Source organism: Petromyzon marinus, chromosome 66 (assembly GCF_048934315.1).
Source record: "Petromyzon marinus isolate PM22_M1 ecotype Great Lakes invasive population chromosome 66, UKy_Petmar_22M1.pri1.0, whole genome shotgun sequence".
NCBI classification, from domain to species: domain Eukaryota; kingdom Metazoa; phylum Chordata; class Hyperoartia; order Petromyzontiformes; family Petromyzontidae; genus Petromyzon; species Petromyzon marinus.
Window position 1 is genome coordinate 8,794,850 of NC_133732.1, and position 60,948 is coordinate 8,855,797.

Genomic DNA, 60,948 nt, shown 5'->3' on the forward strand with positions numbered 1-60,948 from the left:
TAGGCACTGATAAGGGATTGAAAGCTATGCAGGCCCTGCTGTATCAGTGGATGCAATGTGGCATCGAACTCCTTCCTCTTGAGCTTGTAGCTCAGGATGCTCCATGCTCACACGTGCCAGGAGCGAGTTGTACCGCCGTTTCCAGGTAGCTAGTGGAGGTTCATGATCTCTCCGGTTCAAGGGAATGGTCTCTTTGGTTATTAGGTGAAAGGTCTGGAGCAGTGCATTCTGGGGATTCGATACCTTTTCAGTGCTTCAGACCGCACCAGTGGCTCCTCCGTCGATGGGCGAAAGGTTCGTGCCACGCAGTTTATTGAAGGGGAAAACAATTTGGGACATCACGGTAACGTTTATCAATGCCTGGGCAAGTAGGTTTGCGTTTTACCGGGAGGGCCATCTCGGTCAGTCAGGTGAGACCTTCATAAATGTCGCCCTGTTTTCTTTCATCGAGTATTCTCCATGTGTAGCAATTGTCCTTCACGGACCCTGGGACAAAGTAATCAAGAAGGCTGGAGAGCACACATTCCATGCTCTGATTAGTTAGCGGGCACGGGGAGCCAAGAAGATTGGCCGAAACATTCAAAAGGGAAAATAGCTGGAGGGTTTGGAGAGCATCAGGTGGGACGGTTAGGCCAGGTAAGGGCAAGCGAGGATGATGATTGGTGGAGACGGAGTGTGAGGACGTGCGGAGCTAGGAAGAGGTTAAAATAGGGAGCGGTTGGGTGGGTGGGTGAGTGAGTGGGTCGGTGGTTGGGTGAATGGGTTGGCGGGTGAGTGGGTGGGTGGGTGGGTGATCGTCAGGTGCGACGGTTAGGCCAGGTAAGGGCAAGAGAGGCGATGTTTGGTGGGGGGGTCATGAACCATTGAATTTGACCTTGCCAGCTGGAGTAGCCCACTGATGCAACATTGTCTTGAACAATTCAACACAACATTGTAGCAGCAGCACGGAGCTTTCAGTCGGCATATCCTGAATGAATCTAGCTGGAGCAGGATAAATGTTAGCCGGTTCGTGTCTGTTGTGGCCATATATATATACATGCGCATCATCACCCTTTGAACAAAACAGGTATCGCCTATTGGACGAGTGTACTGGTGACCGTGAGTTGGCAGCCAGCCCCCTGTGCTTTACCTGGGTCGCACGAGTTCGGAAGGTTCCGGGATTCAGTCAGGCGGAGGCGGACACTCGCTGGCACGGTGAGTAGCGGTTTACCGCCCTCTGTTATAATGATTGTGAGGTCGCACTCGCATACCTGTCAACCCGTACAATTTAGCCGTGTTCCTGTAGAGAGAAATGTAGTTTCAAGGTCTATACATCTGCTTCAATACGGGAAAAACAAAAATAACGTTTCCGTCTCTTTGTCTGTGTTTCTCTCCTTGTGATGGGACTTTGTAGGATGAAAGTTGAGATTTATGACCAATAAGGTCTGAATTGGTCTGTCTTAAGGTAGGCTCTGATAAGGGGTTGAAAGGTATGCACTCGTCACTCTCTTTGTTACAAGGTCGCAACTCGTTACACTACACATACATACACAAAAATTGTTCTTGCGATGAAATGAACTACACGATGCCACCTCGCTGCTCGTCTCGTCAAGGAGCTATGACTCTGGTCATGATTTAAGAGCTTCTTGGCTCACAGGGTAATTCAAAATAAACTGAACTGATAATCCTCACAGTACCAGCGGCTTTTGCCTGGCCATCGAATAAAGAGGGTCACCGCATCGCGCGCTGTCTGATGCTATATACACTACTCTAAACTACACTATACACTACTATACACGACACGATAGACTCCACTACTATGAATTTTTTATATTATCCTTCTTACAAAAAATACTTATGTTGCTTCCAGTTTACACCATTGGAAACCTCATTTTCCAGTAACAAAATATGATAATTGTTTTTTTACCCTTTTATCTGGCAACAAAACTGACACCATAAAAAAGGTGTCAGTTTTGTGCCAGTTAAAAGGGTAAAACCTATTACTATATCTTGTTACTGGCAAAGGAGGTCTCATAATGTAAATGCTCACCCCGAGCCCACAATACTCTGATAATGCGCTGTTTTTGAGTTGTACGCCTTTTGGCGTCTTCTGGTACAACACCAATGGAGACTAGGCTCTAAGAAAAGCTGTCTCGGGTGTGGACCAATCAAATTCAAGGACAGTGCATATTATTATCAAAGTTGTCTTTTTTGTTTGCATTTTGACTGCTTGTGTTGTGGTTATTGCAAACATGATGCCTTGAATAAAGGTGTCTGGTTTTTTGTGCCAGTTAAAAGGGTAAAACATATTCCTATTTCCTAGGTGTCAGTTTTGTTGCCAGGTAAAAGGGTAAAAAACCAATTATCTCGCTTCCAGTTTGCTTTGTAGAGTATTTGTAATTAATCTTGATTTGAAGCTTTTGTAATTGTTCAGATTTCATAATGACCTATGGACTCTCACAGAGACCCACTGACTCGCACAGAGACCCACTGACTCGCACAGAGACCCACTGACTCACACAGAGACTCACTGACTCACACAGAAACCAACTTGCTAACACAGAGACACATAGACTCACTCAGAGACCCTAAGATTCACAGAGACACATGGACTAACACCGAGACCCATGGACTCACAGAGAGCTCATAAACTCACAGAGAGTGCCATGCACTAATACCGAGACCCATGGACTTGCACAGAGACCCATAGACTCGCAGAGAGACCCATGGACTAACATTGAGACCCATGGACTCGCACAGTGACCCACTGACTCACACAGACCAACTGACTCATACAGAGACCCACATACTCACACAGAGACCCAATGCCTCACAGCTTTCAAATCAATATAGAAGAAACAGGCCTACACTTGTAACAGTGTAGTATAAGTACAAATGTCATTCATACTTTCTTATAATTAGCTTATTTCTTTATCTAAATCCCATTTTTCGGAAAAAAAAATATTTCCACTGCTCTTCTGTGTATCCATGTGACCAGCCTTTCATCTACTTGTTATTACGCTTAGAATGATACAATTAAACCCGAGAGCAACTTAACCTATACCTCCATCTGTCTTCGCTGCTATGTAGCTCTTATTAAAAAGCGATCTGGCTATCACAAATGATAGCTCAACCAAGTGGCTTATCACGTGGAAATGTTTAGCAGCAGCAGAAAAATCTTCTAAACGCGTGACGTCGTTTCTAGATGTGGAGAGAAATTCAAGCGACCACGGGGGGAGAGAGCGAGATCCGCAAACGCTAAATGCACCGCAGGCGTGAGGGTAGGAATCGAACTCCACGAACTCCTGTATACCAGGCGAGGTAGTTAACATCTCCCAGCCACCGTGGCGTTAGGGTCGGGATCGAAACCACGACCTTTTGTACACCAGGCGAGGTAGTTAAGATCTCCCAGCCACTGCGGCACCCTGACTGAACCGGTATGACTCCAACTCCCTGCCTTCTTTCGCCGGTTTGAACCAAGATCGGGTGCATGCTCCGGTGAGCCTTTCGTTCACATTCTCGTCATTTCTTTCGCGTGCCAACGAGTCCTGCACGTACACAACGTGCCACTGGCCCCGAATCCCACTCCGCCAAAGGGTCCTCGTTCAGATGCCTCACGGGGGAAAACGGGGGGTCACGATAGCCGAGGACGCCGCGTGGCTATTGCGAGGGGACAAGCAACACGATGGTGCATTGCACAGAGCGCGTGAAGACGCAATGACCCCGATCCACAAATACGAAGGAGACATCATCACAGCGACAATGATGATGATGATGATACACTACTCCGCTACTGCTCCTACTGACACGTTGTTTATGGCCTGACCACATGAATGCGAAATCATAGCTATTGCTCTGCATCTTTAATCCTCGCAGCGACTTTTGGCTGGTCATCAAACAAAGACGGTTACCGCATTGTGCGCTTTCAGATGATATACGTACTACACGATACACTGCACTATACACTACACTATACACTACACTACTATGAATTACATTATACACTACTACACACTACACCAGTGGTTCTTAACCTGGGGTGCACGCACGCCCTGGGGGTGCGAGATTCCCATTCTAGGGGTGTGCGAGACATGTCCAGATTTTGCTTGGAAGGTAAATCATCAAAACACTAATTAATCATGGGCACGTAAGTAATAACTTCTTTTTGATTTAAAGCTTTCGTGACTGCAGGGATTCATATGCTTGTTTTTTTCGGTAAAGTCACATAGAAGGGAAACAATGAAACAATAAAAATATAAAACAATAAAATTATCACGACGTTTCGACTGCAACACAAGCAATCATCATCAGGTGTGAAAACCACAGCAAGAAAATTTGAAAAAAGTAGCGTTTTTTTAATGTTAGCACCATGGAGAGCGATTTGGCAGTTATTCAGATGGACGAGTCCATCTATGTTCGGAAAAGAGGAGAGGGGAGACGAAAATAATGGATGCGGTCTGAAAGCCACCGTAAGCGTGAACAATCAATTAAGACCCGAAATGGTTTATCAAATCCTTCCAATGATTGCTAAGCCAGAATTTATCTTCTTGGTTGAAATTGTCTCTGTGTTTGTATATGTGGATAGCCTCATGAACGAATCTCTCATGGTAGCCAGATGGCTTGCAAAGAACCTCTGTCATGGAGAAGTCAATGTCATGTAAGCCTACTGATTTATAACAGTGATCTTCCACGACCGAGGTGTTGGTTCTACCGTGTTTTAGGTCTGCTTTGTGTTCACGAATGCGGTCCGAGACATGTCGTTTGGTTTCTCCAATATAACTACTACCACAGAGGCAACTTAGTTTGTAGACGCCAGGGTACTGTATGTCCGGAATCACATATTTCACAGATGGAACCAGATCACGGATTTGATAAACCATTTCGAGTCTTAATTGATTGTTCACGCTTACGGTGGCTTTCAGACTGCATCCATTATTTTCGTTTCCCCCCTCCTCTTTTCCGAACATAGATGGACTCGTCCACCTGAATAACTGCCAAATCGCTCTCTGTGGTGCTAACGTTAAAAAACGCCACTTTTTTCAAATCTTCTTGATGTGATTTTCACACCTGATGATGATTGCTTGTGTTGCAGTCGAAACGTCGTGATAATTTTATTGTTTTATATTTTTATTATTTTATTGTTTCCCTTCTACGTGGTGACTTTACCGAAAGAACCAAGAATAGCAACTTCTCTGTTTCATCAAAACCTCTATGTATTTATTAACATTATGCATTGATTTATCAAATACCATACATTGCGGGAGTAATTGATAAACTAGCCAAATGTTTGGAAAACAAAACATCCGAGTGAGATTCGGCACGGTACATATAATACAGAAATTAATATCTGGTACAAAGATGTATTACCAAAGCTATCAACAGAGGGTGTGTACAGGATTAACTGCACTTGTGTCAAATGCTGTGTTGGGCAAACATGACGAATGATTAGCACGAGAAAAAACATCAGAGAAATATTAAATACTCCAAAACACAACTGTCAGCAGTAGCAGAAAACGTGTACCAACAAGGACACTCAATTGATTTTGAAAATGTTGAAGTTCTGTGCAAAACTAGCTACTACTGGCCAAGACTAATTAGAGAATATATCAAAATGGAAATAAGTAATAATAATTTTTTAACTGTTATGATAGCTACCGCCTTAGTGCTCCGTTGAAGCGAATCATCAAATAATACAATATTTTAATGCATGCCTATAAAGGAGATCGTATTTCAACAGGGATTACCGTTGGTACAGCTGTTTTAATACACACAATGGACAGGAAGGACAAAAGCCAAAGGCTCGCACAATGCACTTGCATCATGTACGTTGACTCATTAATCCCCCCCCCCCGCCACTATGTGCAAAAGTGTAGAAGTGTGATCACCACATCTACGCCTCAATATAAGGAACGAAACAGTTAGACTTCTCCATAAATCTGGATGCCGCCTGATGACGCTAGTTGTTATTACTGGCGAAACGTCATATTCAGATTGTAAATATTGTGGCTTGGCTCTCCAACACACCGGTGTGCTGTACTAGTTACGAATTGGCACGTTCTGTTTACGTGACAACCCTTACTAGTTGGCTGTGTCGGTTGGTGACGGGTTTAAATGACACATTTATATATTTATGCGATCTAATCCAAAATAACGCAATTATGGGCAAAGTCAACCCAGCCGAAATTTTCAACTCCCACCACAGCCTTTCAATTTCCTCATTTGTGCATTCCAATAATACGATTGTGAATGCAAGGGTGAACCGGCTGACTGAAGTGAGTCGAGGCCAGTTCAAACGTCGATGCATTAAAGCGTCCACGTGTGCGTACATCTGTCGACGGTGGGGTGCCACGGTGGCTAGGAGATGTTAACTACCTCGTCTGGTATGCAGGAGGTCGTGGTGGTTTGGATCTCGACCCTGACGCCTGTTGTATATTTGCAGTTTGCTTGTCTGTCTCCCCGTGGTCGCGTGGATTTTTCTCCGCATCCTCCAGTTGTTTTCCCCACCGCGTTCAGAATCAGCATCTCACCCGTTTATAGTTACTTAGCTGCTGATATAAATGTCCACATCATGATGATAAGCCGCTTCGTTGGGCTATCATTTGTGATAGCCAGGTCATTTCTTAAAAAGAAATACGTAACAGCTCCGTGGAGGCTTTCCACCTGGCAACATAAATACAAGTGTCCTTTATAGTTGCATAGTTTATACAGCTGTAGGTATATTGTAACAAAGGCTGGCACCCTCTTGATGTCACGCTAAATACCTGAACGCGTTCGTCGCAGAAGCTTTGACGTTTGAGCAATCTCATCCATCATGGAGATTTTTTTTTTTGGGGGGGGGGTGGGGGAGTTAGATCGCGTCAACATAAATGTTGTGTTGTTAAACTCGCTGCCGCCCGTTTACGTGACATACCCTTTGCTAATTGGCCTAGTCGGGTGGTGGCGGGTTTAACGACGCGCGTTTTTATTCATGCGATCCAACCCCAAAAAAACCTCTATGATGTATTCTATCCTCATGTAGTTTGTTTACCTTTCTTTTATTTTGGACTGTTATCGTTTCTCGATTTGAAGCTTTCGTGACTGCAAGATTCATACTCTTTGGTTCTTCCGGTAAAGTCACCACGTAGAAGGGAAATAATAATAAAAATATAAAACAATAAAATTCTCACGACGTTTCGACCGCAACACAAGCAATCATCATCAGGTGTGAAAACCACAGCAAGAAAATTTGAAAAAAGTGGCTATAAATAAATCATAACTTACCATTTAAATCAAAATGTAGGATTTATACTCTTTGGATTTTTTGGTAAAGTCACGTAGGTAAAATAAAATGAACTAAATTAAAACTAAATTAAATCACGACATTTCGGAGGCAACACAAGCTTCCGTCTTCAGATGGAACAGTCACAGCAAAATTGCTGTATCGTGTTTGGGTGTATTGTTTTTGTTGTTGTAACGTTCTGACCCCGTGCCCCTACTGAACATATGTGAACAAAGTGCTTCATAGCTCATCCGTTTCCTCTTGCAGTAGAAAGGGGCCGTCCATAAATCACGTCACGCACCTGGGGTGGGGGGTCAGACATTTGTGACGATGTGTGACGAGGGGGGGAGGGGTTGAGAAATGTGAGGTCACATCAAAATGCGCAACTTTAAGTAAATATAGACACGTTCTACTTAATTAAATATTCTTTTTAATAAATGTTTTCTCCTACAACATCAGAGTGCAGCGCCACATTAAATATGCACGACAATGACAATAGTTTAAAGCGATTTGAAGCATGCTTTTTTTTTCAAAATGGAAATATTGTTTTGGGAGGGGGAGGGCAGAGCTTTGTGACGTCATTTATGGACGGCCCCAAATACTATATTCTGATTGTGACGTCACGTCTTGGTGTTGTCGTCGTTACATGCATATTTCTTGCCACGTGCTCAGAAATCGCGCACGCGGTCTGTGAGGGTGAGCGTCAGAGGGAGCCATGTCCTACAAATCGTCGCCGAGCGAGGCCGAGTACAAGGGCAAGACAGTCGAGGCAATTCTGGCCGGGATGCCCACAAGTGTCGCGGTTGCCATAGAGATCACCAACCTATCGACATACACACTCGAACATCCAACGTGAGTACGCGCACGCATGTTGAACTTCTTTCGCACCGTACATAGCGAACCGTGCTAATCTGAGGTGTGGGGGAAGGACAATAAACTAAACACGAAAATCGATAAGGTGGATCTGGACAATGCTTGTGCTGTCTGTTTCTATGTATCACGCACAAAACAAAGATCCTCCGTATGGCCTTAACAGACTTCTGGGACAAGTACTGTTAGCGAGTAGCATCTATGAAAGCTTTACCTGGTAAAATGACACAGCGCCGACTGCTGTCCAGCTGTGGCAACTCTGGTGGACAGGGTACGCCGGCAGGGCAGAGGAAGACCTCATTGGGAAGCCCCTGGAACCCGCTAGTGGGTTCAAGAAAGGAGGTGCGGCCAGGGCGGAGCCAGGACACGCCGAGGAGATTAAAAGCAGCGGAGAGCGAGAGCTCCGGGCTGCCGGTTCAAGGAGTGGACTCGTCTCGCCGACACTGTCATCATCGCCACCTTCATCACTACCGTCTTCACTAGATAATTGCGTGGCCAGACACTTGTTGGCTGCCTCGGTCAACGCCGTCGGTGTAAAGCGGTGAGGGTTGTGTCTAGGCTGGGCTGTAGGGCAACGGGAGCGAGAAGGAGGTGATCCGGTTTGTGAACGGCCGAAAGGAAATACGATAAAATAATTATTTTATTATTATGAAATTATAAAATAATTATTTTTAGTCTTTACGTATTCATTTTCAGCGAATTGCTTACCTTTACAATACTTTGCACTCCTATTGTTGTTTTCTTTGCATTGTTTGTAGTTTTAACTTTCTGACTGCGCCCGACCGGGACATCTGTGAAAAAGAGCTACATAGCTCATCGGATTTCTCCAGGATAAATGAAGGTGCAACTTGACAGTTACAACTTTATTTATTCTTTATTCATAGTTTCAACTTGAAAGTTACAACTTTGTTTATCCTTGGAAAAATCCGATGAGATATGAAGCTCTTTTTCACAGATGTCCCAGTTGGGCACAGTCAGAAAGTTACAACAACAAAAAACAATACTAAAAAAAAGGATAGGAGCACAAAGTATAGTAAAGGTAGGCAAATCACTAAAAAGAAATACTTAAATATATTAAAATTAAACTTGTTACTTTACCGGGTAAAGCCTTCATAGGTGCTCACTAACAGCACTTGTCCCAGCAGTGTGTTAAGTATATACGGGGGATTTTTGTCTTGCGTGTGAGACATAGAAACATACAGCACAAGCATTGCCCAGGATAAACAAAGATTTTGAATCCGAACCGCTCGCAACGTGACCTGTGTGTGTTTCTCCCACCAGCTACGTGACATCTCATGGCGTTTTGGATTACTCCCTGGAGACAGAAATCAAACCCGGGGAGAAGCGCGCCTGCGGATTCCGCAAGCACAAGGTAGGCGTGAAGGGCTGCCTCGGAGTGCTGCGCTACGCCATCCGGGACACCGAGAGGTGCCTGGACATCTTCTTCAGCAGCCCTTACGCCTGCATCGTCTACGACCGAACGTTCGCCATTCAGCTGGAGAACATGGGCAAGATCTACGTCAGAGCGTCGAATCGACTCCTGGAGGAGATGGACCACTCCCGGGACAAGCCGTATGATTTCGACAAGAAGAAGGCCGGCGATGCCCCCGCCACGATCACCAACAGCGCAATGAATCTCGTGGTGACGGCCAAAATGCTCGACGAGCATAGGTCTATCATCCGCGTACAACTCACGGGCATGTAACCCCACGGTGGCTAGGAGGTGTTAACTACCTCACCTGGTATGCAGGAGGCCGTGGGGTCGATCCCGATCCCGATCCTGACGCCTGTTGTATATTTTGAGTTTGTGTCTCTCTCTCTCGTATCATCATCACCATGGTAGCTAGGAGATGTTAACTACCTCACCTGGTATGCAGGAGGCCATGGGTTCGATACCGATCCTGACGCCTGTTGTATATTTGGAGTTTGCGTGTCTCTCTCTTTATCTCGTGTATCACCATCATCATCACCACGGTGGCTAGGAGATGTTAACTACCTCGCCTGTCATGCAGGACGTCGTGGGTTCCGATCCAGACCCTAACGCCTGTTGCATATTTGGAGTTTGCGTGTCTCTCTCTGGAGAGTAAACCCACTACAACATTTACAATTCGAGTACCGTGACGTTTCGCCAGTAATTACAACAACCAGCGTCATCAGGCGACAGCCACAGAGTTATGTAGAAATCCTCCTCTTTCGTTCTTAGATTAAGCACATAAATGTGATGTCATCACTTGTGAGCCAATCAGGTGCGAAGGCCAGACGGGGCGGGGGGGATTCATGTATGCATAAGAATTGCAATGGAGAGCCATTACCGGTTGGGTTTTGCATAGGGTAATCAACATATATTAGGCATGTACACCATGCACGCACACCGTGCATGTATATTCTGCCGTTTTTTTGAGTCCACGAAAATCGCAGTCCCTGTTGTTGTCTGCTCACAGTCAATCGCGGTCGACGTATGGTAACCAGCATAGGTGTGCAGTTAAACAGTGCATTTTACTTGGCGATTCACTTCCAAGCAGCACTACTCCTGTAGCTATCCGAACGGTTAAAATTATTTTCATATCTCTCCATATTTCGATAGATTCTCCAATCACCCTTTTTTGTATTGCAGCATTTCAAAGTGCTGTACGTTAAAAATAAATAAGATCTAAGCGAAATAGAAATGCTCATATAATCACAATATCGAAGACGACTCTCGAAATTCCATTAAAATGAAGAACTACGGTAAAAGCGAATAAAAACAATTTCTGAGTAATCCAACCGGAGAAGAAATTTTATTTTTGTTAACTCAAGATACAGGGGAACACCTTCGAGTACAAATAGATGACGGTTTAAGATGGTGATTGAAAACAGTATCGCTAATGGACCGAGGAAGGAGATTCCACAATCGCTGAGCCCCTGGCTGCAGACGGCTCAGTGTCTCCCATTGAACAACAACGACGACATCACAAGTCTTGTCTTTGGAATGATAAGTAGCAGACCAGAATCAGCTGATCTTAAGATTTCCCCAGTGGCTATACAATGCTTTGGCACAACGTCGAAATAGTTAGGAGCCAGTCCATTTAAGGGAGATCGGGGAGGCGTCAGGATCAGGATCAAACCCACGAACTCCTGCATTCGAGGCGACGTAGTTAACATCTCCTCGCCACTTCGACGTCCCAGTTAAATGGGGGGCGGGTTACAAGACATCTCGACCAGCCTGTACACGGACGGCTGTTCGCAATGAATTAATGAATGCTGGCCACCGGATTGCATCTTTCAACACCCTCGTTCTCGACGTGGACGCGGTTGTATCGAAAAGGAGAATTAGTTGGGCAAGGGTTTGCGTGCTGTGTCACGTGAATGAATATCTACTCGTCTTTGGGGGGGGGGGGGATAGGTTCAGTTGAGCGATGAAACACATTGGGTATGAAAAATTAGTGGTACTCATTTTTAAAATATCCCTCGCACCTCATATTGCTTGTTTGTTTGTTGAATTTATTTTGCACCACCGTAACGTAGCCAACTGCGCTCATTGGAGGTGCGGTGGGAAGGACAACAAACTAAACACGACAACAAGCAGCAGTTCTAAAGAAATGCATTTTTAATTTAGAAATGAGTTTCTAATGTATTCACACACCCAGACAATATTCTTTAAGAATTGCTGTAAACGGAATGAAAATGTCGCACGTGAATTCATTCGACCTTACAATAGGAGCTCGCAGGATGCATGTTTGATGTTTTTCTTCCTGTCTGTCAAATTGAGAACAATATCGTGCAAAAGATGTGATTATTATAATTGTAATACGCTGCGTGGTTTTGGACAGTGTGTATGTCAGCTGTCACCCCACTGCGAATGCTAATCCAATGAGTATAATTCGTGTATATGTTACGCACTTGGTAACAATGTGTTCTCTATTGCCTTTGTTGATTCATTGGCAATATTATTTTGCGAACGCGGCTGCCTTTCAGTTTAACCTTGTAACTGGAAAACGCACATTTTATAGATATAATCGGTATAACTGTTTGGGAAGATCAATGGTTATTGTCCTCTGGAATAAATAAATCTACCTCGTAAAAAAGATTGCGGAACGTACATACACTTGGTTCACGGGGCTGTGAAAAGATTGGCCCAAACCACGCCCGTTGAGTGTGGCAGAATGTTACCTAACTCGCCTGGTATACAGGAGGTCGCGTGGGTTCGATCCCGAGCCTAACGCCTGTTGTGTTTGGAGTTTGCGTGTGTGTCTCTCTTTCCCCATGGTCGCGTGAATATTTCTCCTATCAGTAAAGGTTTGCCATGTAAACAAAACTTGGCCAATTCTTCACTGGTACAGCACACCGGTGTGTTGGAGAGTAAACCTACAAAATTCGCATTTACAAAAGAAGTGACATGCTTTGTTTACGTGACAAACCTTACCAATTGGCTTTGTTGGGTGGTGTCGGGTTTGACGACATATTTAGATTTACACAATCTAACCCAAAAGTTTCGATTATGGAATATTGGTCGCGAAAGCCTACGTGTTAAACATACCAAATGTGATCAGAAATTACTAAAGCAACTTCTGTTTTCATCACCAAAACACTCTAATCATCTTCCTACTCCGTTTTGGCTATTGATTCCCGTTCGATTGATCAAAATAAACAAATTATTATTAACACTTGTGCAGTGTATGTCAACTGAGGCGCGCGCACACACACTGTTGTAAGAGGCAACACGTTTATTAAACAATTCACTGTACACCGGGTTCTGTTGCTAAGTGTGGATAACTTGTCCCAGGCTGCTCACTATGTGCCTGTGGGCTGGCTCGATCCCCGAACGAGCCCCGAATGCCCCTGGCGCTCCCCCTTTATCTCTTGGCCCCGCCCCTTGCTGTATGAAGGACGGTGCCCCACCCCCAACCCCCGCTTCCGGCCACGTGTCCTTAACTCCACCAATCGAGACACCACTTCAGGTCACGTGCCCCTGACTCCTCCAATCGAGACCCATTTCCGGTCACGTGCCCCTAGCTCGTCTAACCGAGGCACTGTTTTCTGCCACGTGTCCTAAACTCGTCCAATCGTAAACCGCTTCCGGTCACATGCCCTTAGCTCGTCCAATCGGGGCCCGCTTCCGGTCACGTGCCCTTAGCGCCACCCACAGAGACACCCAACTACGTATCTACACTTATAGTAATAAAGTAACTAGGCACGAGGCGCAACGCCATTTTATTATTAGATTTCCGCGCAAAAACGGCAAACAATCTAAAGGCGACCCCCGCGCCTACAACCGAATTGGTTCCTGGGCAACGGCCGCAAGTCGAACCGTCGTAAGTCGAACCCCTCGTTTCCCGTAGGCGCAATGTTATACATTGGGGTTGCGTTCCTGGCAACCCATTATGTACAATATGAATACCAAATTGATCAAGAAAATAAATTATTATTAGCCCTACCAAATATTTATTGTAACTTAACATAACTTTTACTAACATTTATTAAGTAAAAACGAACACTTTCATTTGAAAACCCTTAAGTACTTGTCTGCACGTGCACCACATTTCCTCTCCTCAGACGCAAAAGTGAAAGGTAAAAAATAATAAAAAAAACGTTTAAGAAAATTTACAGAAAAGTGAAGAGATCTTCACTTAAATCTTTCGTGACTGCAGGAATTCATATTCTTTAGATCTTTCGGTAAAGTCACGTAGATAGGTTGAAGGAAAATCTTTTTATTCTAAAGGAAATATTTTTGTTTAATTTTCTTTCAAACTATCTACGTGACTTTACCGAAAGACCCAAAGAATAAGAGTAAAGAGCTTTGCTCAAGAAGGCTGCTGCGTTCGCTCTCGGCGCAGCTGCAAACTGTCGGGCTACATTGTACACATGCACAAGGTGGTGGTGCAAAGCAGCGCATGGTATGCGCAGACTCGTCGTCAATTGTTTGGCGGTCGTAGATACGAGTTTTGGTCGTTATCATGGAGGTCCTAATTACGTGAATAAAGGTCTTAAAAGCGGGGGGTCTCAAGTCAAGTGAATGTCTCGTACCTTCATTTGCGATCTCTAAACTCTCCACGTCACAACAACGCTTCTCAATTCCTCTATTAGTGGGATTACGCGCCAGTGTTAATAATCTATATGCAATGATTACACTGTGTAACAATTTTTTTGTTCCTGGGAAGTAAGTGTTATTTTCTAATTGCCTATGCCTCAAAAGTACAGAAAATGGCTATTATTCCCCACAAACTTTGCTTTTCTGACGAGGACATTGATATTTCGAAATGAGAAAACGTGTGCATTTGTGCCTTTCATTCACATAAAGTCCTGGTCACAAAAGCAAAGTTTATGGAGAATAATAGCCATGTTCTGTACTTTTGAGGCATAAGCAATTAGAAAATAACATTTACTACCCAGGAACCGAAATCGTGTTACGCAGTATTACCAGTATTTTATATAATTAAATCAACTTCAATGTCAAAGTCTTCACTGTGCGCATCTTCATTTCCACCAACAACTCAATCGACAGTCAATTAACATTACCGAGTTCCTGTCAGTCGATCGACATTCAAGTAATATCGATTTAACAGCTGTATATTATTGGAGCTAATGTAGCACGCAGCTTACCGGTCGAGCGATGGCCACCATGCTCGACGATTGGAAGACTATCGTCCGCGTGCAGCTCACGACCGTCGAACGGTGATGTTCAGACGCGCTGCAGCTGGTCTACAGGAGGTCGTGGGTTGGATCCCGACCCTGACAATGCCTGCTACTGTAAACTTGGAGTCTGCGTCTCTTCCTCATCATCATCACGGTGGCTAGGAGACCTTAACTACCTCGCCGGATATGCAGGAAGTCGTGGGTTCAATCCCAACCCTGAGGATGCCTGCTGCTGAAGATTTGGAGTTTGCGTCTCTCTCTCCTCGTGGTCGCGTGGATTTTTCTCCGGGTCCTCCGCTTTTTCCCCTCCACATTTGGAATCAATGTCACGCGTTCCGAGTGATTTGGCTGCTCTACATTTCCACGTGATAAGCCACTTGGTTGAGCTATCGTTTGCGATAGCCACGTTGCTTATGAAAAAGAGGTACCACGTAGCAGCTCAGTGGGGCCTTACCTAGTAAAATAAAACACAGTTTAGTTTATATTCAACATCACGCATTTTTAGTTATTTGGCTTCTGCTATAATATCCACGTGATGACGATGATAAGCCACTTCGTTGAGCAATATAAAATACCATATATTGCAGGAGTAATTGACGAATTAGCTAAAGTTTAGGAAAAACAAAAAAAATCAGAATAAGATTTGTCACGGCACACAATTCAAAAACTAGTCTCGCTCTAAATCCGAGCGCTGCGAGAAGGCCCTGCCGCACTCGGGGCACGCGTGCGGCCTCTCGCCCCCCACCCCCACCACAACAGAGAAATTAAAAGTGTGTAGTTAAGAAAAATGTAAGGAATCGGAAAGAAAGTAAGACCTAACAAAACGGCTTGACGACAGCATCATAAGAGGTTGGTACCACAAAGACGTGGCTCTACTTGAGTATAATGGCACTACAAGAAAAAGGAAAGTAGAAACAAATGACGAAATGTGCAGTGGACACCAACTACTCCGGGGCTATCTGCCAGTGGATCGTGATGATGATGCACTGCAGTATACACTGCGATATACACGACACTTACAATCCACTACAAACGACTATACACTACACTATACACTGCTATAATGTGCACTACTTGAGTATATTGGCACTACAAGACAGATGAAAGTGGAAACAAATTACAAAATGTGCACTGGATACCAAGAACTACGAGGCTATCTGCACATACATCGTGATGCTGATGATGATGAACCCGCCCACGATGGGCAAGGTTTTGGTGTATTGAGAATCGGTGTTCACAACGCGAGCATCCCTTTTGGCTTCTGCGACAGATGCAGCTTTGTAATGCACACAAACCCAGAGGCGCCTGCACTCCGACGTTTCAAACAAACACCACGAGGTCGGTTCTTCTTTAAGGGGTTTTTTTGTACCATCTTTGGTAAGAATGCCAGACTTAACGATCTCACCGAGAGAACAACATCAAAAACACCAGTACAATAAAATAGTTTACGAGTGCACTTTAATCACATTAAGGAATACACTTTACAGATTACAGTATCGTCACTGCACAAACCTTAATGGCAAGCAATTTGTCCACTTTGTTATGGAGGTGAGTAGTTGCTCCGGTGTACGCAGAATTATTGAATCTCACTTTTACAGAAAAATACTTTTACGACAAAATCATGAATATGCCTCTTTGGCACCCTTTTTGCCAGTGGAACGAAGGACTCCAAAGGATGAAGTTTGTTGTCCCTAACAACAACAACGTCCAGTGCCTACCACCAGCCAACTCCATTCCCTTGTTTCTATCTCCCGAGCGCCCCTCGTTCCCCCTCCCTCTACCTATCCCCCTCTCCAATCCTAGCCCATGCTTTCCTTCTAACCAATCTCTCTGCTGCCCTTCGAACAATCCCCGACGAATCCTCTCTCATTGCCACTTTCAAATATCCCCGCCTTCCCCCTCTTTCAAACCTTATAACCAATAACCATCTAGCAGGCCACATCCTCGCTATCCTTATGCAGTAGCGCCCCTTCGTGGTGGTTATGGTATTTATGATATCCATGTCACCCCCATGTCTTACGGAATCGCTATCCAAGGATGTCTTAACATCCTTACACCATATCCTTTGGGTCTTTCTGTAAAGTCACGCAGATAGGTTAAAAAAATGAAAAAACTTCGACGTTTCGATCACAACACAAGTGATCATCATCATGATCTCCACCTGATGACGATCGCTTGTGTTGCGATCGAAACGTCCTAGTTTTTGTCATTTTTTTTTACTTATCTACGTGATTTTACCGAAAAACCCAAAGAATATGATTCCTGCAGTCACGAAAGCTTTATGTCAAGATTTATCCTTACACCAGTATAAAGGTATTAAATGAGACCGGCAAAAAGGGCCCCATAGATATAACTGCTTAACCAGAGCTGTTAATAATTGTAGGGTTTGCATTTTCCTTGTACTGTACTCCTCTTGGCAGCCTCTAGTCTAACACTGGTTCTGAAACAAAGCCACGAAGGAGGCGATCTCTGGTGTAGTCTAATCAGTTTCAAGGATAGTGCGTACAGTATCAAAGCATGTTTGATTGTTTTGCCACAAGTCTGTGTAGTGAATGCATACTTTATGCCTTGTTATCGAATGTCTTCATTTTAGAACAACATAACACCTCTATTTATGCCAGCAAAGCGTGAAGCCTTCTTAAATCATGAAAATCAAATTATTCATTCATAAAGGTGTTTTTTTTATTCCCAAAATCAAATAGTGATTGATAAATGATGATCGCCTTCAGAGAAGTATGCATTTAGATTTATAGCATCATAATTCTACCTGCTAACGCCGCTTGTTGCGTTCTCGAGTCTGATTCAATCGGGCGACAGGAGAAAGCCAGAAAAGGAGCTGTCTATATCACTGCGCGAGAAGATGCCGTTGTGGGCATCCGGCACCTCCAACCAGACCTGATCCCCCGCCTTGAGACTCAGCACGGCACCGCCACTCAGGGCCACTCCGGGCCAGCTGCCCAGCCAAGCGCTGTGGAACTTGTGCACCACCTCCCCGTTTCTCTTCAGGTGCGTGAACACGCTCTCCGAGTACACGCACGCGTGCATCACGAAGTAGTAGGCGCCCGGGTGGACGCACGTGAACTTGCCCGTGCTCGGATCGTAGTGGTTCCCGCTGTTGGTGAGTATCACGTCGAACTTTATGGGTGATCCCGACGCCGGTCTGGGCGCCGACAGCTTGGCTGTGAAGGCGGACTTGGGCATCTTGGCGCAGTCGCCTGGGTCGCCCTTCATGCCAGGCTGTCCCATGCCCTGCATCCCGGGCCGCCCCGGAAAACCTGCACATGTGAAATTCGGCATGTGTATGCGTATATGTTTGCTGAGCTTCTTTCGCACCGTACGTTTCCAACCGTGCAGATCGAAGGTGCAGGGGAAGGGCAACAAACTAAACACAAAAAGCAGTTCTGAAGAAAAAAATCATAATTATACATTTAAAATGGCATGGCCCCGGTGGCTTCCTAACATCAGAAGAGCGTTCCTGAAAGTGCGCAATGCGGTGACCGTCTTTGTTCCATGGCGGAGCCAAAATCACCCACTGCTGCTCGGACGAGCAGAGTTCACGTGAAAATGGTTAACGCTCAATTGGCGAGATCAGCAGCGCTGTTTAGCGGTTCGCTCTTGGCAAGAGCTCTGCGTGGTGTAACGAGTGCGACCTCAGAACAACGCCGCTGGATATTCGCTTGGCAACCCGAAGCCAGCGAAGCTCTTCTTTGGTTCTTTCGGTAAAGTCACGTAGAATGAGAATAAATAAATTATTTTATTTTTTATTATTTTATTCTCATTCTACGTGACTTTACCGCAAGAACCAAAGAAGATGAATCCTGGCAGTCACGAAAGCTTTAAATCGAAATCCAACGAAGCCCTGCGCGAGCACCGGACGGGCCACGGGTGTCGGATCTTGCCGTAACGCCGTTGCGACGAGGTCATCCACACTCTCACCGGTCTCTCCTTTCGCTCCGTCGACTCCGGGATTCCCGACATCTCCCTTTGGTCCGAGTGGACCGGCGCTCCCTGCAAATAAAATTTACGTTGTTTTTTTTTAATGTTCATCGAGTCGCATCGCTTCAGTGGTCACAATCAATGGCCCACATTTCTTGGCGTTAAAAAATAGAATTTACCGTAAAGGGCTCAGAGTACGCGGATCCACTCACACGCGACCGACCGCCACCCCCCCTCCCAGATTCACGCTTACACTTTGTGACTCGTCAAATCATCCGCTGCCCCTTGCCATCACGCGAGCGATGGATTTGACGGCGTGTAGTGTAGTAGTATATAGTAATATAGTAGTGTATAATAATATAGTAGTATAGTGTAGTAGTATATAGTAATATGGTAGTGTAGTATGGCAGTGTATAGTAATATAGCAGTATAGTGTAGTAGTAGTATATAGTAATATTGTAGAGCAGTATAGTGTTGTATATTAATATAGTAGTATAGTATAGTGTATAGTAATATGGTAGTGTAGTATGGCAGTGTATAGTAATATAGCAGTATAGTGTAGTAGTAGTATATAGTAATATTGTAGAGCAGTATAGTGTTGTATATTAATATAGTAGTATAGTATAGTGTATAGTAATATAGTAGTGTAGTATGGCAGTGTATAGTAATATAGCAGTATAGTGTAGTAGTAGTATAGAGTAATATTGTAGTGTAGTATAGTATTGTATAGTAATGTAGTTGTATAGTATAGTAGTATATAGTAATATAGTAGTGTAGTATGGCATTGTATAGTAATATAGCAGTAGAGTGTAGTAGTATAAAGTAATATGGTAGTGTATAGTAAAGTAGTAGTATATAGTAATATGGTAGTGTAAAGTAAAGTAGTATTATATCGCAGTAAATGTATACATTGTATCTACTGTATACTTATATTCTTGGTTCTTTCGGTAAAGTCACGTAGAAGGGAAACAATAAAATAATAAAAATATTAAACAAAAAACTGAGACAGCTGAGACACTGAGACAGCTGAGTGGTTGTAGTGGTGTTTTATATTTTTATTATTTTATTGTTTCCCTTCTACGTGACTTTACCGAAAGAACCAAGAATATGAATCCCTGCAGTCACGACATCTTTAAATCAAAATTTTACTGTACACTTGTATAGGCGTACCCCAGCTTAAGTCAATTATAACTTACACGGTGGTGGGGGGGGGTACACACAACCTGACCCCCGCCGCGTACTCTGAGACCTGCCTCTATTGTTGCGGGGTAGCCACCACATCATTGGCTCAGGGGGGCGGTGCGGCAAATCGGTCAGGTGGGAGGGGGGGACCCCTCCAATATTTGATGTGGATTAAATTCAAATAAAACGTGGGGATGTAATCCTAAGGCTTTTTCATAAAAAAATGTAAACCGCGCTGTAAGTGGCTACGTAAGAGCTACACTTACATTTGTAGCGTCGTCAAAAATTGCTCACACCGACACATTGCAACAAGTCACCTGCTTACACTTTATTCACCTGTTCTTGCGCCAGTTGTAGACACTCCTACAACTATCTGTACGGTCACATACACTTGACTTCTCCCCGCTCTTATCTCTTCTGCACCTCACTTATCCTGCACTCAGCGACATCGCACTCAGCGACTCTGCACACAGCAGCTCCACACTCAACGACTCCACACTCAGCGACTCCGCACTCAGCGACTCCGCACTCAGCGACTCTGCACACAGCAGCTCCGCACACAGCAGCTCCGCACTCAGCGACTCCGCACACAGCAGCTCCGCACTCAGCGACTCCGCATCTCCACTGCTGCCCTCACCTACGTTGCCTCATACCCGCTCACCCGTCTGTCCCGGGCGGGGGGTTCAGCCAACACCCGCCCGGCAACAGCGTGAGGGTTGAGGCTTCGTTTCACGGCTTATACATTGTCACGTGAGCGGGAATCGAACTCGGGTCCCCAGGTTCGTAGCGCTGCGTAGCGCTGACCACTACACCACCGCTCCCCGATGCTCATCATCATCATCGCCACTTCCACTACCACCAACCCACCACTATCACTACTACCACCAACCCACCACTATCACTACTACTACTACCACTACTACCACCACCGCGGCTACCACCACCGCCACTACCACCACCAACTCACCACGATCACTACTACCATCACCACTACTATAACAACAACTACCACCACCAATACCACCACTACGACTACCACCAACAACCCATCACAATCACTACTACCATCACCACCACTACTACTAACACCACTACTAAAACCACCGCCACTACGATCAACGCCACTACCACCACCACTACTACCACCAACCCACCACTATCACTACTACGACCAACCCACCACTATCACTACTACTACTACCACCACTACCACCACCGTGGCTACCACCACCGCCACTACCACCACCAACTCACCACGATCACTACTACCATCACCACTACTATAACAACAACAACCACCACCACTCCCACCACTACTACTACCAACACCAACCCATCACTATCACTACTACCATCACCACCACTACTACTAACACCACTACTAAAACCACCGCCACTACGATCAACGCCACTACCACCACCACTACTACCACCAACCCACCACTATCACTACTACGACCAACCCACCACTATCACTACTACTACTACCACCACTACCACCACCGCGGCTACCACCACCGCCACTACCACCACCAACTCACCACGATCACTACTACCATCACCACTACTATAACAACAACTACCACCACCACTCCCACCACTACTACTACCAACACCAACCCATCACTATCACTACTACCATCATCACCACTACTACTACTACCACTTCTAAAACCACCGCCACTACGATCAACGCCACTACCACCACCACTACTACCACCAGCCCACCACTACCACTACCGCCACCGTCGCAATAACTCAGTCCTAATTCCCCGCCTCACCGTCCCTGCCGTCCCTGCCGTCTCTGCCCGTGGCTCCGAGCTGCCCGTGCAGTCCGGGGATGCCCGCGGCGCCACCGCCAGCGCAGGGGCAGCGCTGCCCCGGGCACTCCGCCACGCCCGGCTCCTCCTGGGCACCAGCAGCTGCCGCTGCGTGCGGGCTCAGCAGCAGCAGCGGCAGCAGCCAGAGGCGAGACATCGCCAGTCACTCCCTGCGGGGATAGTTGGGGAGGTGTTAGTGGTGGTAGTAGCAGTGGTGGTATTGGTGTTAGTGGTGGTGTTAGTTGTGGTCGTAGTGGTGGTGGTAGTAGTGGTGGTTGTTGCAGTGGTGTTAGTGGTGGTAGTAGTGGTGGTGGTATTGGTGTTAGTGGTGGTGGTGGTAGTGGTGTTAGTGCTGGTGGTAGTGGTGGTGGTAGTAGTGGTGGTTGTTGCAGTGGTGTTAGTGGTGGTGGTAGTGGTGTTAGTGGTGGTGGTGATGGTAGTAGTAGTGGTGGTGGTTGTAGTAGTGGTGGTGGTTGTAGTGGTGTTAGTGGTGTTAGTGGTGGTGGTGGTAGTAGTAGTGGTGGTGGTTGTAGTTGTGTTAGTGATGGTTGTGGGTTTGACTCTCCAACACACAACAACCGGTCGGTGCTGTACTCAGTAACGAATTGGCCACGTTTTGTTGACGTGACACGCCACCCTTTTACTGATTGGCTACGTCGGGTGGTGGCGGATTTAACGACACAACATTTACATTTACGCGTTCTAACCATCCCCCCCAAAAAAAGAACTACCTCTATTAGGTGTCACTTACCGTTTGGGTGATACAGAGTATGACGGGCGGACAGACAATTGTGAGTTACTTATCTATACACACACACACAGCCTGTTTATATAGACACGTCCACACACACAGAGAGAGAGAGAGAGACTGCTAAATTACTCAAGTCTAAAACGTTCACGCGGAGGTCCCTTAGAGCAGCAGCAATGCCCAGACCCCCGTTGTGGGGTGTCCACGGGACCCCACCACGGGACTCCACCACGGGACCCTACCACGAGACCCCCCCCACGGGTGTCACGATGCTGGTGATTAACCCCGGATTCGTCTGACAAGTGATGGTGGTGGTGGGGGAGCGGTGGTGCGAGTGGTCAGCGCTACGCCGCTCTGCGCACCCGGCGACCCGAGTTCTATTCCCGCTCACGGCCACCAACACCCAGTGGCCATTATCTGAACCTCCCCTGGGTCGACTCAGCCTCAAATGAGTACCTGGTGCGGTGCGTAAAAGCATGGCCACTGGGGAGACAAAGGCGGCCGGACGTGGCGTTGGACCACGCATCCCCTCGTGTGCCGTGCCGGCCTTCATAGGTGCTGCTTGCTAACAGCACTTGCCCCAAAAGTCTGTTACAGGCTACACGGGGGATCTTTGTCTTTGTTTTGCTTGGATTCGTCTGATAAGTGATCCCCATTGTGGTCAGAAGCCTCAAATGAATTCTGGATATTTGTAATTAGCTGTGGAACGCGCAAAGTCCAACCCCATCGCTCCTCGTGCACACACAACACCAGAGTGTGTGTGTGTGCGTCGCTCAACCTCAAAATAATTACCTGTGCAAGGGTGTGGTGTCATCTTCATTTGAACCTTTTGTGACTGCAGGAATCCATACCCTTTGATTCTTTCGGTAAAGGGGGCGTCCATAAATGACGTCACGCGATTTTGGACGATTTTTGACCCCCCCCCCCCGTCGGCACACGGCGTCACAAAAAGTCAGCCCCCCCTCAAATATGACGTCACAAAGCTCTGCCCCCCCCCCACCCCCCCACCAAAAACATAAAACATGCTTCAAACCGCTTTAAACTATTGTCTGATGTTGTAGGAGAAAACATTTATTTAAAAAAATTATTTAATTAAGTAGAACGTGTTGTCTATAGTTATTTAAAGTTGAGCATTTTGATCTAACGTCACATTTCTCAACCCCCCCCCCCCCCCAGGTGCGTGACGTCATTCATAGACAGCCCCAAAGTCACGTAGAAAGCAAATGAGTAGATCACGAAGTTTCAATCGCAACACAAGCGACCGTCTTCAGGTGAGAGAGAGAAAGCCACTGAAACAAGGTCTATTGTAGGCCTAAGATGGGTGCAGCCTCAGGGTAAGAGGGCGGGTGTGGTGTCGTAAACATCGCCACTGGGGGAGACAAAGGCGGCCGGGCGTGGTGCTGGCCACCCACCCCCCTCGTGTTGCCACAGTGCGCTGCTGCTCGCGACTAAGAACACTTGCCCCAACAGTCTGTTACAGTTTCGACTTAAAACTTTCGTGACTGCAGGAATTCGCATTCTATGGTTCTTTCGGTGAAGTCACGTAGACATAAAAAAAATTATAATAAAAAAATAACTAAATTGAAAATTAAGTGAATAAAAAATAATAAAAAAATATCACGACGTTTCGATCAGAACACAAGCGGTCGTCATCAGGAACAGGGAGGTTCGCCTCTGAGGGCCAGCTGTTTATAAAGGTTCACATTAACATCAGCTGTCCCGCCCATCTCTAGAACTTAGCTCGTCCAATCGAGGCGCGCTTCCAGTCACGTGCCCTCAGCGCGACCCACAGAGACACCCAACTGTGTCTCTAGACTTGTAATAATAAAGTAACTAGGCACGAGGCGCAACGCCATTTTATTATTAGATTTCCGCGCAAAAACGGCAAACAATCTAAAGGCGACCCCCGCGCCTACAACCTAATTGGTTCCTGGGCAACGGCCGCAAGTCGAACCGTCGTAAGTCGAACCCCTCGTTTCCCGTAGGCGCAATGTTATACATTTGGGTTCCGTTACTGGAAACCCATTATGTACAATATGAATATTTTTCTGCACGTGCACCACATTTCCTCTCCTCAGACGTAAAAGCGAAAGGTGAAAAAAACATTGAAGAAAATTTACAATCTTCAAATCAAGATTTACTGAAGAGTAAAGAGATCTTGACTTAAAGCTTTCGTGACTGCAGTAATTCATATTGTTTGGGTCTTTCGGTAAAGTCACGTAGCTAGGTTGAAATAAAATATTTTATTTCAACCTATCTACGTGACTTTTTACTTCAACCTATCTACGTGGCTTTACCGAAAGACCCAAAGAATAAGAGTGAAGAGCTTTGCGAAAGCGACGCCGCTGCATTCGCTCTCAGCGCAGCTGCAGACTGTCGGGCTACATTGTACACACGCACACGGCGGTGGTGCAAAGCTGTGCATGACATGCGCAGACTCGTCGCCAATCGATAGCAGTCGTTAGGTGGTCGTAGATACGAGTTGTGGTCTTCACCATGGGGGTCGTAATTACGATAAGAAACGTCGTAGGAGCTTGGGGTCGCTTGAACAACTCAAAAAACAAGTGAACATCTCGTACCTTCAATAGCGATCACAAAAACCCTCCATGTCACAACACCGCTTCCCAATTTCCCTGTTGGTGGGACTAAGCACCAGTGTTGATCATCTACATGCAATGATTACACTGTGTAACACATGTTCTTTCTGTCCCTGGGTAGTAAGTGTTATTTCCTAATTGCTTATGCCTCAAAAGGACTGTGATATTTTGAAATTTACCGATTTTTATTGAGAAAACGTGTGCATTTGTGTCTTTCGTTCATATAAAGTCCTGGTCACAAAAGCAAAGTTTGTGGGGAATAATAGACATTTTCTATACTTTTGAGGCATAAGCAGTTAGGAAATAACATTTACTACCCAGGGACAGAAATCATGTTACATAGTATTACCAGTATTTTATATATTTAAATAAATTTCAATGTCAAAGTCTTCGCTGTGCGTATATTCATTTCCACCAACAACTCAATCGACGGTCAGTCGATCGACATTCAAGTAATATCGATTTAACAGCTGTATATTATTGGAGCTAATGTAACACGCAGCTTGCCGGTCGAGCGATGGCCACCATGCTCGACGATTGGAAGTCTATCGTCCGCGTGCAGCTCACGACCGTCGAACGGTGATGTTCAGTCGCGCTGCAACGTCGACGAGCGTGGCGAGATGTGAACTGCCTCGACTGGTCTACAGGAGGTCGTAGGTTGGATCCCGACCCTGACAATGCCTGCTGCAGTAAACGTGGAGTCTGCGTCTCTCCCCCATCATCATCACGGTGGCTAGGAGACGTTAACTACCTCGCCGGATATACAGGAAGTTGTGGGCTCAATCCCAACCCTGAGGATGCCTGCTGCTGAAGATTTGGAGTTTGCGTCTCTCTCTCCTCGTGGTCGCGTGGATTTTTCTCCGGGTCCTCCGCTTTTTCCCCTCCACATTTGGAATAAAGGTCACGCGTTCCGAGTGATTTGGCTGCTCTACATTTCCACGTGATAAGCCACTTGGTTGAGTTATCGTTTGCGATAGCCACGTCGCTTATGAAAAAGAGCTACCATGTAGCAGCTCAGTGGGGCCTTACCTAGTAAAATAAAACACAGTTTAGTTTATATTCAACATCACGCATTTTGAGTTATTTGGCTTCTGCTATAATATCCACGTGATGACGATGATAAGCCACTTCGTTGAGCAATATAAAATACCAAATATTGCAGGAGTAATTGACGAATTAGCTAGAGTTTAGGTAAAACAAAAAAATCAGAATAAGATTTGTCACGGCGCACAATTCAAAAACTAGTCTCGCTCTAAATCCGAGCGCTGCGAGAAGGCCCTGCCGCACTCGGGGCAAGCGTGCGGCCTCTCGCCCCCCACCCCCACCACAACAGAGAAATTAAAAGTGTGTAGTTAAGAAAAATGTAAGGAATCGAACAGAAAGTAAGACCTAACAAAACGGCTTGACGACAACATCATAAGAGGTTGGTACCACAAAGATGTGGCTCTACTTGAGTATATTGGCACTACAAGAAAAAGGAAAGTAGAAACAAATGACGAAATGTGCAGTGGACACCAACTACTCCGGGGCTATCTGCCAGTGGATCGCAATGATGATGCACTGCACTATACACTGCGATATACACGACACTTACAATCCACTACAAACGACTATACACTACACTATACACTGCTATAATGTGCACTACTTGAGTATATTGGCACTACAAGACAGATGAAAGTGGAAACAAATTACAAAATGTGCACTAGATACCAACGACTACGGGGCTACCTTCACATAGATCGTGATGCTGATGATGATGATGAACCCGCCCACGATGGGCAAGGTTTTGGTGTATTGAGAATCGGTGTTCACAACGCGAGCATCCCTTTTGGCTTCTGCGACAGATGCAGCTTTGTAATGCACACAAACCCAGAGGCGCCTGCACTCTGACGTTTCAAACAAACACCACGAGGTCGGTTCTTCTTTAAAGGTTTTTTTTCGTACGATGGCGTTTGGTAAGAATCGCAGACGTTGCGATCTCAGCGAGAGAACAACAAAAACACCAGTACAATAAAAGAGTTTCGGAGTGTACTTTAATCACATTCAGGAATACACTTTACAGATTACAGAATCGTCACTTCACAAACCTTAACGGCAGCAATTTGTCAACTTTGTTATGGAGGTGAGTAGTTGCTCCGGTGTGAGTGGACTTATTGAATCTCATTTTTACAGAAAAATACTTTAATGAAAAAATCATAAATATGCCTCTTTGGCACCCTTTTTGTCAGTGCAGTGAAGGACTCCAAAGGATGAAGTTTATTGTCCTTAACAACAACAACATCCAGTGCCTACCACCAGCCAACTCCATTCCCTTTCTTCTCTCTCCCGAGCGCCCCTCGTTCCCCCCTCCCTCTACCTATCCCCCTCTCCAATCCTAGCCCATGCTGTCCTTCTAACCAATCTCTCTGCTGCCCTTCGAACAGTCCCCGACGGATCCTCCCTCATTGCCTCTTTCAAATATTCCCGCCTTCCCCCTCTTTCAAATCTTACAAGCAATAGCCATCTAGAAGGCCACATCCTCGCTATGCTTATGCAGTAGCGCCTCCTCGTGGCAGTTACGGTGTTTATGATATCCATGTAACCCCCTTGTCTTACGAAAACGCTATCCAAGGATGTCTTAACATCCTTACACCATATCCTTTGGGTCTTTCTGTAAAGTCACGGAGATCGGTTAAAAAAATAGAAAAAAATTTCGACGTTTCGATTGCAACACAAGTGATCATCATCATCTTCACTTGATGACGATCGCTTGTGTTGCCATCGAAACGTCCTAGTTTTTGTCATTTTTTTAACCGAAAGACCCAAAGAATATGAATTCCTGCAGTCACGAAAGCTTTAAGTCAAGATTTATCCTTACACCAGTAGATCCCATAAATAAAACTGCTTAACCAGAGCTGTTAATAATTTTAGGTTTTGCATTGTCCTTGTACTGTCCTCCTCTTGGCAGCCTCTAGTCTAACACTGGTGGTGAAACAAAGCCACGAAGGAGCCGATCTCTGGTGTAGTCTAATCAGTTTCAAGGATACTGCGTACACTATCAAAGCATGTTTGAATGTTTTACCACAAGTCTGTGAAGTGAATGCAGACTTTATGCCCTGTTATAAAATATGTCTTAAATTTTACGCCAGAAAAGCGTGAAGCCTTTTTTAAATAATTCAAATTAAAAATTTTATTCATAAAGGGTTATTTTTTTTCATCCCAATATCAAATAGTGATTGATAAATGATGCTCGCCTTCAGAGAAGTATGCATTTAGATTTATAGCACCATAATTCTACCTGCAAACGCCCCTTGTTGCGCTCTCGAGTCTGATTCACTCGGGCGACAGGAGATAGCCAGAAAAGGAGCTGTCTATATCATTGCGCACGAAGATTCCATTGTAGGTACCCGTCACCTCCAACCAGACCTGATCCCCCGCCTTGAGACTCAGCACGGCACCACCACTCAGGGCCACTCCAGGCCAGCCAGGCACCCAAGCGCTGTGGAACTTGTGCATCACCTGCCCGTTTTTCTTCAGGTGCGCGTACACGCTCTCCCCGAACAAGCACACGTGCATCACGAAGTAGTAGGTGCCCGGGTAGACGCACGTGAACTTTCCCGTGCTCGGATCGTAGTGGTTCCCGCTGTTGGTGAGTATCACGTCGAACTTTATGGGAATTCCTGACGCAGGTCTGGGCATCGACAGCTTGGCTGTGAAGGCGGACTTGGGCATCTTGGCGTAGCCGCCCTGGTCTGTAGTAGCAGTTACATTGGGGAAACAAAACGACATGTCTCGGACCGTGTCCGCGAACACAAGGCAGATTTGAAACATGGCAGAACGAAAACCTCTTTCGTGGCTGACCATTGCTATGACGCATTGGGCTCGCACGACATTCTTTTTTCCGAGTCCCAGGTACTCTGCATACGTTCGGGCTACCATTAAAGATTTGTCCATGAAGCCATCCAGATATATAAACACAGAGATGGGTATAAGCTGAGCAACCATTGAAAGGACGTTATTCACCTGGTTAGTCACAACTTCTAGATTTAAAGCTTTCGTGACTGCAAGGATCCATTTTCTTTGGTTCTATTCGGTAAAGTCACGTAAAAAAATTCACGACGTTGCGGCCACAACACAAGTGACCTTCACCTGATGAAGGCCACTTGTGTTGTGGCCGAAACGTCGTGAATTTTTTTATTTTTTGTTTTTTTTTACGTGACTTTACCGAATAGAACCAAAGAGTATAGTCATAACTTGCTGTGATGCTTCCACCTTGCCTACCGTTTGGCTGTTACCCTCCGACTTTCTGATTTGCATTGACTTGTTTGATGCCTTTGCATTAACGGGCTGAGGTATCACTTACATGGCCTCCCTTAGCCTCGATGTATCGATGGCCCTTGATATCCTACAGGCTGTGTGTCTCACTGGCGCGGCTACTCTCTGAGCCGTTCTCTCTCTCTCTGAGTCGTTCTGTCTCTCTCTCTCTCTCTCTGAGTCGTTCTCATTAACTTTGACTTGCTAATCTCTCCTCTAATCTCTCTCCCTATATTCTCCACATTAACTCAACAAATATAACCCCGTGTCTGTGGCAGCTCTCCCACTATTTTTGCCTGAGGACGGCCGCATGTATTGCGGCCGAAACATCGTGATTCATTTTATTTTCTACCTACGTGGCTTTACCTAAAGAACCAAAGAGTATGGATTCCTGTAGTCACGAAAGCTTCAAATCAAGATTTTAAAAAGAATGTGCAGTCAAGAGCTCAGAGTACACAGATCCGCTCATACACGCCTCCCCCCCACCCAGATTCACGCTTACTTTTTGTGACTCGTAAAATCGCCCCCCACCCCTGCCATCACGTGAGCCATGGCTTTGACGGCGTGTAGCCATCGCCCACGAAAGAAAAGAGTCCCAAAAAAGGTGTTAGATCTGACCTGAATGCTACCGATGATTAGTGAATCATTTACTGTAGAGTCCTGTCATTCATTAAACATTTATATACACTCTTACATTATGTATATAGACTCATAGTAATATAGTAGCATATAGAAGTGTATAGTAGCGTATATAGTCGATGATAGTAATATAGTAGTACATAGTAATATAGTAGTGTATAGTAATGTAGTATAGTGTAATAGAGTAGTGTATAATAATATAGTAGTACGCTTTTGGCGTCCTCTGGTCTAACACCGTTTGAGACAAGGCTCTCAAAATAAAGCTGTCTCTGGTGTGGACCAATCAGTTTCAAAGACAATGCATCATACTTTCAGAGCATTTTTTTGTGGTTAATGCAGACATGATTCCATGTAAAAAGGTTTCAGTTTGGTGTTTTAACATCTTAACACAGCTGTTTTGTTGCCAGACAAAGGGAAAACCCTCTTCTCATATAGTAGTATATAGTAATTTTGTAGTGTAGTCTAGTAGTCTATAGTAATTTAGTAATGTAGTATAGTAGTGTATAGTTAGATAGTAGTCTAGTACGGTAGTGTATAGTAATATATTAGTATAGTGTAGTAGTAGTATATAGTAATATGGTAGTGTAGTATAGTAGTCTATAGTAATTTAGTAGTGTAGCAGAGTATTGCATAGTAATATGGTAGTGTAGTATGGTAGTGTATAGTAATATAGCAGTATAGTGTAGTAGTAGTATATAGTAATATGGTAGTGTATAGTAAAGTAGTAGTATATAGTAATATGGTAGTATATAGTAATATTGTAGTGTAGTATAGTGGTCTATAGTAATTTAGTAGTGTAGCATAGCATTGTATAGTAATATGGTAGTGTAGTATGGTAGTGTATAGTAATATAGCAGTATAGTGTAGAAGTAGTATATAGTAATATGGTAGTGTATAGTAAAGTAGTAGTATATAGTAATATGGTAGTTTATAGTAATGTAGTAGTGTAGTATGGTAGTGTATAGTAATGTAGTAGTGTAGTATGGTAGTGTATAGTAATATAGTAGTGTAGTATGGTATTGTATAGTAATATAGTAGTATAGTGTAGTAGTATATAGTAATATAATAGTGTATAGTAACATAGCAGTATAGTGTAGTAGTAGTATATAGTAATATGGTAGTGTATAGTAACATAGCAGTATAGTGTAGTAGTAGTATATAGTAATATGGTAGTGTATAGTAAAGTAGTAGTATATAGTAATATGGTAGTATATAGTAATATTGTAGTGTATAGTAAAGTAGTAGTATATAGTAATATAGTAGTGTATAGTAAAGTAGTAGTATATAGTAATATGGTAGTGTATAGTGTAGTAGTAGTATATAGTAATATAGTAGTGTATAGTAAAGTTGTAGTATATCGCAATATATTTATACATTGTATCTACACTCGTATAGGCGTACCCCAACTTACGTCAATTCGCACTTACGCGGTGGTGGGGGGGGGTACACGGAACCTGACCCCCGCCGCGTACTCTGAGACCTGCCTCTATTGTTGCGGGGTAGCCACCACATCATCGGCTCAGGGGGGCGGTGTGGCAAATCGGTCAGGTGGATGGGGGGCCTCCAATATTTGATATGAATTTAATTAAAATACATTTCTAGACAAGCCGCCCCGCCAATTAAAAAAAAACGTGGGACGTAATCCAAAGGCATTTCCATTTTAAAAACTGTAAACCGCACTTTAAGTGGTTACGTAAGAGCTACGCTTACATATACACAAGCCCAATTCTCGTATAACAATAATATAGCCTCTCGCGTTTCAAATAAGTTGGTCTTCTTCTTTGGTTCTTTCGGTAAAGTCACGTAGAATGAGAAAAAAATAATAAATTGATAAAATAAAATAACACAATAATATTCTCACGACGTTTCGGCCACAACACAAGCGGCCTTCATCAGGTGAAGGGACGAGACTGTCTGGAGGACAGCGCTGGAGTGAAAAATCCACGCTCAGTTCACGACCTTTAAGCTGTGTGAGAAGAAACAAAGCGCCTTGACAAAGGAATTAGCATATAATTTAGCATTAAAATGACTGATTGATTAGCTTGTGACTGGTCACAGAAATGGCTATGTTAAAGTTAAAGCATACACATCCGCAAAGGCACCCCTTGACAAAGGACTTAGCATAGAATTTAGCGTTGAAATAGCTAAGTTAAAGTATACACATCCGCAGAGGCACCCATTGACACAGGAATTAGCATAGAATTTAGCATTGAAATAGCTGAGTGATTAGCTTGTAACTGGTCACAGAAATAGCTATGTTAAAGTCAGAGCATATACATTCACCGAGGCAACTAGTACAAATCAAACAGGAGAATTTAGCATTGAAATAACTAGGCGAATTTAGCATTGAAATAACTGAGTGATTAGCTTGTGACTGGTCACAGAATGGCTATGTTGAAATTCGCCTAGTTATTTCAATGCTAAATTCATGTAGGTAGACAAAATAGTAATAGATCACGACGGTTCTATCGCAACGCAAACAGCACAAGCAATGTGATCTGTTATTTTTATATAATGAATTAGCTTCACTACCCGGCTTCGCCTGAGACTTGGATTCTGAGGCGCGCGCTCCCGGGGCGCTCGGAGCCGAGGGGGGGGGCGACAACGCGAGCAGAGGGAGCCGACACTGACTCAGTCACACATCATGCACTGACTCACTCACACATCATACACTGACTCACTCACACATCATACACTGACTCACTCACACATCATACACTGACTCACTCACACATCATACAGTGACTCACTCACACATCATACACTGACTCACTCACACATCATGCACTGACTCACTCACACACCATGCACTGACTCACTCACACATCATGCACTGACTCACTCACACATCATACACTGACTCACTCACACATCATACACTGACTCACTCACACATCATGCACTGACTCACTCACACATCATGCACTGACTCACTCACACATCATGCACTGACTCACTCACACATCAAACACTGACTCACTCACACCATGGACTGACTCCCTCACACATCATGCACTGACTCACTCACACATTATGCACTGACTCACTCACATACCATGCACTGACTCACTCACACACCATGCACTGACTGACTCACACATCATACACTGACTCACTCACACACCATGCACTGACTCACTCACACATCATGCACTGACTCACTCACACATCATACACTGACTCACCCACACATCATGCACTGACTCACTCACATCATACACTGACTCACTCACACATCATACACTCACTCACACATCATGCACTGACTCACTCACATCATACACTGACTCACTCACACCATGGACTGACTCACTCACACCATACACTGACTCACTCACACATCATACACTGACTCACTCACACACCATGCACTGACTCTATCACACATCATGCACTGACTCACTCACACATCATGCACTGACTCACTCACACACCATGCACTAACTCACTCACACATCATGCACTGACTCACTCACACATCATACACTGACTCACTCACACATCATACACTGACTCACACATCATACACTGACTCACTCACACATCATGCACTGACTCACTAACACATCATACACAGACTCACTCACATCATGGACTGACTCACTCACACATTATGCACTGACTCACTCACACATCATACACTGACTCACTCACACATCATGCACTGACTCACTCACACACCATGCACTGACTCACTCACACACCATGCACTGACTCACTCACACATCATACACTGACTCACTCACACATCATGCACTGACTCACTAACACATCATACACAGACTCACTCACATCATGGACTGACTCACTCACACATTATGCACTGACTCACTCACACATCATACACTGACTCACTCACACATCATGCACTGACTCACTCACACACCATGCACTGACTCACTCACACACCATGCACTGACTCACTCACACATCATACACTGACTCACTCACACATCATGCACTGACTCACTAACACATCATACACAGACTCACTCACATCATGGACTGACTCACTCACACATTATGCACTGACTCACTCACACATCATACACTGACTCACTCACACATCATGCACTGACTCACTCACACACCATGCACTGACTCACTCACACACCATGCACTGACTCACTCACACATCATACACTGACTCACTCACACATCATGCACTGACTCACTAACACATCATACACTGACTCACTCACACCATGGACTGACTCACTCACACATCATGCACTGACTCACTCACACCATGCACTGACTCACTCACACACCATGCACTGACTCACTCACACACCATGCACTGACTCACTCACACATCATACACTGACTCACTCACACACCATGCACTGACTCACTCACACATCATGCACTGACTCACTCACACATCATACACTGACTCACTCACACATCATACACTGACTCACTCACACATCATACACTGACTCACTCACACATCATGCACTGACTCACTCACACATCATACACTGACTCACTCACACATCATATACTGACTCACTCACACATCATGCACTGACTCACTCACACATCATTCACTGACTCACTCACACATCATACACTGACTCACTCACACCATGGACTGACTCCCTCACACATCATGCACTGACTCACTCACACCATGCGCTGACTCACTCACACACCATGCACTGACTCACTCACACCCCATGCACTGACTGACTCACACATCATACACTGACTCACTCACACACCATGCACTGACTCACTCACACATCATGCACTGACTCACTCACACATCATACACTCACTCACACATCATGCACTGACTCACTCACATCATACACTGACTCACTCACACCATGGACTGACTCACTTACACATCATGCACTGACTCACTCACACATCATGCACTGACTCACTCACACATCATACACTGACTCACTCACACATCATACACTGACTCACTCACACATCATACACTGACTCACTCACATCATGGACTGACTCACTCACACATCATACACTGACACACTCACACCATGGACTGACTCACTCACACATCATGCACTGACTCACTCACACACCATATACTGATTCACTCACACACCATGCACTGACTCACTCACACATCATACACTGACTCACTCACACACCATGCACTGACTCACTCACAAATCATGCACTGACTCACTCACACATCATACACTGACTCACTCACACATCATACACTGACTCACTCACACATCATACACTGACTCACTCACACATCATGCACTGACTCACTCACACATCATACACTGACTCACTCACACCATGGCCTGACTAACTCACACATCATGCACTGACTCACTCACACCATGCACTGACTCACTCACACACCATGCACTGACTCACTCACACATCATACACTGACTCACTCACACACCATGCACTGACTCACTCACACATCATGCACTGACTCACTCACACATCATACACTGACTCACTCACACACCATGCACTGACTCACTCACACACCATGCACTGACTCACTCACACATCATACACTGACTCACTCACACATCATACACTGACTCACTCACACACCATGCACTGACTCACTCACACATCATGCACTGACTCACTCACACATCATACACTGACTCACTCACACATCATACACTGACTCACTCACACATCATGGACTGACTCACTCACACATCATGCACTGACTCACTCACACATCATACACTGACTCACTCACACCATGGACTGACTCCCTCACACATCATGCACTGACTCACTCACACCATGCACTGACTCACTCACACAACATGCACTGACTCACTCACACACCATGCACTGACTCACTCGCACATCATGCACTGACTCACTCACACATCATACACTCACTCACACATCATGCACTGACTCACTCACATCATACACTGACTCACTCACACCATGGACTGACTCAATCACATCATGCACTGACTCACTCACACTTCATGCACTGACTCACTCACACATCATACACTGATTCGCTCACACATCCTGCACCGACTCACACCATGCACTGACTCGCTCATCATGTGCTTACTCACTCACACATCATACACTCGCACAACCACTGACCCATTCACTCATCATACACAGGTTCATTCATTGTGTGCTGGCTCACTCGCACATCACTCACGCACACTGCCGCTGACTCGCTCACACATCATACACTGACTCACTCATCATGCGCTGACTAACACATCGTGCGCTGACTCACACATCATACACTCACTCACGCTGCTGCTGACTCACTCACACAGCATACGCTGACTCACACATAATACGCTGACTCAAACATCATACACTCACGCTGCTGCTGACTCACTCACACATCATGCGCTGACTCACGCGTCATATGCTGACTCGCACATCATACACTCACTCACGCTGCTTCTGACTCACTCACACATCATACGCTGACTCACTCACACATCATACACTGACTCACTCATACATCATACACTGACTCACTCACACACCATGCACTGACTCACTCACACATCATACACTGACTCACTCACACATCATGCACTGACTCACTCACACACCATGCACTGACTCACTCACACACCATGCACTGACTCACTCACACATCATACACTGACTCACTCACACACCATGCACTGACTCACTCACACATCATGCACTGACTCACTCACACATCATACACTGACTCACTCACACATCATACACTGACTCACTCACACATCATACACTGACTCACTCACACATCATGCACTGACTCACTCACACATCGTACACTGACTCACTCACATCATGGACTGACTCACTCACACATCATGCACTGACTCACTCACACCATGCACTGACTCACTCACACATCATACACTGACTCACTCACACATCATGCGCTGACTCACTCACACATCATACACTGACTCACTCACACATCATACACTGACTCACTCACACATCATACACTGACTCACTCACACACCATGCACTGACTCACTCACACACCATGCACTGGCTCACTCACACACCATACACTGAATCACTCACACATCATACACTGACTCACTCACACACCATGCACTGACTCACTCACACATCATGCACTGACTCACTCACACATCATACACTGACTCACTCACACATCATACACTGACTCACTCACACATCATGCACTGACTCACTCACACATCATGCACTGACTCACTCACACCATGGACTGACTCCCTCACACATCATGCACTGACGCACTCACACCATGCACTGACTCACTCACACACCATGCACTGACTCACTCACACACCATGCACTGACTGACTCACACATCACACACTGACTCACTCACACACCATGCACTGACTCACTCACACATCATGCACTGACTCACTCACACATCATACACTCACTCACACATCATGCACTGACTCACTCACATCATACACTGACTCACTCACACCATGGACTGACTCACTTACACATCATGCACTGACTCACTCACACATCATGCACTGACTCACTCACACATCATACACTGACTCACTCACACATCATGCACTGACTCAATCACATCATGCACTGACTCACTCACACTTCATGCACTGACTCACTCACACATCATACACTGATTCGCTCACACATCATGCACCGACTCACACCATTCACTGACTCGCTCATCATGCGCTTACTCACTCACACATCATACACTCGCACAACCACTGACCCATTCACTCATCATACACAGGTTCACTCATCGTGTGCTGGCTCACTCGCACATCACTCACTCACACTGCCGCTGACTCGCTCACACATCATACACTGACTCACTCATCATGCGCTGACTAACACATCGTGCGCTGACTCACACATCATACACTCACTCACGCTGCTGCTGACTCACTCACACATCATACGCTGACTCACACATAATACGCTGACTCACACATCATACACTCACGCTGCTGCTGACTCACTCACACATCATGCGCTGACTCACTCATCATACGCTGACTCGCACATCATACACTCACTCACGCTGCTGCTGACTCACTCACACATCATACGCTGACTCACACATCATACGCTGACTCACTCATCATACGCTGACTCACTCATCATACACTCACTCACGCTGCTGCTGACTCACACATCATGCGCTGACTCACTCATCATACGCTGACTCGCACATCATACACTCACTCACGCTGCTGCTGACTCACACATCATACGCTGACTCACTCATCATACGCTGACTCACTCATCATACGCTTACTCGCACATCATACGCTGACTCACACATCATACACTCACTCACGCTGCTGCTGACTCACTCACACATCATACGCTGACTCACTCATCATACGCTGACTCGCACATCATACACTCACTCACGCTGCTGCTGACTCACACATCATGCGCTGACTCACTCATCATACGCTGACTCGCACATCATACACTCACTCACGCTGCTGCTGACTCACACATCATATGCTGACTCACTCATCATACGCTGACTCACACATCATACGCTTACTCGCACATCATACGCTGACTCACACATCATACACTCACTCACGCTGCTGACTCACACATCATACGCTGACTCACACATCATACGCTGACTCACTCATCATACGCTGACTCGCACATCATACGCTGACGTCAGCAGGCACACTGCGTGACGCTGCCGCAGTGACATCACAGATGTGACGTCACCACTCACTTGCCGTGCAAAATATTATATCCATGATTGTGCACCCCCCCCCACCCCCCAAAATACAAAAGTCAATTTTTATATTTTTATTTAAAGCTTTTGTGAATGCAGGGATTCATATTCTTGGTTCTTTCGGTAAAGTCACGTAGAAGGGAAACAATAAAATAGTAATAATATAAAACAATAAAATTCTCACGACGTTTCGACTGCAACACAAGCAATCATCGTCCGGTGTGAAAACCACAACGTCGTGAGAATTTTATTCTTTTATATTTTTATTATTTTATTGTTTCCCTTCTATTTTTATACTTTTTGCATTGTGTACAGTTTGGAAGCTGCCCACATGCCAAATTTCAGGTTTGTTGCATGTCGGGAAGTATGCTAAACATTTCGAACAGGCACATATTCACAAATTTCCCTTTTATATATAAAAAAATAGATCATTACGTTTCGATCGCAACGCAAGCCATCCGTGCTAATCCGTGGGTCTCTGTGGGTGTCTCTATGGGTCTGGGTGTCTATGTGTCTCTGTGTATGTTGAACTTATTTCACACTGTATGTAGCCATCCGTGCTAATCCGTGGGTCTCTGTGGGTGTCTCTATGGGTCTGGGTGTCTATGTGTCTCTGTGTATGTGTGTATGTTGAACTTATTTCACACCGTACGTAGCCATCCGTGTTAATCCGTGGGTCTCTGTGGGTGTCTCTATGGGTGTCTCTATGGGTCTGGGTGTCTATGTGTCTCTGTGTATGTGTGTATGTTGAACTTATTTCACACCGTACGTAGCCATCGGTGTTAATCGGTGGGTCTCTGTGGGTGTCTCTATGGGTGTCTCTATGGGTCTGAGTGTCTATGTATCTCTGTGTATGTGTGTATGTTGAACTTATTTCACACCGTACGTAGCCATCCGTGTTAATCCGTGGGTCTCTGTGGGTGTCTCTATGGGTGTCTCTATGGGTCTGGGTGTCTATGTGTCTCTGTGTATGTTGAACTTATTTCACACTGTACGTAGCCATTCGTGCTAATCCGTGGGTCTCTGTGGGTGTCTCTATGGGTGTCTCTATGGGTCTGGGTGTCTATGTGTCTCTGTGTATGTGTGTATGTTGAACTTATTTCACACCGTACGTAGCCATCGGTGTTAATCCGTGGGTCTCTTTGGGTGTCTCTATGGGTGTCTCTATGGGTCTGGGTGTCTATGTGTCTCTGTGTATGTTGAACTTATTTCACACTGTACGTAGCCATTCGTGCTAATCCGTGGGTCTCTGTGGGTGTCTCTATGGGTGTCTCTATGGGTCTGGGTGTCTATGTGTCTCTGTGTATGTGTATATGTTGAACTTATTTCACACCGTACGTAGCCATCGGTGTTAATCCGTGGGTCTCTGTGGGTGTCTCTATGGGTGTCTCTATGGGTCTTGGTGTCTATGTATCTCTGTGTATGTGTGTATGTTGAACTTATTCCACACCGTACGTAGCCATCCGTGTTAATCCGTGGGTCTCTGTGGGTGTCTCTATGGGTGTCTCTATGGGTCTGGGTGTCTATGTGTCTCAGTGTATGTGTGTATGTTGAACTTATTTCACACCGTACGTAGCCATCCGTGTTAATCCGTGGGTCTCTGTGGGTGTCTCTATGGGTGTCTCTATGGGTCTGGGTGTCTATGTGTCTCTGTGTATGTTGAACTTATTTCACACTGTACGTAGCCATCCGTGCTAATCCGTGGGTCTCTGTGGGTGTCTCTATGGGTGTCTCTATGGGTCTGGGTGTCTATGTGTCTCTGTGTATGTGTGTATGTTGAACTTATTTCACACCGTACGTAGCCATCGGTGTTAATCCGTGGGTCTCTGTGGGTGTCTCTATGGGTGTCTCTATGGGTCTGGGTGTCTATGTATCTCTGTGTATGTGTGTATGTTGAACTTATTTCACACCGTACGTAGCCATCCGTGTTAATCCGTGGGTCTCTGTGGGTGTCTCTATGGGTGTCTCTATGGGTCTGGGTGTCTATGTGTCTCTGTGTATGTGTATATGTTGAACTTATTTCACACTGTACGTAGCCAACCGTGCTAATCTGCAGGTGCGGGGGGTAAGGACACTTAACTAAACACCTATGAAGGCCGGCACGGCGCACGAGGGGGTTGGTGGGCAGCACCACGCCCGGCCACCTTTGTCTCCCCCAGTGGCGATGTTTACACATCGCACCAGGTACTCATTTAAGGCCGAGTCGACCTAGGGGAGGCCCAGGACCGGTTCAGAAAATGGTCGCCGCCATTTTCCCTTGAGTGGGAATCGAACCCGGGCTCCAAGGTTGATTGTGCAGCGTAGCGCTGACCACTACACCACCGCTCCCCGATGTTCATCATCACCACCACCACTACTACGACCACCACTACCACCACTATCACTCGCACGACCACCACTACCACCATCACTATTACCACCAACTCACCACTATCACTACTACCATCACCACCACCACTACTACTACCACCACTACCACCACCACTACCACCACTACCACCACCACTACTACCACCACCACTACTACCACCAACCCACCACTATCACTACTACCATCATCACCACCACTACTACTACTACCACTACCACCACCACTACTACCACCACCACTACTACCACCAACTCACCACTATCACTACTACCATAATCACCACCACTACTACTACCACCACTACCACCACCACTACTACCACCACCACTACTACCACCAACCCACCACTATCACTACTACCATCATCACCACCACTACTACTACCACCACTACCACCACTGCCACTACCACCACCACTACTACCACCAACCCACCACGACTACCATCACCACCGCCACCGTCGCAATAATTTAGTCCTAATTCCCCGCCTCACCATCCTCGCAATCGCAGCAGCACTGCCCGGGGCAGTACTTCGCGGCACCGTCAGCTGCCAGTGCTTGGGAGCCCAGCAGTGGAAGCAGCAGCGGTAGCAGCCAGAGACGAGACATCGCCAGTCACTCCCTGCGGGGAGAGGGTGGGGAGGTGGTAGTGGTGGTGGTAGTGGTGGTGGACCCCCCTAATGGAACATCTTCACCGGTTAGAAACATTTAGGCTGGCCTGCCTACGATCCATCCTGGGTTTAACCAGACTGGATTGTGTGAGGAGCTCACAAATCCTTGAAAGATCTGGGCAGGGTCCCATCGGTGAGCTCCTCCGGCAGGCAAGGCTGCGATGGCTGGGTCATGTAGCCCGCATGCCCAGCCACCGCATGCCGAAACAGCTTTTGTTTGGCCGGATTGAGGGGGCTAAGCGGGCGTGGCACGGGCTAGAGAAGAGATGGAGTGATGTGGTACAGGAGGACGTGGAGCTGAGTGGACTTGCCGGTGACTCGTACCAGCGGTGTCAAGATCGGCCTCTGTGGAGGAGGCTCGTGAAGGACGCTACTGGGCAGTTGGAGGCAGTCGCCCTCCAACAACAACGGAGGGCGGAGGAGCGACGCTCAGAACAACGAGCGGAGCGCCGGGTGGCTAAAGCACAGCAGGTTGGCACAGTAGGGGGCACAGGTGGTGCATCAGCCAGTCATCTCAGTCAGTCGACCCGTGGCACCTGGGTCTGCCCAGTGACCTCCTGCCAGCGGGCGTTCGACACTTCACGTGGCCTCACGGTGCACATAGCCTGGCACAAGCGTCGTGGTGACGTCACCGCCACTTAGTGGCGAATGGCGGTTGTTGTTGTTGTTGGTAGTGGTGGTGGTGTTAGTGGTGGTGGTGGTGGTAGTAGTAGGGGTGGTGGTGATAGTGGTGGTGGTGGTGGTGGTTAGTAGTGGTGGTGTTAGTGGTGGTGGTGGTAGTAGTAGGGGTGGTGGTGGTGGTGGTGGTAGTGGTGGTGGTGGTAGTGGTGGTGGTGGTAGTGGTGGTGGTAGTAGTAGGGGTGGTGGTGGTAGTGGTGGTGGTGGTAGTGGTGGTTAGTAGTGGTGGTGTTAGTCGTCCTCTCTCGCCATCTCTCTCTCTGAGTCGTCCTCTCCCCCGCCCCCCAAGTCGACCCCTCTATCTCCCTCTATATATCTCTCTCTATCTCTTCAAGTACCTGGGCGTTTACCTGGGGAAACCACGTGACGTCGCTCTGAACAACTGGACCGAGCTGGCCGACACAATCGAGGCTAAATTACTGACATGGGCACCCCTCGCTCCGCAGATGTCCTGCAGGGGCCGAGTGCTCATCACTAACACCCTGGCAGCATCCGTGCTGTGGCACAAGACCAAGGCCCTCGAGCCTCCTGCTTAGCTACTCACAAGAGTCAACCGCTCACTCGCGCACTTCGTCTGGCATGGGAAACACCGGCTCAGGCCGGGCGTTCTCTGCCTGCCGGTGGGCGAGGGCGGCCAGGGTCTGGTGAACGTCGCCGCCAGGGTCACGAGTTTCAGGTTCATGGCAGTCAGGCGGCTGCTGTACGACCGGGAGGTGCTACCCTGGAAGTCGCCGGCCCTCGCCCTGGTGAGGAATGCAGGGGGGTTCCTGGGGTGCGGAAAGGAGCTCTTCCTGATGGACCTGAGCCTGGTCGACTACACGAGGCTGCCAGGTTATCACCGGAGCCTCTTGGACGCGTGGCGGAGCTTCGAGTGGAGCAGAACGCACACGGCGCCCTACGACCTTACGAAGCTCCTGAACAAGCCCCTTGTTCTGCAACGGCCTCTTCCAGGGGATCAGAGGAGAGAGGACCCTGGCTCTACGCCTCACATCAGCAGGGCTGCGGACGGTCTTCGAACTCGTGCAGGCCCCACCAGCCCGAGTGGAAGATCGCAGCTGAGATCGCCAGCACCGCTAGGGGACTCCGCTCCACGCTCGCCGGGGAGAATCTGCTGCGGGACGTCGCTCCGCGCCATGAAGGAACTGCGCCTGAAGCTGGAGGCGCCGGGGGACGGTGGTGGCCCTCCCCCCCCCTCCTCCTCCTTCCCGGAGTTGTACGTCTCCTGCGCACACCCCCCTGACCACAGCGACTCCGGCAAGCTACTGATGCTCCGAGGCTGCAGGAACGTCCCCCTGAAGAGCGCCCCGAACAAAGCGCTCGACACGTGGCTGTGTCAAGGCGCTGCATTCCCGGGACCTGGCCGACCTATCGGACACAAAATGGAGAGACTATTTCTCTACCCCCTCATTGCGACCGCCCCCCAGTGGAAACAAATGTACAAAGTGCCTCCCGTAGCCAAACGCTGCGGTGACCTCCAGTGGACATTGGCACACTGCACATTGCCATCGGCCGTGTGGCTCAGCCGAATCTCGCCGGGGGTAACAGACTTGGTGCATTACCTGCGGTCATAGGGATGATCTGCCCCACCTGTACTTATGCTGCCAGCGGCTCAAACCAATGTCCCACGTTTTGGGGGACATCTTCGGGAAACTGGGGGTGCCCTTCTACAACAGCAGCTTCATATATTGAATGCCTTACCTGGCTAACGAGCGCCATGACCTCGCCATCTTCGCCTGTGTTCAGGCGAAGATGGCGGTGTAGAGAACGAGGAAAAAGATGCTGGAAGGTGACACTGACGGCTGCTCTGTGCTTCCAGTGTTCAGGGGCCTGCTCAAGGCGCGGCTCCGGCTGGAGCACGCATACCACACCCATGTCGGTGATGTGCACGTCTTCTTCGAACGCTTGGGAGCTGGAAAAGCCCCTTTCTGTAACAGCGTGAACGGCACCCCACGTGGTCACCTTCTGAAGCGCTCGCTCGTCACCGTGACGTGCGCGATGACCACCACCACCACCACGTGGCTTTCATTTCGTGTTGTGCGCGGCGCATTTAGCGGCACAGCGCGTGGATTTATAGCGGTTATTTGTTTGCTGGTGACTTTGTGTATTTCGTATCGGAATCGCCTCCGGTGCTGTTGCTGCTGGCGGCAATAAAAGTTGTTTAAAAGTCTCTCTCTATCTCTCTCTGCGGCAATAATAGTTATTTTAAAGTGAAAATTCTATCTCACTATCTCTCTCTATCTCTCTATATATCTCTCTCCATCTCTCTCTCTCTCTCTCCATCTCCCGACGAGAGCCATCGACTTCTGTGCGATGGCATTGCAGCGTTTCAAGCTGCCGTTGTTATGATCCAATTCATGACAGAATTAGAATATTGTATTTATACTGGCGGAGGAATCAGATGAGCTATCAAGCTCTTTGTTAACAGATGTCCAGTCGGGTCAAAAAACTACAACAACAAACACAACACTAAACATACGGCAGGAGGGCAGATTGTAGGAAATTGTGAGCAAATCACTAAACAAAAATTGTATGATTTTCTTTTTAGCAGGCAAAGCCCCACTGACCGATGAGGTTATCATTTCTGAAGCCACCCTGGCTACCACAAATGATAGCAGCGGCATCAGCAGCTGCATGGGGTTAGGGAGCCAGAGTGCTTGCGGCGTGTGACTTACCAGTTCGGCAAGGCGAAGGATTTCGCGAGCAATATTATCCATAATACAGATTAACTTTATGTGGGGGTGGTTAGATCTCGTATGTACAGTGAGGGAAAAAAGTATTTGATCCCCTGCTGATTTTGTACGTTTGCCCACTGACAAAGAAATGATCAGTCTATAATTTTAATGGTAGGTTTATTTCAACAGTGAGAGACAGAATAACAATTTTAAAAATCCAGAAAAACGCATGTCAAAATGTTATAAATTTCTGTGCATTTTAATGAGAGAAATACGTATTTGACCCCCTCTCAATCAGAAAGATTTCTGGCTCCCAGGTGTCTTTTATACAGGTAACGAGCTGAGATTAGGAGCACACTCTTAAAGGGAGTGCTCCTAATCTCAGCTTGTTACCTGTATAAAAGGCACCTATCCACAGAAGCAATCAATCAGATTCCAAACTCTCCACCATGTCCAAGACCAAAGAGCTCTCCAAGGATGTCAGGGAAAAGATTGTAGACCTACACAAGGCTGGAATGGGCTACAAGACCATTGCCAAGCAGCTTGGTGTGAAGGTGACAACAGTTGGTGCGATTATTCGCAAATGGAAGAAACACAAAAGAACTGTCAATCTCCCTCGGCCTGGGGCTCCATGCAAGATCTCACCTCGTGGAGTGGCAATGATCATGAGAACGGTGAGGAATCAGCCCAGAACTACACGGGAGTATCTTGTCAATGATCTCAAGGCAGCTAGGACCATAGTCACCAAGAAAACAATTGGTAACACACTACGCCGTGAAGGACTGAAATCCTGCAGCGCCCGGAAGGTCCCCCTGCTCAAGAAAGCACATATACATGCCCGTCTGAAATTTGCCAATGAACATCTGAATGATTGAGAGGACAACTGGATGAAAGTGTTGTGGTCAGATGAGACCAAAATGGAGCTCTTTGGCATCAACTCAACTCGCCGTGTAAGAATGCTGCCTATGACCTCAAGAACACCATCCCCACCGTCAAACATGGAGGTGGAAACATTATGCTTTGGGGGTGTTTTTCTGCTAAAGGGATAGGACAACTTCACTGCATCAAAGGGACGATGGACGGGGCCGTGTGCCGTCAAATCTTGGGTGAGAACCTCCTTCCCTCAGCCAGGGCATTGAAAATGGGTCGTGGATGGGTATTCCAGCATGACAATGATCCAAAACACACGGCCAAGGCAACAAAGGAGTGGCTCAAGAAGAAGCACATTAAGGTCCTGGAGTGACCTAGCCAGTCTCCAGACCTTAATCCCATAGAAAACCTGTGGAGGGAACTGAAGGGTCGAGTTGCCAAACGTCAGCTTCGAAACCTTAATGACTTGGAGAAGTTCTGCAAAGAGGCGTGGGATAAAATCCCTCCTGAGATGTGTGCAAACCTGGTGGCCAACTACAAGAAACGTGTGACCTTTGTGATTGCCAACAAGGGTTTTGCCACCAAGTACTAAATCATGTTTTGCAGAGGGGTCAAATACTTATTTCCCTCATTAAAATGCAAATCAGTTTATAGCATTTTTGACATGCGTTTTTCTGGATTTTATTATTGTTATTCTGTCTCTCACTGTTCAAATAAACCTACCATTAAAATTATAGACTGATCATTTCTTTGTCAGTGGGCAAACGTACAAAATCAGCAGGGGATCAAATACTTTTTCCCTCAGTGTACATTCAGGTTAAGTTTTAAGTTTAATTTATTTGGTATAGCCCTGTGAGCCATTCGTCTCTTGAATCGGGTGCAACCGCAACAAATAAAAAATATATGAACAAGAAAACATCTTAAAGTGACTATGCGCAAACAGAAAAATCCAGGAAAAAACAGCAAAAATCTTCCAGAAAAGGCACCGTACACCAACGCTATAGATGTGTGTCGTTAATCCCGTTAAAATGTGGGTTTGACTCTCCAACACACAACAACCGGTCGGTGCTGTACTCAGTAACGAATTGACCACGTTTTGTTGACGTGAAACGCCACCTTTTTAGTGATTGGCTACGTCGGGTGGTGGCGGATTTAACGACACAATATTTACATTTACGCGTTCTAACCACCCCAAAAAAAAGAACTACCTCTATTAGATGTCACTTACCGTTTGGGTGATACAGAGTATGACTGACGGACAGACAATTGTGAGTTATCTATCTATACACACACAGCCTGTTTATATAGAGACACATAGAGAGAGAGAGAGACTGCTTATTGACTCGAGTCTAAAAGTTCACGCGGGGTCCCTTAGAGCAGCCGTGATGGACGCGTGCCAAACTGATGCGACTAATTATCTCGGCACGCCAGAGGAAGCCGCGACAGCCCAGACCCCCATTGTGGGGTGTCCACGGGACCCCCACCACGTGACCCGCACCACGGGACCCCTACCACGGGGGTCACGACGCTGGTGATTAACCCCAGCGTGAAATGCGAGCAAGGGTCGTGTTGTTTGCTTTGGATTCGTCTGACAAGGGGTGGTGGTGGTGGTGAGGGAGCAGTGGTGCAAGCCGTCAGCGCTACGCCACTCCGCAAACCCAGCGACCCGAGTTCGATTCCTGCTCACGGCCACCAACACCCAGTGACCATTATCTGAACCTCCCCTAGGTCGACTCAGCCTGGTGCGGTTCGTAAAAGCATCGCCACTGGGGAGACAAAGGCGGCCGGGCGTGGTGCTTGACCACCCACCCCCTCGTGTGCCGTGCCGGCCTTATCGGTGCTGCTCGTGTGGAGGCTAATGGCCCCCTCCTCCTCTCCCCCCTCCTCCCCCGCCCCTTCTCGCCGGGCTGCCATCGGCCTCCCCGCACCAGCGTCCTCTCTGTGGGACATGGCTAGTGGCTGGCTCCCCACCGCCTCGGGTTATCCAAACACACTCCCCACGCACACCACTACTAATGCCGAGGTGGCTGCTTGCCCGCGTGCCCGTGCAGGCACGCGTGCAACAACGACGGCCGGGTTGACGATAATATTCGCGCTTTCCACCGCCGAGTGCTATGGTCGCTACGTGAACACATTGCGTGAAACGCGCCATGTAAACACAAACACGAACGTCAGCGATCGTTTATGATTGAATACTGGCACGCATAACACGTACGCGCGTACTCACACCACACCTACGCTCTCCCCACACACACAGAAAGCACGCGGCGTCGGTGGTCTATGCAAAAGTTTATTAATGGCGCGCCTAAAGAAAAACCCTGCTTGGCCCGGAGCAAAATTCAAACCCGAGGAGGACCCTTACGCTACTTCTCACCCTGCGGACGTACTCACGGTGTCTCACGGACGCGTTGGGAGTCGGAGGTACGAGGGTCCGAGCGGTCTCTGCCTGGGGTCGAGTCGTAGCAGTACTCGCCCGCGTCGCTCGGACGTTGCGAGCGGCTGGGAGTCCGACCGGGTAGCTGAACGGCTCGAGGAGAACTGACTAACATTTTTTCCCTTCCCTTCCCTTTGTCTCCTCCGAATCAAAAAATCGAGGGTCACGTGGTGTTCCCTGCATTGGCAATCGGGCGCCTAGCTTTCAATTTTCAACCGATGCCCCGCCCCTACAGTATCTGGCGTGTGGCTCTCACTTGTGCTCGCTGAGAGCCTTGCTCCCCCAAGGCCCTATGCCCCTGTGCTGGGCGTCTTCTCACTGCAGTTTGCTCCATGAGCTCGTCATGCCCATACAAATTTAAGCTAATTCACGTGGCCGAAGTTCAATTCGGCCTGGGGGGGGGAGGGGGGGGTCGGCCAATCTCCTGGCACTGGAAAACCGTGGGACATCCCCGCTAGGTGCCCCTCGGGTAAAAACTCAGGGTACCAGGTGACCCCCCCACGAGACCCAACGTGGGTGCATGTGTGTGTGTAGAGGGTGTGTGTGTGCGTTCGTGTGGGGGGTGCGATTGGATATCAGCACTGGCAGAGTTGCTCCGTTGCTGTAGCACCACACTCGCTAACAGCACTTTCCCCAACAGTCTGTTACAGGCTACACGGGGGATCTTTGTCTTTGTTTGCTTGGATTCGTCTCATAAGTGATCCCCATTGTGGTCAGAGGCCTGAAATGAATTATAGATCATTGGAATTAGCTGTGGAACGTGCAAAGTCCAATCCCATCGCTCCTTGTACGCACACAGTACTAGTGTGTGCGTGTGTGCGTCGCTCCGCCTCAAATGACTCCATGGTGCAGCGGTGTGGTGTAGTAAACATCGCCACTGGGGGAGACAAAGGCGGTCGGGCGTGGTGCTGGCCACCCACCCCCTCATATTGCCACAGTGCGCTGCTGCTCGCGATTAAGAGCACTTTCCCCAACAGTCTGTTACAGGCTGTATGGGGGATCTTTGTCTTTGTCTCTCCAATAGGTGGTAGTCGATATGTCTACACACCCTACACACTATAGAGTCAGTAGAATCTACTACACACACTACACACGTGACTCCGTAGTAGCAGTCACGTGGTCACCACCATCGGTTGTTGTTCTGTTAAGGGAAAACCTACCCCGTGTGTTGGAATTGAATAAATGTGTTGCCTCCAAGTCTACGTTTGCGACTCAGTTGAACCCATTTCATACACACACAGCCTGTTTATATAGAGACACAAAGACAGAGATAGAGACTGCTAATTGACTCCAGTCTAAAAGTTCACGCAGGGTTCCTTAGAGCAGCAGTGCCCAATGGACAAACAAACGTCGGTCTGTGATCTATGCGCGCCAGATTGGTGCCTCTAATTATCTCGGCACGCCAGAGGAAACCACGACAGCCCAGACCCCCAGTGATCATATGAACTGTGACCGGATTTTCACAATAAACGACATGAACAACGTGTAGCACCAAACCCTAGAGCCATAGCTGGCTGCTTGAGTCACTCCACAACAGCAGAAGCATCAGTCGGAGTATCACATTTTTCAATGCACCTTTAAGATCAGCACACTAAATCAAAATACAGATAATACTTTGCAACGATCATCCGGAGCGAAACATTTTATTTTATTTTAGGCCACTGAATAGCAGTGGCAGCTAGGGGTGTACAACTCCTCTAGAGCAGTTTTGAGTGAAGGTCTCATAGCTAGTGATTCAAGTTGCAGTTTATTGGCAATAGGGTTCCAGACCCTGGGGGCATCAATAGCAAAGGCCCTTCCTCCAGTATTTGTACGGCAGTAGGGAATGTGAAGCTGGTAAATTAGCGAAGACCAGAGGTAAAATTTGTTCTTTGAAACAGAGAGGAGATCCAGCAGGTAATCTGCGGATTTTTTTGGAAGTAATTCGTGAATAAATAAGATCTGGTGCACAAGCTGTCGAACATTAAGAGATGCTAAGTTTGACCCAATGTAGAGATCACAGTGGTGAGTCCTATATGGGCAGTTCAATGCAAATCTCAAGGCCGAGTGATACATTGAGTCATGCTTCTTCAGTACAGTACTTGGAGCTGATTTTTATACGATGTCACAGTAATAATGTCGAGGCAGTATGGTAGCTTTTATCAATTCCAAACGGAAGATAGGGGGGAAGCAGTGCTTGTGTCGATACAGATAACCAATTTTTATTTTTGTCTTTTTACCAATATAATCAATGTGATCTTCAAAATTCAGTTTTGAATCCAGGATGATCCCAAGATACTTATAGATCTTGACTTGCTTTATTTGATCGTTATTTAAGGAATGCAATTGGGGAAAACTAACTTCCCGCTTTAGTCCCGGTGAGAAGCATAGCACCTTGGTTTGAAGGTATTCAGGACTAGTTTAAGAGCAACTAGCTGATGTTGTAGTTTGTTGAAATCATCCTGGAGCTTAGCAATCACGTCATCCGGAGAGCGGCCAGCAGTAATCAGTATCGTGTCATCTGCAAAAATATTTACCCTGGAATGATCCAGGTCAGTGCCCAAGTTATTGACATAAAGAGAGAACAAGAGGGGGCCGAAGATGGAACCCTGTGGAATCCCTTTTGTTATCTTAACACTGTTTGACCTCTAACCATCTGTGAATACAGTTTGGGTGCGAGAAAAGAGGTAATTTTTTAACCATTGTACTGTGTTCTCGGAAAAACCGAGGCAACTTAGTTTACTAAGCAGGGTGTTGTGGTCTACTGTATCAAAAGCTTCGGACAGGTCAAGAAAAAGACAGGCACAGCACTGCTTATTATCAAGGCTTTTGTAAATTTGATTCAAAGAGCCTAATGCAGTAGATGTGGTGCTGTATTTTTTTCGGAACCCAGATTGTTTTAGATGTAGTAGATTGTTGATGGAAAAGAAACTGCTAATTTGGTAATTCAATAATTTTTCAAAAATTTTCATCAATGGGGACAAAATTGAGATAGATCGGTAGTTATTGGGATCATCTTTAGGGCCCCCTTTGTGAAGTGGACGGACATAGGAATGTTTCCATTCTAGATGAACTGATGCTTCTTTGACGGACAGGTTGAAAATATGGGCTATAGCTTTGTATATTAGGTGACCAACAGTTAGTAGAGCAAAGACGGGAAAACTATCTGCTCCGGTAGAGGAGAACCCTTTGAGGTAGGACAGTTGTTTTAGAATATTACTTTCATGGATTGGTTGGAAACTAAATTCGTTTAATGTTTGGACAGGGGTGTAGGAATTTGCAGGAGCAGGGGTGACTCCCAATACATTATCAAAAAGATTACCACAACCCTAACCGTCAAACACCCACGGCACTGAATGAGATATCAAACAACTTCCAGCAGCGCAATATCTAGTGAAGACGGCTGCGACGAAGGCGACAAGACGAGTCCATTCCCAGATGAGGCAGCCCTTTAGCTCCCGCTCTCAGCTACTTTTATGTTACCAGCGCGGCCAGGAACCAACCTGACCGCGCCTTCTCGAACCCGCTAGCAGGATCCATTGGCCTCCAGACGGGGTCCTCTGTGACCCTTGCCCGAGTTACTCTGCCATCACCCCATGCACGCCCTCAACGGCGTGTGTACTGTCTGTCCACTACAGTTGCCGCTGCTGTCCACCAGCCGGTGCTATGATACTACAGATGTATAAGGGCACAGGCTGACCAATAAGGTCTGAAATGGTCTGTAATATGGTAGGCACTGTTGTATCAGCGGATGCCATGTGGCATAGAACTCCTTCCTCTTGAGCTTGTAGCTCAGGATGCTCCATGCTCACACGTGCCAGGAGCGAGTTGTACCGCCGTTTCCAGGTAGCTAGTGGAGGTTCATGATCTCTCTTGTTCAGGTGAATGGTGTCTCTGGCTATTAAGTGAAAGGTCTGGAGCAGTGCATTCTGGGGATTCGATACCTTTTCAGTGCTTCAGACCCCCCAGTGGCTCCTCCGTCGATGGGCGAAAGGTTCGTGCCACGCAGTTTATTGAAGGGGAAAACAATTCGGGACATCACGGTAACGTTGATCAATGCATGGGCAAGACCATGACGCGTGGGAGTAGGTTTGTGTTTTACCGGGACGGCCATCTCGGGCAGTCAGATGAGACCTTCATAAATGTTGCCCTGTTTTCTTTTGTCGAGTATGCTCAGTGTGTAGCAATTGTTCTTCACGGACCCTGGGACAGAGTAATCAAGAAGGCTGGAGAGTACACACTCCATGCTCTGATTAGTTAGCGGGCACGGGGAGCCAAGAAGATTGGCCGAAACATTCAAAAGGGAAAATAGCTGGAGGGTTTGGAGAGCATCTGGTGGGACGGTTAGGCCAGGTAAGATGATGATTGGTGGAGACGGAGTGTGAGGACGTGCGGAGCTAGGAAGAGGTTAAAATAGGGAGCGGTTGGGTGGGTAGGTGAGTGAGTGGGTCGGTGGGTGAATAGGTTGGTGGGTGAGTGGGTGGGTGGGTGATCGTCGGGTGGGACGGTTAGGCCAGGTAAGGGCGATGATTGGTGGGGGGGACATGAACCATTGAATTTGACCTTGCCTGTTGGAGTAGCCCACTGATGCAACATTGTCTTGAACAATTCAACACAACATTGTAGCAGCAGCACGGAGCTTTCAGTCGGCATATCCTGAATGAATCTAGCTGGAGCAGGATAAATGTTAGCCGGTTCGTGTCTGTTGTGGCCATATATATACATGCGCATCATCACCCTTTGAACAAAACAGGTATCGCCTATTGGACGAGTGTACTGGTGACCGTGAGTTGGCAGCCAGCCCCTTGTGCTTTACCTGGGTCGCACGAGTTCGGAGGGTTCCGGGATTCGGTCAGGCGGAGGTGGACACTCGCTGGCACGGTGAGTAGCGGTTAACCTCCCGCTGTTATAATGATTGTGAGGTCGCACTCGCATACCTGTCAACCCGTACAATTTAGCCGTGTTCCTGTAGAGAGAAATGTAGTTTCAAGGTCTATACATCTGCTTCAATACGGGAAAAACAAAAATAACGTTTCCGTCTCTTTGTCTGTGTTTCTCTCCTTGTGATGGGACTTTGTAGGATGAAAGTTGAGATTTATGACCAATAAGGTCTGAATTGCTCTGTCTTAAGGTAGGCTCTGAAAAGGGGTTGAAAGGTATGCACTCGTCACTCTCATTGTTACAAGGTCGCAACTCGTTACACTACACATACAAACACAAAAATTGTGCTTGCGATGAAATGAACTACACGATGCCACCTCGCTGCTCGTCTCGTCAAGGAGCTATGACTCTGGTCATGATTTAAGAGCTTCTTGGCTCACAGGGTAATTCAAAATAAACTGAACTGATAATCCTCACAGTACCAACGACTTTTGCCTGGCCATCGAATAAAGAGAGTCACCGCATCGCGCGCTGTCTGATGCTATACACACTACTCTAAACTACACTATACACTACTATACACGACACGATAGACTCCACTACTATGAAATGTTTAATATTATCCTTCTTACAAAAAATACTTATGTTGCTTCCAGTTTACACCATTGGAAACCTCATTTTCCAGTAACAAAATATGATAATTGTTTTTTTACCCTTTTATCTGGCAACAAAACTGACACCATAAAAAAGGTGTCAGTTTTGTGCCAGTTAAAAGGGTAAAACCTATTCCTATATCTTGTTACTGTCAAAGGAGGTCTCATAATGTAAATGCTCACCCCGAGCCCACAATACTCTGATAATGCGCTGTTTTTGAGTTGTACTCCTTTTGGCGTCTTCTGGTACAACACCAATGGAGACTAGGCTCTAACAAAACTGTCTCGGCTGTGGACCAATCAAATTCAAGGACAGTGCATATTATTATCAAAGTTGTCTTTTTTGTTTGCATTTTGACTGCTTGTGTTGTGGTTATTGCAAACATGATGCCTTGAATAAAGGTGTCAGGTTTTTTGTGCCAGTTAATAGGGTAAAACATATTCCTATTTCCTAGGTGTCAGTTTTGTTGCCAGATAAAAGGGTAAAAAAACAATTATCTTGCTTCCCGTTTGCTTTGTAGGGTATTTGTAATTAATCTTGATTTGAAGCTTTCGTAATTGTTCAGATTTCATAATGACCTATGGACTCTCACAGAGACCCACTGACTCGCACAGAGACCCACTGACTCGCGCAGAGACCCACTGACTCACACAGAGACTCACTGACTCACACAGAAACCAACTTACTGAAACAGAAACATATAGACTCACTCAGAGACCCTTAGATTCATAGAGACACATGGATTAACACCGAGACCCATGGACTCACAGAGAGCTCATAAATTCACAGAGAGAGCCATGTACTAATACCGAGACCCATGGACTTGCACAGAGACCCATAGACTCGCAGAGAGATCCATGGACTAACATAGAGACCCAGGGACCCACACAGAGACCCATGGACTCGCAGACAAATCCATAGACAAACACAGAGACCCATGGACTCCCACAGAGACCCATAGACTATCAGATAGACCCATAGACTCACAGAGAGACCCATGGACTAACACAGAGACCCATGGACTCGCACAGTGACCCACTGACTCACACAGACCAACTGACTCATACAGAGACCCACATACTCACACAGAGACCCCATGCCTGACAGCTTTCAAATCAATATAGAAGTAACAGTGTAGTATAATCACAAATGTCATTCATAATTTCTTATAATTAGCTTATTTCTTTATCTAAATGCCATTTTTCGGAAAAAAATATTTCCACTGCTCTTCTGTGTATCCATGTGACCAGCCTTTCATCTACTTGTTATTACGCTTAGAATTATACAATTAAACCCGAGAGCAACTTAACCTATACCTCAATCTGTCTTCGCTGCTATGTAGCTCTTATTAAAAAGCGATCTGGCTATCACAAATGATAGCTCAACCAAGTGGCTTATCACGTGGAAATGTTTAGCAGCAGCAGAAAAATCTTCTAAACGCGTGACTTCTTTTCTAGATGTGGAGAGAAATTCAAGCGACCACGGGGGGAGAGAGCGAGATGCGCAATCGCTAAATGCACCGCAGGCGTGAGGGTAGGAATCGAACTCCACGAACTCCTGTATACCAGGCGAGGTAGTTAACATCTCCCAGCCACCGTGGCGTTAGGGTCGGGATCGAAACCACCTTTTGTACACCAGGCGAGGTAGTTAAGATCTCCCAGCCACTGCGGCACCCTGACTGAACCGGTATGACTCCAACTCCCTGCCTTCTTTCGCCGGTTTGAACCGAGATCGCGCGCATGCTCCGGTGAGCCTTTCGTTCACATTCTCGTCATTTCTTTCGCGTGCCAACGAGTCCTGCACGTACACAACGTGCCACTGGCCCCGAATCCCACTCCGCCAAAGGGTCCTCGTTCAGATGCCTCACGGGGGAAAACGGGGGGTCACGATAGCCGAGGACGCCGAGTGGCTATTGCGAGGGGACAAGCAACACGATGGTGCATTGCACAGAGCGCGTGAAGACGCAATGACCCCGATCCACAAATACGAAGGAGACATCATCACAGCGACAATGATGATGATACACTACTCCCCTACTGCTCCTCCTGACACGTTGTCTATGGCCTGACCACATGAATGCGAAATCATAGCTGTTGCTCTGCATCTTTAATCCTCGCAGCGACTTTTGGCTGGTCATCAAACAAAGACGGTTACCGCATTGTGCGCTTTCAGATGATATACGTACTACACGATACACTGCACTATACACTACACTATACACTACACTACTATGCATTACATTATACACTACTACACACTACACCAATGGTTCTTAACCTGGGGTGCACGCACGCCCTGGGGGTGCGAGATACCCATTCTAGGGGTGTGCGAGACATGTCCAGATTTTGCTTGGAAGGTAAATGATCAAAACACTAATTAATCATGGGCACGTAAGTAATACTTCTTTTTGATTTAAAGCTTTCGTGACTGCAGGGATGCATATGCTTGTTTTTTTCGGTAAAGTCACATAGAAGGGAAACAATGAAATAATAAAAATAGAAAACAATAAAATTCTCACGACGTTTCGACTGCAACACAAGCAATCATCATCAGGTGTGAAAACCACAGCAAGAAAATTTGAAAAAAGTAGCGTTTTTTTAATGTTAGCACCACGGAGAGCGATTTGGCAGTTATTCAGATGGACGAGTCCATCTATGTTCGGAAAAGAGGAGAGGGGAGACGAAAATAATGGATGCGGTCTGAAAGCCACCGTAAGCGTGAACAATCAGTTAAGACCCGAAATGGTTTATCAAATCCTTCCAATGATTGCTAAGCCAGAATTCATCTTCTTGGTTGAAATTGTCTCTGTGTTTGTATATGTGGATAGCCTCATGAACGAATCTCTCATGGTAGCCAGATGGCTTGCAAAGAACCTCTGTCATGGAGAAGTCAATGTCATGTGAGCCTACTGAATTATAACAGTGTTCTTCCACGACCGAGGTGTTGGTCCTACCGTGTTTTAGGTCTGCTTTGTGTTCACGAATGCCGTCCGAGACATGTCGTTTGGTTTCTCCAATGTAACTACTACCACAGAGGCAACTTAGTTTGTAGACGTCAGGGTACTGTATGTCCGGAATCACATATTTCACAGATGGAACCAGATCACGGATTTGATAAACCATTTCGAGTCTTAATTGATTGTTCACGCTTACGGTGGCTTTCAGACTGCATCCATTATTTTCGTTTCCCCCCTCCTCTTTTCCGAACATAGATGGACTCGTCCACCTGAATAACTGCCAAATCGCTCTCTGTGGTGCTAACGTTAAAAAAAGGCCACTTTTTTCAAATTTTCTTGATGTGATTTTCACACCTGATGATGATTGCTTGTGTTGCAGTCGAAACGTCGTGAGAATTTTATTGTTTTATATTTTTATTATTTTATTGTTTCCCTTCTACGTGGTGACTTTACCGAAAGAAGCAAGAATAGCAACTTCTCTGTTTCATCAAAACCTCTATGTATTTATTAACATTATGCATTGATTTATCAAATACCATACATTGCGGGAGTAATTGATAAACTAGCCAAATGTTTGGAAAACAAAACATCCGAGTGAGATTCGGCACGGTACATAAAATACAGAAATTTATATCTGGTACAAAGATGTATTATCAAAGCTATCAACAGAAGGTGTGTACAGGATTAACTGCACTTGTGTCAAATGATGTGTTGGGCAAACATGACGAATGATTAGCACGAGAAAAAACATCAGAGAAATATTAAATACTCCAAAACACAACTGTCAGCAGTAGCAGAACACGTGTACCAACAAGGACACTCAATTGATTTTGAAAATGTTGAAGTTCTGTGCAAAACTAGCTACTACTGGCCAAGACTAATTAGAGAATATATCAAAATTGAAAGAAGTAAAAATAATTTTTTAACCGTTCTGATAGCTACCGCCTTAGTGCTCCGTGGAAGCGAATCATCAAATAATACAATATTTAAATGCATGCCTATAAAGGAGATCGTATTTCAACAGGGATTACCGTTGGTACAGCTGTTTTAATAGACACAATGGACAGGAAGAACAAAAGCCAAAGGCTCGCACAATGCACTTGCATCATGTACGTTGACTCATTAATCCCCCCCTCCCCCCGCCACTATGCGCAAAAGTGTAGAAGTGTGATCACCACATCTACGCCTTAATATAAGGAACGAAACAGTTAGACTTCTCCATAAATCTGGATGCCGCCTGATGACGCTAATTGTAATTACTGGCGAAACGTCATATTCAGATTGTAAATGTTGTGGCTTGGCTCTCCAACACACCGGTGTGCTGTACTAGTTACGAATTGGCACGTTCTGTTTACGTGACAACCCTTACTAGTTGGCTGTGTCGGTTGGTGACGGGTTTAAATGACACATTTATATATTTACGCGATCTAATCCAAAATAACGCAATTATGGGCAAAGTCAACCCAGACGAAATTTTCAACTCCCACCACAGCATTTCAAATTCCTCATTTGTGCATTCCAATAATACGATTGTGAATGCAAGGGTGAACCGGCTGACTGAAGTGAGTCGAGGCCAGTTCAAACGTCGATGCATTAAAGCGTCCACGTGTGCGTACGTCTGTCCACGGTGGGGTGCCACGGTGGCTATGAGATGTTAACTACCTCGTCTGGTATGCAGGAGGTCGTGGTGGTTTGGATCTCGACCCTGACGCCTGTTGTATATTTGCAGTTTGCTTGTCTGTCTCCCCGTGGTCGCGTGGATTTTTCTCCGCATCCTCCAGTTGTTTTCCCCACCGCGTTTAGAATCAGCATCTCACGCGTTTATAGTTCCTTAGCTGCTGATATAAATGTCCACATCATGATGATAAGCCGCTTCGTTGGGCTATAATTTGTGATAGCCAGGTCATTTCTTAAAAAGAAATACGTAACAGCTCCGTGGAGGCTTTCTACCTGGCAACATAAATACAAGTGTCCTTTATAGTTGCATAGTTTATACAGCTGTAGGTATATTGTAACAAAGGCTGGCACCCTCTTGATGTCACGCTAAATACCTGAACGCGTTCGTCGCAGAAGCTTTGACGTTTGAGCAATCTCATCCATCATGGAGATTTGTTTTTTTTTTTTGGAGGGGTGGGGGAGTTTAGATCGCGTCAACATAAATGTTGTGTTGTTAAACTCGCTGCCGCCCGTTTACGTGACATACCCTTTGCTAATTGGCCTATTCGGGTGGTGGCGGGTTTAACGACGCGCGTTTTTATTCACGCGATCCAACCCCAAAAAAACCTCTATGATGTATTCTATCCTCATGTAGTTTGTTTACCTTTTTTTTTATTTTGGACTGTTATCGTTTCTCGATTTGAAGCTTTCGTGACTGCAAGATTCATACTCTTTGGTTCTTCCGGTAAAGTCACCACGTAGAAGGGAAATAATAATAAAAATATAAAACTATAAAATTCTCACGACGTTTCGACCGCAACACAAGCAATCATCATCAGGTGTGAAAACCACAGCAAGAAAATTTTAAAAAAGTGGCTATAAATAAATCATAACTTACCATTTAAATCAAAATGTAGGATTTCTACTCTTTGGATTTTTTGGTAAAGTCACGTAGGTAAAATAAAATGAACTAAATTAAAACTAAATTAAATCACGACATTTCGGAGGCAACACAAGCTTCCGTCTTCAGATGGAACAGTCACAGCAAAATTGCTGTATCGTGTTTGGGTGTATTGTTTTTGTTGTTGTAACGTTCTGACCCCGTGCCCCTACTGAACATATGTGAACAAAGTGCTTCATAGCTCATCCGTTTCCTCTTGCAGTAGAAAGGGGCCGTCCATAAATGACGTCACGCACCTGGGGTGGGGGGTCAGACATTTGTGACGATGTGTGACGACGGGGGGAGGGGTTGAGAAATGTGAGGTCACATCAAAATGCGCAACTTTAAATAAATATAGACACGTTCTACTTAATTAAATATACTTTTTCATAAATGTTTTCTCCTACAACATCAGAGTGCAGCGCCACATTAAATATGCACGACAATGACAATAGTTTAAAGCGATTTGAAGCATGCTTTTTTTTTCAAAATGGAAATATTGTTTTGGGGGGGGAAGGGCAGAGCTTTGTGACGTCATTTATGGACGGCCCCAAATACTATATTCTGATTGTGACGTCACGTCTTGGTGTTGTCGTCGTTACATGCATATTTCTTGCCACGTGCTCAGAAATCGCGCACGCGGTCTGTGAGGGTGAGCGTCAGAGGGAGCCATGTCCTACAAATCGTCGCCGAGCGAGGCCGAGTACAAGGGCAAGACAGTCGAGGCTATTCTGGCCGGGATGCCCACAAGTGTCGCGGTTGCCATAGAGATCACCAACCTATCGACATACACACTCGAACATCCATCGTGAGTACGCGCACGCATGTTGAACTTCTTTCGCACCGTACATAGCGAACCGTGCTAATCTGAGGTGTGGGGGAAGGACAATAAACTAAACACGAAAATCGATAAGGTGGATCTGGACAATGCTTGTGCTGTCTGTTTCTATGTATCACGCACAAAACAAAGATCCTCCGTATGGCCTTAACAGACTTCTGGGACAAGTACTGTTAGCGAGTAGCATCTATGAAAGCTTTACCTGGTAAAATGACACAGCGCCGACTGCTGTCCAGCTGTGGCAACTCTGGTGGACAGGGTACGCCGGCAGGGCAGAGGAAGACCTCATTGGGAAGCCCCTGGAACCCGCTAGTGGGTTCAAGAAAGGAGGTGCGGCCAGGGCGGAGCCAGGACACGCCGAGGAGATTAAAAGCAGCGGAGAGCGAGAGCTCCGGGCTGCCGGTTCAAGGAGTGGACTCGTCTCGCCGTCACTGTCATCATCGCCACCTTCATCACTGCCGTCTTCACTAGATAATAGCGTGGCCAGACACTTGTTGGCTGCCTCGGTCAACGCCGTCGGTGCAAAGCGGTGAGGGTTGTGTCTAGGCTGGGCTGTAGGGCAACGGGAGCGAGAAGGAGGTGATCCGGTTTGTGAACGGCCGAAAGGAAATACGATAAAATAATTATTTTATTATTATAAAATAATTCTTTTTAGTCTTTACGTATTCATTTTCAGCGAATTGCTTACCTTTACAATACTTT

The 60,948-nt window shown here is 46.3% G+C and overlaps 2 protein-coding genes across 2 annotated transcripts; both read right to left on the reverse strand.

Moving 5' to 3' along the window:
* Nucleotides 1–16,160: 16,160 nt before the first annotated feature.
* On the reverse strand, nt 16,161–22,580 carry LOC116956646 (complement C1q tumor necrosis factor-related protein 5-like). Its single transcript, XM_076054495.1, has 4 exons — nt 22,409–22,580; nt 21,619–21,827; nt 18,656–18,727; nt 16,161–17,994 (listed from the first exon to the last, which is right to left on the reverse strand). Exons 2-4 carry the CDS (start codon nt 21,812–21,814, stop codon nt 17,522–17,524), a joined length of 741 nt encoding a protein of 246 aa, XP_075910610.1. The 5' UTR covers nt 21,815–21,827; nt 22,409–22,580; the 3' UTR covers nt 16,161–17,521.
* A 4,441-nt stretch (nt 22,581–27,021) lies between these two features.
* LOC142906512 (complement C1q tumor necrosis factor-related protein 5-like) lies at nt 27,022–47,271 on the reverse strand. The gene is made up of 3 exons (XM_076054496.1): nt 47,137–47,271; nt 41,512–41,639; nt 27,022–28,736 (listed from the first exon to the last, which is right to left on the reverse strand). The coding sequence occupies exons 2-3, from the start codon at nt 41,624–41,626 to the stop codon at nt 28,318–28,320; spliced, it is 534 nt and encodes a 177-aa protein (XP_075910611.1). The 5' UTR covers nt 41,627–41,639; nt 47,137–47,271; the 3' UTR covers nt 27,022–28,317.
* Between the last annotated feature and the right edge of the window lie 13,677 nt (nt 47,272–60,948).

Excerpts from the sequence above, each read along its gene's own strand:
- LOC116956646 (XM_076054495.1), bottom strand. The coding sequence starts at position 21,814 with ATGTCTCGCCTCTGGCTGCTGCCGCTGCTGCTGCTGAGCCCGCACGCA. Across the intron at positions 18,728-21,618 it reads CGGCAGGGACGGCAGGGACG|GGAGCGCCGGTCCACTCGGA; the intron begins GTGAGGCGGGGA and ends TTTTATTTGCAG. Across the intron at positions 17,995-18,655 it reads CGGAGCGAAAGGAGAGACCG|GTTTTCCGGGGCGGCCCGGG; the intron begins GTGAGAGTGTGG and ends TCACATGTGCAG.
- LOC142906512 (XM_076054496.1), bottom strand. The coding sequence starts at position 41,626 with ATGTCTCGTCTCTGGCTGCTACCGCTGCTGCTTCCACTGCTGGGCTCC. Across the intron at positions 28,737-41,511 it reads CTGCTGCGATTGCGAGGATG|ACCAGGGCGGCTACGCCAAG; the intron begins GTGAGGCGGGGA and ends CTGCTACTACAG.